Raw genomic sequence first — 62,741 nt, 5'->3', positions numbered from 1 at the left:
ACGCCCGTGGAGCTGGGGCTGGCCAAATTACTTCCTTCGGGGGCGTTGTTTACCTCTGTTAGTGCCTGTAATCGGAAAGTTGCTGGGTTGAATCCTGTGGTCGGCAGAATAGTCATGCAGCCTTTGGGCCCTCGAGCAAAGATCTTAACCCTTAAAAATCCTCTAGGGGCTCCAGTTAAAAAATTGCCGACCCTGACCGCTGACCTCTGACCCCAAACTCCACTCTCATGTGTGCAAGGTGGAATATGTGATAAAGACCTCTTCTATACCTGCAGTTGTACAAAGGGCAAATGAAGTATTGTCACCTTTAGTTTTACCTTTCTGGACTGGGGGTGTCTGGACATTATCCATATAAATCCTTAAAGCTGAATAAAATGTAAATTGTATAGGTGTATGATTCTGTATGCATGTCATAGATTACTGAAGCATGGGGGACACAGACTCTGTGTGCTTGAACTGTTTGGCATCATGCTGATGTTTTAATGCCTTACAGGCTATTTAATAGCACTTTTCCTGACTTGCGCTCGTCGTGTGGGTGTAGGGCCTGATGATGGTGAATATTAAACCCGGTTGTGGGTCATGGCATATTGTACTTTAGTTGCAACCCAGTTTGAAACCCATTTTGAGGGGGTTGTGGCCAAAGGAACGAGGTAGGATGGGGAATGGGATCCGATTGCGGGGTGGGCTCTCACGCCCCCTATGTGTGAGTGTGTGCACTTGCACGCTCGTAGTTCATGTGGGTTTGCTGACTGTGGTCAGCAGCGAGGAAGCGAGGTAAGACCCACAGCAGCCGGGGAATGCACAGGTCCTCTGATGTTCCACAGCGGTCTGCAAAACTCCTTACCTCAAAGGTAGCAGCACCGCAACAACTGGTTGGGTTTGGCACCTGTGTCCCTGTGGTTGGTGTGATGCTTGTTGACCTGGGCTCACAGATAGCAACAGGAGATCCGCTGTAAATGTCTTGTTATAATTATACTGAATATCTATTATTTCACCTTATTATTTCTTTCTTAGCGCATTATTTAATTAAACAGACATAGTATAAATATGACTGTATAATGTCAGTGCTTTATGTGCTTTATGAGCATTGGCACAGTGCTGCCTCAGAATATCTACCCCAGTGTTTCCCAGTCCGGTGCTCGGGGACTCACGGTCAGTCTATGTTTTTGCTCCCTTTGAGCTCCCTGCCAGACAGCCCACATTTTTGCTCCCTACGAGCTCCCTGCCAGACAGCCCACATTTTTGCTCCCTTCGAGCTCCTTGCCAGACAGCCCACATTTTTGCTCCCTATGAGCTCCCTGCCAGACAGCCCACATTTTTGCTCCCTTCGAGCTCCCTGCCATACAGCCCACATTTTTGCTCCCTTTGAGCTCCCTGCCAGACAGCCCACATTTTTGCTCCCTCCGAGCTCCCTGCCAGACAGCCCACATTTTTGCTTCCTTGCAGCTCCCTGCCTTCCATTCAGAGGTCATTTTGTTACCAGGCACCAAGACAGGCTGAGCTGATGGGGGGTGTTGGGGGGGGGGATGCTATGCATGAGTGTTCATTCCCTCGGCCAATGTTTGCTTTCCGTTCGCTTTGCACCTTCCAAACCTCTGGCTGTTAGGTGGTTCTCAGTATCAGCTCTCGTGATTGGCTTATTGTTTCTCCTGCTGGGTGCTCTCTCTCTTTTTAACCCTGGGTCTTTACCGTGATGCATCCCGTGCTGTTACACTGACACCCTCCCCCCCCCCCCCCAGAAAAACGCCCAATTTGGCCCCAGCAGCTGACCTGAAGCGGTGAGACTGTAATTTCTGACTTGGTGACTCATCTCCCCTCTTAGAAACTGCGAATGCATTCCCCGCAAGCCGGCCTGAGTTTGAACTAATTCAATTAGCCATCCTCAGCTGGATATCCTCCACTGATCGACGGTTTTTCTCAGACTGCTTACCCAGATTAGGGTTGTGCTGCTGGGTAGTTTACTGTACAACAGTTACTCCCACATGAGATTCCAAGTGGAAGGGGCAGGAAGTAGGATGCGGAGCTGGTACCTTTAGCATTATTGCCTCAAAATACCTCCTTAAGAGCTGCACTTTTTACCACCATCCAAACCATGCATTTGCATGGTGCCACAAACAGTCACTATAATAAATGCTAAATAAATCCATTCCTTATTTATCCTCTAGCTAGCTATGATCTTTGGATTCCCTTATTTAGTTTTTGTAACATCTGAGGCGGGGGTGGGGGTGGGGGGGGGGGGACATTGACAACAAACCCCGCCTTGCTTTTCAATAACTTCAGCGCAACCTCCGCAGCCGAGCACATCGTCCTGCGAGCGCACGAGCGTGAGCTGATGCTGACGGAGACCTCCCTCGACAGTCTGTGTGAAGCGTGCACTGTTCGAGAGAATGACTCATCGTTTTGAGCGATGTGGCAGCAGCGGAACGCGAGCGGTGAGTCAGAGTGGTGCCGGATGCGAGGGTCGTATTGACGGGCCCTGCCGGGGAGACAGAAACGGGGGCCCCACCCGGATCGTACCAAGAACAGTCCGGGTAGGGGATTGTGCTGGCTAATGATAGGAGCCGTCGTTTGCACAGTCTGGGTAGCTGTGCTGTTACGCAGGGAGCGTTTTGCCAGATTAGGACGCCAGAATCGACCCTGACCTCTGTGTATGAGAACAGCCACTTCCTGTGTAAAAAGGCCAAAAGAGATTAAGGAAGGGAGCTTCCTGCGTAAACAAGATATAAAAGTGTGATGAGCCGCAGGCTGCCTCCCACTGCCCACGAGGCTCCGCGCTTCACACCCAGGTGTTTATCTCCCGAGCCGCATCCTCGGCTTGTTTTGCTTGCGATCTCGCAATAGCTCTGCGTGATAAAGTTTGGTTTTTAGCACAAACGCGTGGGACTGCACGTGGAAACGCATCGAGACTTCTGCGTTGCCGATGGAGGTGTGACAGTGGGTGTGTAAACACAGACAGGAACTTAGCAGGGGTGTGTTTATGGTGAGGGGGGGGGGGGGGGTGGGTGGGTGATAAAATGTATCGAAGGATGCCCACGCCCCCCCAGAGGGGAACTGACATCCATCGCCAGTCCACATGGCTAGCAAGTGTGTTCGGGGTAAAAGGCTTCAGATGTCAGGCTCATGTGTTCATTGTCATGTGTGTTTTGAGGAACAGTGGAATTCTTATGGTACAGGGGAGGGACGGGTGCAGTGGGGGACAATAGCACTGTAAGACCAAAAAAAAAGAAGCGTCAATAAATAGTCACTGCGTCTGTGCATGCGAGGGACATCAGCAGACACACTCGCTTCACACACATGACTGCTGACCACCCAGGCATCACAACGCTGCCCCCCCCGGGCTCCTGCCCCTCACACACGCACGGCTCCCTTTCCCGGAAAAACACTGGCATGAAAATTCGGGGAACTGCCTCTCTCCCATTGATGTCACTTCCCCATCTGCCGGTGTTCAAAATCAAATAGCGGCTGCCTGTTAACACGCGAGCTGCGTGTTCTGGTGCTGCTAAATCTGTCTTGGCCCCGTCCGAGGCGCGGTGCAGTCAGTCAGCGCTCGCTCCCGCGCTGCGGCGGGCGGCCATTTTAGGACCCAGCCAGTGTCCACGCCACTGGATTTTCTGCTGCTTTCGGAGGCACCGAGGACTGACCTTTCCGTCGGCCGCGTCGACCTTTCAGGTTGGCTCCGGAGCGCTGTTCTTGATAAAGCGCGAAGAGGCAGAATTCGAAAGGCGTCGTCTCGGCCTGGTCCAAGATTACGAAGGTCACAGCTGATGTTATCGCGTGTGGTGTTGCAGTCGGAGCAGCCTTGTGCAATGGCTGCGAAGGCAGTGTGGCTCAGCACCCGAGCATTGCGGTTCCCAGGGAAGTCACAGGCTGCCATGATCCCCGATAATGCTGTCAGAAACCCACATCATGACTTATAATCATCATATAATCATAATTTTTACCTCTGTGTAATTTGTATGCAATTTCACCAGCAACTCTATGGAGCCTTAAGATCTGGTAAATAAAGACTGGTCAAAAAAAATGAAAGAAGACTATTAACAAGAAAAGATGCTGTTGAACTGACAACAATGTATCCCCTGGACAGACCTGTTAACTGCCCCCCCCCCCATCTAATCCCTAATCCCCCTACATACCCCAACCTCTACAGTTTGCACAGTTACTGGATGGATCAACTGGAAATGTAAAAGTTAATGAGGGTGTTTACCCAAAATGCTGATTCTGTCTCAAAAGTTAATCGGTTCCAGTTTGTCACCCTTATAATGTCTCTGCAAAGTTTGAAAAAGATCCATGACATATTTTTTGAGTAATCATCTTAACAGAAAGTGTGTGCATCAGTGGTGACCGACGGAGCAGTACCAAAACCATATGTATTTCCCATCCTGGGAATACAAATATCTATCCTACTTCATACATTGTCATTTGTTGTCCTTGTAAAGGACCAGAAGGGGGGGGGGGGCTCTGCAATGCTGCCCTGTTAATTGCTGAATCGGAATCCTTTTTCTGATACGTCACCCACATTAAATCAGGTTTGCTGAAACCTCTTGACAAAGAAGTGACTCTGTACCTCTTAGAGATATGAGAGACCCTCCACCATATTTTGGAGTAAACAGAGATGGCCGCTTATAATTTTATTGCAGGTTAATTTACTTGGCTTAACAGACACCTTCAGAAACATCGAGAGCAGACACGTACTGGGGTGCACCGTCCATTTATACAGCCAGATATGAAGCAGTCTTGCTTAATATTACGCCATTAAACCATTCATCTATTTACAGAATGTTCTGCCAGTCTCTACATTGACCTTTTCTAGGCATGCTCAGTCGAGCTCAAATCGAGGATGACCCATCGAGTCAGTCGAGCTCATATCGAGGATGACCCATCGAGTCAGTCGAGCTCAAATCCAGGATGAGCCATCGAGTCAGTCGAGCTCAAATCCAGGATGAGCCATCGAGTCAGTCGAGCTCAAATCCAGGATGAGCCATCGAGTCAGTCGAGCTCATATCGAGGATGACCCATCGAGTCAGTCGAGCTCAAATAGAGGATGACCCATCGAGTCAGTCGAGCTCATATCGAGGATGACCCATCGAGTCAGTCGAGCTCAAATCGAGGATGACCCATCGAGTCAGTCGAGCTCATATCGAGGATGACCCATCGAGTCAGTCGAGCTCAAATCGAGGATGACCCATCTAGTCAGTCGAGCTCATATCGAGGATGACCCATCGAGTCAGTCGAGCTCATATCGAGGATGACCCATCGAGTCAGTCGAGCTCAAATAGAGGATGACCCATCGAGTCAGTCGAGCTCATATCGAGGATGACCCATCGAGTCAGTCGAGCTCAAATCGAGGATGACCCATCGAGTCAGTCGAGCTCATATCGAGGATGACCCATCGAGTCAGTCGAGCTCAAATCGAGGATGACCCATCGAGTCAGTCGAGCTCATATCGAGGATGACCCATCGAGTCAGTCGAGCTCAAATAGAGGATGACCCATCGAGTCAGTCGAGCTCATATCGAAGATGACCCATCGAGTCAGTCGAGCTCAAATAGAGGATGACTCATCGAGTCAGTCGAGCTGAAATAGAGGATGACCCATCGAGTCAGTCGAGCTGAAATAGAGGATGACCCATCGAGTCAGTCGAGCTCATATCGAGGATGACCCATCGAGTCAGTCGAGCTCAAATCGAGGATGACCCATCGAGTCAGTCGAGCTCATATCGAGGATGACCCATCGAGTCAGTCGAGCTCAAATCGAGGATGACCCATCGAGTCAGTCGAGCTCATATCGAGGATGACCCATCGAGTCAGTCGAGCTCAAATAGAGGATGACCCATCGAGTCAGTCGAGCTCATATCGAAGATGACCCATCGAGTCAGTCGAGCTCAAATAGAGGATGACTCATCGAGTCAGTCGAGCTGAAATAGAGGATGACCCATCGAGTCAGTCGAGCTGAAATAGAGGATGACCCATCGAGTCAGTCGAGCTGAAATAGAGGATGACCCATCGAGTCAGTCGAGCTCAAATAGAAGATGACCCATCGAGTCACTCGAGCTCATATCGAGGATGACCCATCGAGTCACTCGAGCTCATATAGAGGATAACCCATCGAGTCAGTCGAGCTCAAATCGAGGATGACCCATCAAGCACTCAGCAGGTTCTATCTTGAGCATTCCAGCAGGTCACCCATCCGCTCGCCACCCCTGACTCTACTGCGGTATCAGTGAGCTCCACATGAACCCCTGAGCACACAGCCCTTGCTCCCCGGCCTGAAGACATCAGAGCTGAGGAGGAGGCGCAGAGGAGGCCGGGTAACCTGCTCATGTCCTGTCGCTGATAATAAAGAGCCCTGCATGACTCTAGGTCGTGTTCAGTCGTGTCACTATCCACCGCCCCCCCGCCACAACCATCTCCTGTCCCGAAATCCTGAAATGGTCAAATTGGAAACTTGACCATGCCTGTCTCACAGTTGGAAGCTGCCCCTGCAGCATCAACAGAGCGTAAACACTGAGGGATGGCTGAGGTGGGTCCGTGTGTGCATGTGTGTGTGTGTCAGCGGGTATACCTTACCTTATGGGGACACAATGTCCCCACAACGTGATGTCTACTCCCGTTTTCTGGTCCCCACAAGGGAAAACTCCATTTAATAAAAATCTGTGACTGCAATGAAAAAACTAAAAATGCAAAAACTCTTGTATTTTGTTTGGTTACTTATGATTATGGTTGGCTAGGGGTTAAGATTGTCATAGTTAGCGTTAGCATTTTTCCCATAGAAATCAATGAGCAGTCCCCATAAAGATATATTTACCCGACATATGCACATGTATGTATGTGTGTGTGTGTGTGTGTGTGTGTGTGTGTGTGTATGTGTGTGTGTGTGTGTGTGTGTGTGTGTGTGTGTGTGGGCACCTGCCTGCTTGCCCGTCACTCCTTGTAGTACTGGGTCTCTTCAGTAAATAATTGTGCTACCTTACCTTAGCTAATGTTGCCTTTCCAGGTGATAAAGCTAAATGTTCAGCAAAGTGCCTCAGATTGATTCCAGGACAAGTCCAGCTGTTTTCTTGAGTAACAAGTCCAGCGGTTTTCTTGAGTCCATATTTGTGCAGTAAAGTGCCTTCATATCTGTGTCCTGGCGCTGTCAGCTGAGGGAATTTCCCTAATAAACATTTTTTAGCTTGTCATTTGTTTACCGAGGTCCTTCAGAGAATCACAGGGGGGACATGCAGTGTCCTGAGTCTGCTGGAGCGCCAGGGAACAGATGGGACTGCCGACTGCTGACACTAATCTCGGAGCTAATCGGGGTAACGAACCTGCGGCCATTGACAGCTCCTGTCCGGCCTCTGCCTTCAGCAGCTGGGAGGTCAGCTACTGTTCCCCCATCATCCTTCCACCGCAAGTCAAAGGTGAGTCACGGGTGAACGGCTGGCATGTGACGGGGCCAGCCAATGGGGTGCTGAACTCCTGCAGTCGGGTCAGTGTCACATGGGGTTACAGAGATGGGGAAAGAAAGCCTGCTGTAGACGGAGTGTTTAAAGCCCCCCACCTTTCCCCTCTGTCAGAGGGAGGGCAGCCCCAGGCAGGCTAAGCAGGGGAGGGCCCAGCAAGCTGGCCGGAGCCCAGATACCTAGTGTGCCATTTCTGCTGCACAGTTCCTACATGATCATCTTGGGAGCAGAACTCGAGCGCCCCTCCCCTCTGAGAGATACCTGCCACCCCAGACCAACGGCGCAGAAGCCAGTTTGCTATTGAGGGGGCACAACTGAATAATATAAAGGCAAAGGTCTATTTATAGATTTTGTTGGGCTTTACCCTAGGGGGGTAAAAAAAAATTAAGCCAAATTAAATGTTGGGGGGGTACACGCCACCCCCCCTCCCCTTGCCCCAGACTGGGTGAACATCCTTCTGGCATTAACCAGTCTGCGTGCACTGAGCGGCAAAACCCACAAGGTATGCTACTTAAACTTACGGTCCACACCCTGATTTCAAATAGTGTGACTTATGTGGCAGAGATAATCTTTTCTGAGACGTGATTAGATCACATTCACATTCGTGAATATCTGCAGAGAAATGCTTACAATAAAGTCAGTGGGATAAAAGGAGGCCTAAAAGAATCCATCTGATAGCTGTTTTTTTTTTTGTTTGAATTTGCGTTCCCGCATATGGCTGCCTGGATCCTAATCCACACAGTTTCTATTATCTTCTTAGAAATAAAAAAAAAAAATAAAGGTTTTTAAACCTGCCAAGGCCTGTTGAATTTAATCACAATTATTACAGGCGCTTGCTATGGTAACTTTTTTAGTAACCGTGGCGATAGCACTTCCCTCCTACATGTGCAGAAATTACAACGCATTTGTTGTTTACGCAAACGGAAAAAGAGTCATTAACGCAATCGAGTCCCGGAATGTTTCAGGACAGAGAAACTCTGCGATGCGCGGTAACGCGGTTACACACACTCAACAGGACCTGCTGCATCTGATTGGCCAATTTCCGGGTTTGTGTGCTGACTGCGGACATGCGCCGCTATAGTCACTCGCCCTTGTTCAGCTGCAATTCACACATACCTTCTGCATGGTCTCCATATGACAGCAGTGGTCCAGCACTGCTGATATCCATAACCCTGCGGGTGGCTGACCCTCAAATGTGTGTAATAAAATAGATACTATTGTTATTAATGTTATTATTAGCGTGTATCGCTGTAGCTTCACCAATGCTGGACTTGGATTCAGAATCAGCCTTGGACTTCTGCCCAGACAGGCGCACACACGCATATATACCTGCGATGAACTGCCAAATGGTGAGGGGGGTGTCCCCCATGATAAATTTTACCGGCCCAAAAACCCATCAGCCCACTGGGAAAGTGCCCGGTTTGCCAGATGCCCAGTCCAGCCTAAGCCTAGCACCTCCTAGGTTGTAAGTTTGATTCCCACCCCTAGCTGTGCGTACGTGTGGGTTTTTCCGAGTCCAACGATATGGCTAGATGACTTGGCGTCTCTATAATACCAGTGGTGTGTGAGTGTGTGTCCTGTGATGGACTGGTATCCTGTCCAAGGGTGTCCCCCCCCCCTCACTCCCTGTGCTTCAGGTCACCCAACACCTTATCCTGGATAAGCGCTTGTGAATCATGGATGGCTGGATTCATACTGCTGGATGTAATGTTGAAGAAATTCAGGTTCAGGACCCTAACCCAGGGTACAGTGGCGCCCCCACTAGCCTGTCAGCGATGGGTCCATTTGCTCAGTCGCTAAGCCAGTCCGGACAGCCCACGGTTGGTGCAGAGTAAGACCCCCCCCCCCCAGCGAAAGTCTGATGCTCAGCAGGAACAGATGCTGGACACAAATGGAGATGTTTATGGGAGCTGCCCCCTGTTATTTCTCCCTGCCATCTGGAGCTGACGAATGTGTTTACAAGGCGAATTTGTCCGAAAGCCGGCTAATGTGTTCGGCATTAGTGGCTCTTGTGAAAACAAAATCGTTTTCAGCGCGAGTCAGGAGACGTCTGTCTTTCCCTCACTTAGCGCCGAGCTCCATTCTCAGGACGCAGCCGTGTGTGTGCGGTCATTTCACTCATGGCCATTACGTCACACAACAAGTAACACGTATATCAAAATAAATAAATAAATAAATAATAATAATCTTCACACGTCGTTTACTGGATCTTATTTCCGTAAATTCCCATATCAATACTAAAAACAGAAAACTAACATATTCTTCTTAAAATCACACATAATTGTAGCATAAAAAATAAGCTATTAACCTTAATCGTGTTTAATATTCACACACTTGTGTCACCCATTCATCCATCATCTGCGATCACTTCACCAGTAGAGGGCCACAGCGAGGCTAAAGCCAATCACCTACATGGCACTGCCAGCCAATCACCTGCATGGCACTGCCAGCCAATCACCTGCATGGCACTGCCAGCCAATCACCAGCATGGCACTGCCAGGCCCCAGGGCGACACACCATCACGCCGAGTCCATCGCAGGGCACGAACATCACACTGTGGACATTTTGGAGACGAAAGGTCATGTGACTGCATGTCTCTGAACTGTGGGAGGAAACTGGAGGCACATTTAAGGAGCCATACAAACACTCAGAAAGGGGAGGGATTTTAAAACGTTACGGTACATTTTATAATATGTATTCTATCAGGCACATCGCTAGAAAGTAAACTTACGGGTTTGAATCCAGTGATTGCCATGTTAGATTAATATATTGGTCTGGACACCACAGGCAGTGATGGGGCACTTTCCCCTCCCAAGCTGAAGTTTAAACTGAGTGTTAGACCAGTTAAACTGCAGTTAATGTATCTCTGTGTATTTATGGTAGTTAATTTTACTGGTACATTGCTGACTACCTGTATATTGCACTGTCTTGACTGTCTGAGCCCTATTTGCACTGTATGTACGCTGTAGACCCTGAGTATTGCCGTATTATCTCTCCGTATTGTTATATAAGGTGAGATGACAAGTTCACTTTGACTTTGATTTACAACCGATTAGACTTATGACGACTCACACAGGCCCTGCCTAGTGCACACTGCCTGTACGATAGCTGACGTGGAAAAGCTTTGCACTGTATGCTGGTCGTGAGCAGCCCAGCCTCACTCGCATCTCCCAGCCTCGTTCTCACACTTAAAAGTCCTTTTCCGACATACATCCATTTCGACGTTTGACCTGTCGGTCAGAACCCAGTCTTAAGTCGGGGACAGTCTGTATCGATTTTACACTCGTTCACTGTAAGCACAGAGTCATGGTCGGCAGACCTCACATGTTGGGTTCTGCGGCTCAAACTTCATCGCATGGCACCCCCCGCTGGACTGGAGGCCGTTTATCGTTGCATAACATGCGACTGAATCGTCAATATGCCCCATCTCACATTATACATCCACTCACTTACTTTGCATCTGGAATGACTCGAATTTCCACTCCTTTTGTTATCAGAGTGACGATGATCCCTTTGGCACGTTGCCTTGGAGTTAATTACGGCAGCTTCGCCGCGGCTCTCATCTCAGATAATTAGAGATCAGATCTTTGTGTATTCATCAATTAAGAATGAAGCTCAGAACATTATGTACGTATATTCTACTTGACTGAGGGTTATTATATATAATTAGATATTTATATATATAATATTATATTACATAATGAATTAAATTTACATATAGTTAATCTCCTAACAGAGTAATATCCTTACAGAAGCTGTTCAAGTGCATCGCTCAAGGCAATCACAGCAGTGGAATTTGAACTTGTTGCCTCGTTCCTAAACCAGGTGACCTTCGGGTGCTGGAGCAACGCCAAGTGGAGCATGGGCTTGCCCTGCTCGTGCCTCGGCTTGATCGTCGATCTGTTTGCGTTATATTTTCACATACGACGTCTGTGTCCTTCAGGGACGGCGGCATGGAGCCACTCGGCAGGACGGCTGGAGTGGAAGAGACAGGAAATAGGAGAAAGAGGCACACCAGCAGGGGGCGATCTTTAGCTGTCCCCCTCTGGAATCCTGCATGGCCAGACCCCAATACAGGAGCCTCACTTGACTGAAGTCCATGAGGAGGTGAGGAGGATGGGGGGGGGGGGGGGCAGGGTCGTTGTACTGTCCGGGTGGGTGGGCTGTAATTAATCTTGTCAAGTTAATCTAATCAGCGGCTTGCAAGCTGTCAAATGATACAATTCAAATCGTCTTTGATCTACTGCTCGAGCCTTTACTGCTTTCATCATTGTTTCTGCACAGTTTTACTGAATGAAATGCATTCAAATAAGAAAAAAATGCAAAGGAATATTTTGCAGTTGAAGAGACAGGCACTGGAACGCGTGGTCTGGCCACACACAGTGTCTGTCTTCCTAAGTGGACAGCCGACCCCGCACTGGAGCACTGGAGGATTCTCAGGGGCCTATACCACTATACCCCTCCCCCATGCACTTGCACCATTCAGAAAACAAACACCCCCATCTATTTTCCTAATTCCTTAAAAGGCTTCCCTCCATTGAAGTGGCTCCGCATTCCATACGACATAAGCAGTGATACCAGAGTCATGTCAAACATGAGAGTTATTGATTTCATTTAGTAGGGGTGTGTTGGGTGTTTGGGGGGGTGGTGATTGAAAACAGAATTTGTTGAAACAGTGGTCCTAAGGCAGAACTATGCATGCTTCTCACTTTGGCTACAGCTTAATATGGTCAGGATTCCTGGTGAGGGGAGGGGAGTGTGCATGAGCTGGTGAGAGAAGGGAGGGGCACAGAGGGGGGGGGGGCTGGGAAGGAAGGACCAACCTTGAGCGGTTGTGGCCTAGTTTGCCCCAGCCCCTGTCAGCCAGCCCCCCCCCCCCCCCTCCCAGCCCTTCCTGCTCCAACCCTCAGTCTAATAGCTGCAAGCATGTTCCTGCGGAAGGTTCATGTGAGGATCCAGCTCAGAAAACATGTTTGCTGGAGGAAGGAGCAAGGAGAAGGCAAGGGGGGTGAGGGTGGGGTGGGGGGGCATGGGGGAGGGCAGAGGAAAGGGGAGTGACTGACCTACATTTTATGTCCGCCTTTCACTCCCCTTCACTTGTCGGTGGGTTTTTTCCTTAATAATGAGGCTCATCGCTCTCCCGATGTACTCTAAAAGTTTACACGCTGTCATCATACTTCAAAGCTTGCAGAAAAAGTTATTTCCATGCTATATTATCTATTATTAGCAAGATTTTAGCCATGGCACATGACTGGCTGTCAACAGGCACACAGTAGCTATGTTGGACTTATGAAATGGTTTTACTCTCTTCCTAGGCTCTGTCCCTCCCATGCTCCCCCTTTTCTCTTTCTCCCTCTCTGCTTGCACCTCTCCCCCTTTCAGGTGCCCCTGCTCCGCTCACACTGAGCGCTGACCCAGTTTTTTGTTTCTTTTCTGTAACCACCAAAAACAGCCACTTGAACAGCTGCAGCTTCGCTTCGAACCCGGAGCCCTTCCCTGCCAGGCTGCAAGCTGTCCCATGCTGACCGTTTCCCTTTCAGAGGCACATTCCTTCATCTTTGAGGTGGTTGAAGGGAGCGGGACCAGGCTGACCAGCACACCACAGTAAATGGGGGGAGAAACCGGGGGGAGAAACCTGGGGGAGGGGCTGCCCCAGATTTTTTTGGGCTATAAGGCACATTAACAACGATCCTATGTTTTGCCTTACGCACCGACTTGTGGATTTAATCACTCGGTGCCTAAATCGGCCAGGTATGTTGTTTAGCCAAGGACCAGTGCTTTCTGTCGGAGCTGGTGATGCCGTACGAACGTGTGTGACCCACACCAGCAGTGATTTCTGTTTTCTGACTAATCCGTGACTCATAACGTTTTTCCACTCTGTCTGAATATTGGCTGCTTTTGGGCGTTTCATAATCCCCGGACAGTTCTGTGTTGTAATTGCATTATACCCTCATCCAAGTTCATTTCATATTAACAGTGTGAAAATTTCACAATACGGCCCGACAAACATCTTCCTAATGTTAATCCTCACTGATTAAACTGCACAGTTGCTGCACAAGATGCCAGAAATCCAACATACCGAACAAAACAAGCTAATAGCCCGGTTTTGAGAGCTAAAAGGTATTTTAAAATTATTATGTAATATTAATACCAGCAATTGGGGCCATCTTCTCATTCCTGAAGGGCTGAAGTCATTAATTAAAGCACAACTAAATATCAGGAACATCCTGACTAATTAAACATGGATGAATTTTTCACTTGTGAAGTAAAAACCAGCAGATACCTGTCATTTTTAGCAAAGGGCACGATCTTAGACTCCACTCTGTTACATAGATGAGATTCCAAAGACATGACACAAGTTTCATAATCAAACCAGGATCTGATTTAGTTTAACAGGAATGCAATTTTCAGGGGGGGGTACAGTGAACTCTTTGTGCAGCACAGAGCTGCCCCCACCCCCACCCATGGATATGTACCCCTCCCTGTCTCTCTCCAAAGCCTGACCTACTTCTCAGGTACTTTGGTTACGTAACTGGGTCGCTCGGGGTCCGGGCCCTCTGCAGCCCGCTAAAGAGCCATGCCAGATCGGCTCAGCCTCACAGGGCCCAGGAGGCAGGTCCGACAAGGGCTGGGGGGGTCGGGGAGGTGCCCAAAATACCATCTGTGCCAGGACATGGGCAGGAGATTGGAGAATCAGTTGAGAATTCCTCTCCCTGCCACACCGGATAATGTTAACCATTGTTAACTGTAACTGTCGTTGGCAGTAGCTGTAATTTTGGCTCTTGCGCCAGGAGATTCACTATGTGTGCCCCCCCCCCCCCCGTGCAGGGTAACAAGCCAGTCTGAGGAATAGCAGTTTCGTCACATGCCAAATCTGGTACATGTAACAGCTGAGTTTACAAGCGCTAGCTAGCTATTGTAAGGTTTGCTTTTGTTGTGCGATTCCAGAAAAACAAGTTAAGACTGAGTGCCCTGCTATTTCAAAACATTGCTGTAATGAGAACCTAAACAATAAAATAATTTTGACTTTATTCATCCATCTGTTTTTAAGTACGATGGCTCAGTAGGCAGCACTGCACGCTCACACCTCCGGGATTATAGGCCATTCCCTCCCTTACGGGTTTCCTCTAGTTTCCTTGCACGGTACAATGATATCCAGTTAAAAGAGTCAGCATCTTAAAATTGCCCCATGTAGGGTGTCCTCCACACTCACTGCAGCCCTGGACTAGATGAGCAGTTATGGAAAACCAACAGATATTAAAAAGTCAGCTGACCCAGGTTAACCTGAATGGGATGTCAGCCCACTGCAATCAGCCAAACAATGAGTGTTCATTCTTCAGGGGCAAAGCCAGAGGAACTCCTGAAGGTGGGATTTGAACCAATAACCTTGCAAGCATGAAGCAGCAATACAACCCACTGCAAGACTTTGTGACCCTTCAGGACTCCTTTATATACATATGCCGAAAATAAAAAGAAAGGAAATTGAGACAATATTCTTAACATTAACTACCAGATACATATATTAAGGTTGTTAAAATAACCACTGAAAAGCACAATGAAAATTCCGAATGTGGATTTAGGCAAGGGATACAGTCTCCATGGATTGGGGTCAGAACCCAGAACCAGCCTTCTCTCTTGGATTGCAGCCGGCAGTGTCTCCCTGAACTAGCAGTTTTCGGGTGGTCACGCTGACCAGCCCCAGGCACGATACCTACACTCCAACTTGGCTCCCACATGTCCGATTAAAAGTCTTCTGTCTCAGCAATCAATAAACAGAGGGTCAGGCTGTACTCATACTGAACTTTATCATCCTAGTAAAGTATTCATCTCAAAATTTCTACAAGTTCCGTATGTTATGATCAAAGAAGATTCCAGAGCAGAGGGGGAAAAAAAATGCTGAAATATGTCAATCTGGAAAGTGTTATAAAGCTCTTTCTGAGGGCCTGGGACTCTACTGAGCTACAGCAAGAGGCATCACTGGCAAATGGGGAACACTGGGAGCGATGGGGCTCTTCCTGGGAGATGGCATGTGAATGACTGAGGTGAAGCGGAATGAAAATGCATGGAGTAGCCTAGTCAAGGTCCTGAGCGCCATGGCAGGACCCAGTGACCTACAACAAGCAGCTCATGCTGAATGAAGTGGCCTCCTTCAAAGCAGGTCTTCAAAGAGCAGAGGGCCAGACTCCTCCACAACAACATGAAAGACTGAAAAGAAATTATAGGAAATGTTCAGTTGCAGTTACTGCTGCAACATGAGGTGCGACTGGTTGTTAAATTTTAAGGGGAAATTACCTTTCCATATCGGTGACAATGTTAGATAATTTATTTAAGGAACAAAATTATTTTAAAAATGTACTCAGGTTCCTATGTCTAATATTACATTTTGTCTAAACACCTGACACCAGTGTGACGAATATGTAATCATTGAGGTAATCATGATGGGGGCAAATACTTTATCACAGCATGGTGTCTGCCCCATGGCGTGGCAAAATTGCAAGGTGCGGTGGATGGTACCACTGACCTCACAGGTAACCTCAGAGTCTAGGTTCTGCCAACTGGGCCAGTGATTACTTTGCGAAAGTGGCGATATGAGGTACAGCCCCCAACACACACACACACACACACACACACACACACACACACTCTTGCCTCCCCCAACCCTTTCACAATGACCTACTTTTCCTCTGGCCTGTTTTTGTCTGGATGCCTTCTGAATCTAGAGGCCCACAAAAATGGAAGTACTGGAATTTGTGGGTCCCAAACTTGGTGCCCTGAGGTACATCGATAGCAGCAGTCATGGGGCAGGTCTCACCCCGAGTCAGACTGCGAAGCATGCAGGCTCTGCCAGGTGGCGCCGGTGTGCTGGGGTACGGAACCGGGGCAGATCGCAAGGCTACAGACACGGCCTCATTGTGGGTTCATGACTGTGATGAAAAGGGTCACCCTCCATCAGCCATATCCCGAGATGCCAGATTATCCATCCCATCAGGGATCATCTTACACCACAAATAAACCACCCAAGAGTTGCTGTAACGCTGTATTTTACTTGGAGTAACTTTACATAATTTGTTTTATTCATATATTCTAAAAGCATGAGAAAACGTGCTCTTATATAGATATAAGTAGGGCAGCAGTATCATAAATAGTTTATAGTTGCTCACGCAGTTAAACATCGCACGGTTTGGGAACTGAGGAAACAGAAAAGTGCACAAATTAGGAGACTCCTTTAGAGCTTGGCTCACTTGGCCTCCTGCCTGAGCTACACAGAGCCGGAGAAACTCTGGCATGATGCACGAGGGGGCATTTTTTTTTTTTTACAACTCAAACACAACAGCTGTGGCATTAAATTTAGACGGAAGCCAATTCAGGGATGGGTCTGGCTATCAGTAACCAGGGCGTAACCAAAGTCCGCCAGCTGGACTCACCAGCCACGCCGGCCCCTCTCAGCACAGAGCAGAATGAAGGGGGGGACTTCATTCAATCCCAATTACTCATTCGTAGAGGTTGCCCATAAATTACCCTTTAATTCTCTCTCGTAGGTGGTCAGTGGAACGAGGGTGTTTCGTAGGTGTTAATGCATGCCGTGTTACGTGTCCTCTCAGTGCCGAGGGAAGAGGGGGGAAAAAAAATAACGAGTTGAGATTCTGGTCATGGCGTCTATAGATAATGAGCTCATTGAGAGTCCGCCGACGGCCCGGGAAGCACGTAGAGCCAGGCCCAGGAAGGGGCGAGGAAAGGAAAACTAGGCCAGCTGTTACATCAGCAAAGCCTTGGGGGGCATTCCGGTGGGACGCCGTGTGCCAGACGTCACCGCCACGCTCCCGTGTGCTCCGATGAAAGAGCAAGCTTCCGGAAGAAAACCAGAGACATACTTTGTGCAGGAAAGAGGGGGGAAATTGAGGGGAGTGGAAGCTGAGGCGTACTGCGCCCAAACTCGTTAAGACTGTCGACATCATTTCGTGTTTATGCCCGAGGACGACAAAATGTCAATTACCGAGCGAGGGATGGGGGTTAGGAGAGACTGTTAAGAGGAACCTGCAGAGATCTCCACACCTGGGTTTATTGCTGCAGCCGGATCAGGGAGCAGAATTTGGGAGGGATGAACAACACCTACGGTTTAAATACAGTGAGCACTGCAGAACGAGAGGGACTCATGAAAACGTTTCATAAAACCTACCTAGCTGAGGGTCATGGGGCCTCATGTCCTGCACATATCGGTCTCTGTAAACCATGTTACCAGTGGCCAGAAGTACACAGAGGGAGAACAATTCCACGGAATGCCGAAAAAAGACACACAAAAACGACTAATGCTGTTTAACACCTTTTTTATTTTCTTTAGAGCTTGAATTCCACCCATCTTCACTGTTAACATTAGTGTTTCTACTTGTACACCCAGTCTCTTTTGGGGGGGTTGGAAAGGTGACCCCCCCCCCCCCGCTCCATCACATCACACACAACTTCTTTTCAGAAAACTGAAAACGAAAATTAAAAATAAAAATCACTGCAGCATGTTTATAGGGATCAAAAACATGTCACAGTCAGGAGACAAAGTAATGTGGGGGGGGGGGGGAATAAAGGGAAAATAAAACCAAAATAATATTACAAAATCATAAAACTTACAACACTGTCCAAAAGAGAAAACTATACATGTATACACAATGGCCAACGACAGGCACCAGGGCAGCGAAACGGATTCAGTGCAGACTCTGGACTCCAGTCCCAGTGAGACAAATTACAAGGCAAGGAGGCAACTGTTTGGGGGTTGGGGGAGGGGCGGGGTGTCAAACCAATGACTTTCCAGGTGACGAGCTGAATGCTTGCAACCTAAATTACAGTGAACTATTTCAGTTGTCTTGGTTCTATTTTTCCTCCATTAATTAAAACCGCCGTTGGTAAATCGCGGCGTGACGGTAGGAGAGCGGCTTGCGATCGCGACACAAATCTGCTGAGGCGTCACTGTGCCTTTACACTGAGGTAGCATTAAGTTTCCGGCTGAACCCGATCACAGACAGAGAACAATAGATATAATTTAGTTTCATATCACAATCGCTGCTAATATGCTTCGAGCACAGTTTGTGTGGTCTGAGGTCGAACTAGAACCAGTGCCGTACAAGATCGCTTATGCGACATCAAATCTCATATACAGACCTTGATTTATTGATGATCTCCTTAATTTCCAACTTATTTTTTGGCGAAAGTCAAAACATGTTTACCTTTAAAGAGGCACGATTTGCTGCCAAACAACAACAAGGTTCTTGGTTCAGCTCGGATACCCGCCCCGGAAGTATTTCCGCCTCGCCAAAAACTGTGGGCACCAGTGGGTCTTAGCACCCCCCCTCTGCCCCCCCACCACAGCAGCACAGGTTCGACTGTGTGCTTCAGCTCAGGAGAGGGAGCGGCGCTTTACTTCGTCTTCAGCGGAAAGTGGCCAACCCGCTGAGCACAGCGGCACGGTGCCGTTGGGGATTATATATATATATATAAAAAAAAACAACAAAGAATAAAGCTCATAGTGCTGTGAAAATAAATTAAACGACATTTTGTTTTAAGTGGCATTTGTTACAACTGACAAGATATGGTAAGACTGTACAACAATTTCAACACTGACAAACCATCCCTACTCCTCCTTGGTTCCACATTTATTTATTTTTTTTTAAGTTTTTTTGTTTTCATCTTAAAATAGATTTAAATATAATATGTATATTTATGTCACAGTAATATACAATCCAAGTGCTTGAAGAGTTAAAGGGTACTGGAAAGCCAAGACCAAAAGACAGAATGCTGGGGGGTTAGGGTTAGGACGTCGGATGGAGCTCTTCACGAGACGACGGCTTCTTTGGTCAAGGGATGTGGCCCCCAGGGTACCAAGAGCTGAGGAGGTGAGGGGCCCGAGCAACAACAACCACACACACCCACCCACACACAAATACCAGGGGCACTTCTAGGCCTCACAAACTGTGAATTCATTACGGCCTCACTTTTTTTACAGGACTATCTGTGTGCTATAATCACTTTTGACATAGATTTTTATTTTTTTTTTAAAGGAGAGAGTTCCATTCCACCTTCTCCTTCACACAACTTGGTTGGTCGATCTGTAAGTGCTTAGTAGAGCAGACAGAATTGCGGGAGACTTGTCCACTAAAGTCAGTGCAGCACAATAGTGCATCCTGGTGTCCAGCAATGGTTGAAGGTCTGTTTAAGGACTCAGGTCTTCCTGGGTCCAGGGATGGGGGCAGGTCTAGTTGAGATTGGAAGTACAAAGGATGGTGACTCAGTCATGCCTCTTATTTCTTCCACTCCGACTACTTGGTTCCTTTCTGCTGCCCTCCTTCCTCCCCTCTCCTCCCTCCTGTCGCTCTGGAGAAGCAGGCTCTTTCTTGCAGCTCCCCGATAACACTGGACCTGCTTTCTCCTTGCCGTCACTCGGCTTCTGGTCGCTTGGACCGGGGGCCAGAGATGGGTGTTGAAGCTGGGCGATGGGTGAGACCACAGAGGGAGGCAGCACTTCTCTCTGGGTCCCCGCAGAGCCGCTGCCCAGCGTCCGGTACTTGAGCCGCAGCTTATGAGGCAGGGCGGTGGCTTTGAGCTCTGGCTGACTGTCCCCACTGTGTCTCTGGGAGACGGGGGTAAGTGATGGGGACACAGACTGTGGTGCCACAGTTGGGTGCTGGTAGTAGCCCCCCGCATCAGAGGAGGACGACGCCGGGGACTCGTCGTCAGTCAACGTCTCTTTGTCTGAACTCCGGGGCTCTCCGTCGCTAGATGAGGTGTCCTTGCCGGAGGATAAATGCTCTTTGTAGTACCCGCCAGACCCAAGGCCACCTTCGTAGGTGAGCACTGGGGGCTCCTCGTTCATGGGGCTGAGGTAGGCGTGTTGGTGCTGGTACGACTGGGACTTGCCCTCCTCTACGCTGTTTGAGAGCTCGGGGGCACAGGAGTCTATACTGCTGTCCTGCTGTTCATCATGGTCTGGATAACCATAGAGGCCCTGCTGGTGCTGAGCTCTGTGCCCTGGTCCCTCTCCTGCATCACTGTGTGTAGCGGCGTACGAATAAGGTGGCGAGTCCAGAGCCTTCATCTCTAACCGGTCTGCCACCTCCATCACAGTCTCAGAGGTCTCCGTCTTGTTGGCGTGGGCTTGATGGGGGTTTGGAGCGCTTTGGTGCAGCTGGGGCACGGATTGCTGCTCCAGGGCCGGCAACCGCCGGTCATCGACGGGGAAGGTGCTGCTGCTGGAGCGGTAGAGGATGACGCTCCTCTGTGGTGTAGCTATGGAAGGGTGGGCAGTGCTGGTGATGGCCTCTTGTCCATGCGGGTAGTCTGTCATGGGCTCCATCTCCTGCTGACTCTGCTGGTGTTCTGAGGACCCCAGGCTGTGACGGACGCTGAACATGCCCCCGCTGCCCCCACTATCCATCTCTGGGCCACTGATGTCCACGCCCAAACTCTCTTGCTTGATTGCATAGGGTTCCGGGCTGTCCCGGGAGGAGCCGTCCGACATGTCGGACAGAGAGCCACGTGGGGAGTACTTGGGCAACAAGGTGTGCCTGTTACCCCGGCCTGACTGCTCAGCCTCCGAGGAGTCCGAGTTCACCATCACCTGCGAGGCGCTGGAGTAGCTACTGCTGGAGAAATAGAGATTGCCAGCGGAGGCGCCCCCGACACCTCCTCCGCCCCCACCCGCACCTATCTGCTGGCTTTTCTCCATGTAGGAGGCAGAGCTGATCAGCCCAAAGCGCAGCTTCAGCTGCAGGAGCTCCGTCTTCAGTCGCACGTTCTCCTCGTTGAGCGCCATGACGCGGTTCTCCAGCACCATGTCGTTGAGCCGCCGCTTCTCCCGCGAGCGCTTGGCCGCCTCGTTGTTCTTGCGGCGCTTTTCCCAGTAGGAGGCGTCCTTCTTCTCGTCAGAGATGAACTCCCGCTTACGCCGGCAGGTCATGCTGGGCTTGGGTTTCGTCGTGCGTGCTGGGCGAGGGGGGTTGCTTGGGGGCGATGGGAGACTCTCGCTGTAGCTGGAGAACGTCTCTAAATTGTCAAGATTGCTGGAACCGGTCGAAGAAACAAGCAAATTCAGGCTTTCCATTGTTCTTCGCTGGAGGCCACGTCTGTATACTGGCACTCAGCTGACATTGGAAACGGAATTCTGAAAAATATAATGTGATTGGTGAGACAAAAGAGAAAGAATGCTGATCTCACGTGGGTAACTTCTTTGTTTAGATTTGGGAATTCCTAGGTAGGGAGAGCAGCAAAAAATTCCAGATGAGGTATTGGTGCTTCACTGGAAATGAACTTCATTGACTTCGTGGCAGGATTCCTTCATACATTTTATTTCATGTAAATGTTTGCATGTTCAGGGGTCAAAATAAAACAGTAAAGTCAAAAACAGGCAGAAGTCAACACAAACCTCTCATTTAGCTTAAGTAGATGATGTGAGGAAAAAAAAAAAAAAAGAGGGAGAAAGACTCGCTCCAGGACTTTCAGACGTTCCTCACTGCGCAGTTGCTGGAAGGAATTCCTGGAGTCTACAGAATGCGAAAGGGGATCCCCCCAAATCCTCACAGGACCTTCGAGAGGCAAGGGATGTGGCCAACAGCACTTCAGGGTGTCTTGCAGGATGTAGGTCGTATGGTCTGCCTTGAGATTTTCAGAAGCTCGAAGGTCGCAGAGGCCCAATTCCTGTCCTGTGACTCACGATTAACAGACTGCGGAAAGAGACAAGAGAGGGGGGAATGTCTTAATAGTTGAACTCTAAAAACGTCCACACCGAGCTCTACAGATATCAAACGGGCAAAATTTTTGCCAAAGGGAACAGGATCATAAATCTAAAGCTTAGGTTTCACAATATCATTAGCTAGCTCTAGAAAGTTCACGACGTTTGACCCAGTGACACCCAAACACTAACCTGATGTTTAAGTTGGCTGCTTTTACCGAAACCATTACAAGAGACTTCAGAAGCAAGTCTGGCTGATGTGGGCTTTATCTGAAGCCATTATTCGACATTCATGCAAATTCCTTTTCCTCATATGAACACAATACTCGCTAGAACCCGAACTCGTATTTCAAATCAGAAACTCGTAGCTATGGTAAAAAAATAAAATAAAATAAAATAAAATCGTGATTCTTTTTGAGATGCCTGAATTGAGGGAGAAAATGAATTTAACCTAAAGCAGCGCTTCTCAACCCGGTTCTTGGGGACCCCCAGACGGTCCGTTTTTCAGGGACCGGTTTGAGAAACATTGATCTAAAGTAAGTAGTATGTATGACAGTCAGTGCATGACAGTCAAACAAGCCTGACATCTTTATATGAACAATTAACAGGCAGAAGCACAGGTGCAACAAGGCAGGAAGCAGAATCTAAACCCCAACCATGAAGTTTGTCCAATATAAAGCCAGGACTGCAGACTAGGTGGAATTATTTATAACAACAGGCAGCAGAAGAAAGATTTCTGCATGTGTGCTGAAAATAGTTTAAGAATAAGACAGAAGGTGGATGAAAAAGGTTAGATTCTGTGGGAAGACAGAGCAGGTGGAGCTGACTGAGGAATACAGGTCAGTCAAGGGAAGTGGGGCAGGGAGGTAGACCCTTCCATGACACACTCGTTTCAGACAGCAAACGTGTCACATAACCATCGCTATAGGTGTGTGTGACCCGAAGGGGACAGCAGTCCACACTTTCCAGTCCGAGCCGTGACCAGTCAGCCCATCCCTGTGTGCGGAGATGAAAATGGCATCGGGAACTGACAACAGAACCCCGTGAAGCTGTTTCTTATGACAGCGCTCCAGTCCCCCCGCCCAAAACGTTACTCGTCCGGTAGTGGCTTTGTTTCCCTCCAACTAAAACAAAATAAATTAATTAATTCAAGGGAACAAGGGAAGTATTTGGTCCGACGCCCACGGTGCGGACGACACAAACTTGAGAGCGGCTCCCCAGCTTCAGAGCGGAGAAGTGGTGCTTACGCCAAGCCGTCGGAGATTACCAATCTGTTCTCACGCGTGTCGAAATTGCCTAGGGCTTGGAGCAGAGATGCAGCCGAGCCCTTCCTGGCTTATGTCAGCGTGGCGTTACACAACGCGGACGCGGTTCCAGCAGCCAAGGGGAGCGATGCTCATTCTCGGTGACCCGGTAACTGCCGCGAAAGCTGAAGCTGTGTCTTGAGTCATACCAGCCCCATGTCTTGCTCGCAAGTTCCATAAACCGGGATTTTAACCTGTACCATGAACCCTTAGAACACCACCATAAATCACACTTTCAGTGGGTTTCCCCTCTAGGACAAGATTGTCCAGAATGTTTACTTTTTGTACAATATTAACTTCTGAAACAGGACTTTTGCTAAACATATATATATAAAAAAAAAATACTAGTGCCAGCTAACACTGGTAATACGGTCAGGATGTTTCCCGTAAACGGAGTATGTTTGCTCTGGGGACACCCAACACCCCCCTACTCCATCTGTCACACAAGTTCACCTCCTTTCTTCACCTCTTTCATCCTCTGTATATCCTGGTATCATCCTAAACACAAGGAGAAAAACTCATCATCTGATTAAAGACAATTCAATTTCTAATTTTCGCAATTAATTTAATTTACGGCAGTTTATTTTTGTGTGACTAAGAGGTAATAACCCTGCCTGGATATGCGGTCAGAGGATGAATGGATTACTCAATACTAATTTTCATTTCATTGCAATATTTAATAAGCTAAACCCTACAAACAGGCTTTATGGACGCCACCATTTGAAGTTGTGCTTGTTTCCGCTGTCCATGTGAACATTGCAATTATGATGTAATATGTTCTTGCACACAGGGCTCTACTCTGAGGTTATTTTCTGGCTTTTCTGTGGTGTGAGAATGTGTTATGTAACCCCAGTGTATTTCTAAATGCTATTGGAAGACACCTTTTGCTGGCCCACCCTCATCCCAAGATCTCATGAACCGAGCTTTGAAAGAATAACCAGAAATCACAGTTTAACCAGGTGCTGGGTCACAGTTGGTCTACACTAAAGCACTGTCCAATGTCAAATTCCCAACATTCTGCTTTGTTTTCTTTCCTAAATGGGGGTGTGCATTTATTTAATTCACATTAAATAGCTGGGAAACAGAGGGGCATGGGATCGCATTGTGGGGGGGGCTACCTAGGTCAATGAGAGCCCAACAGAATAACGACAGATTTGATGGAAAAGACGTCTCTGTACTTTGAGACGCGCGTCCCACTGACCCAGAAACCGGACAGAATGGTAAACACTGCTTACTGCCCAACTGCCTTAGAGGTGGGGGGGGGGGGGGGGGGGGACAGGTCAGTAAAAAAATGGGCAGGGAGAGAGAGAGAGCAAGACAGCGAAAGAAAAATGGGGATAAAGAGCAAAAGAGGGGGACAGAGTCTGAGACCAAGGGGGGAGAGAGGGAGAGGGTGGGATTAGAGTCGGCTCTAAAAATAGAGCGAGAGAATGGGAGGGATGTGAGGGATGGGAGGGACGTGCTGTAAGGAATTCAATTGGCGGAGAGGAGAGGAATTTTACCAGCACTGCGGTATATAAGAGAAACGTCAGCAATGGGGGGCGGTGGGGGGGGACACTTTTCATGGATCAATGAATCATGCCTAATATTAATCCCCCCAAACATCCCAACTCCACCACAGAGACAAATAGGTTGCACTGAGGCAGACTGCTGGTGTGTGTATGTGTGTGTGTGTGTGTGTGTCCCACAAACAGCTAACGTCACTACATACGCACACAGTTCCGTTTATTGCTCCTGCAGCCAGGACAAGCTACAGGCATTAAAGTTTTTTTCCAGCCCCACCAGTGCATAATTGGCTTTGGTTCCCACATGCATCACGGACGAGGAAATTACGAGTAGCCCCACGACGCCAGCATGCACCACGGTCTCAGTGCAAACACGGCCTCCCCGCACGCTTTGAGAATAAAATTAAAGGGCAACACTTCTTCCTATATTATGTCACTGACGTATAAGTTAAGATCCCAATAATACAGACTTGGCCTTACTGACAAACCAAATATACTGAGGCAGTTCAAAAATGAAGAAGTTAGTACATCACTTTGCTTCTGGTACCATTTGCTCATCTGCTTGTTGGACTGTACCGGGAGCTACAGTCTTAACTATCAGAACCGTGCACCCGCTGACCTCCAGAGTCTGGACATTAGAAACCCTGCCGACAGCTGATACAGCAGGACCACAATTCACTGTGCTGGCAAAGCAACAGGCCAAAGAGTCACTGTTGTACCTTTGACCTACAACTGTATGTGTTTTGCATAAATTCTTTGTGAATGAATTTGGTCAAATAAAAAAAAATGGAATAATCTCAACCATTCAAAGAAAAGCATGGACTATCATCTGACTAACAAGCCCCCCCCCCCCCCCCCAGGCATGCTCCACCCACGCGGTTGGAGGTCTCTCATGCTAGACAATCCATACCTGGATTAATTGCAAAATTCCATGAACACCAAGAACGTGCAAGCGAAGATTAAGGAGGACAGAAACTGGTCAGTCTGGATGAGTGTGATCACATGCAGGACAGGTGTAGCGTTTTGCATCTCCCATTCTGGCAGAATATGCAATAGCACACAACCTACTACACACATTTTCTTTGTTTCGACACACCCGAACAGGAAGCCAGGAGGAAGCATATGTATACCAGAGGCATGGCATGGACCACGTGTTCTGCACCGGCTCTTTCCATGGACTCGTTTCCTCTACTGGACAGCACTTTCTGAGGCTGGCGTGAACCTACACAGAGATCAGCTGCACCTCGTCCAACTCTACTGGCCACAAAGCCAGAGAGGCAACACCTTGACTTAACGACAAGGTACAACTTCCGCTTCATGTGTAAAATGTCCATTTTTTTTTTTGTCATCATGACTGACAGAAACAAGGTGATGACGTCACAATAGACATTTTGTGTGCCGTATCCATGACCATGGACAATGTCACAATTTCCATACACAGTTTGCAAGTCATTTGCATTTTTCTCTGTGGCATCATGAGCCACAAATACGAGGTGCCTGAACACAGGAGGACTAAAACAGCTGCGTTCCTTTTCAAAAATACACGATGGAAAACTGTGCAGTCTAATCACACCGGTTAGTTAAGACAGAAGGAACACAGCATTGTAGGAAGACCACAACACACGGCCGTTTCTGCTACTAGAGATCACACAAGTAGAGCGACTACTTCAGTTGTCCTAACCCCTGTAAGACCAGCAAGAATGTGCCCCGGGGGCCAGCGAAATTTCCCCCTCCCCCCACACTGAACTTCCCTAGCCTCTCTCTCCTTTTCCCGGACAACCGATTTGACCTACATTTCCGAACTACTGGTGCCAACTGGGTTAAGCGGCGCCCAACTGCCAGGCATGGACACCACCACACACACTCTGGGTTTCCACTAGTTGCGTCATCTCTTTTATACAGCTAATTGGGGGCGGAGGGGGCTATTATCTTTATCCTTCCTTACACAACCTCACAAATTGCCCTTAGGGACAGTGACGCGCGACGTTAGGTGGAATTTCAGCCCGAAGGAAGGATGTCAGGTATTTCAGAAACGATTCGGATCAGAAGTTTGCGCACTATCCCTCACACGGGACTCAAGCAATAGCTTTTTCTTGTTTTGCCTGAGAGCAGCACCGGATGAAACATACACACACGTGTTTAATGTAAATGAGCGGCTGCATGCCGCAGACAGCCACACTCTTGGGAGGCCCTGCGTGAGCACAGCTCCAAAACAGTCAGTGCAATACTTTTGTCAAAGGAGGGGCTCATGAATGTCAGGTGCCATTTTTATTCAGTTTGAAGGCATTCTGGCAAACTTCTGGAAATCCTAGATCTTTCAAGGACCGGAAGCCCAGGAGTCAACCTGTATTATTTAGTACCGGCGTGTGTGGACTTTTGAGTGTGAGAAACACAGGCAGGACAGTCAAACAGAAAGGGGGGTGGGCTGGATACCCTCCCTTCCCCATTGGATCATAGTAAAAAAAATAATAAATAATAAAAAAGTGCCTCTTCTCCCATTCATGCATAACTGCAACACTTCTGATCACAGAGCTCCTTGCCCAAACAAATTTCACAAAAAAGTCACCCGAATTCCATTCTTTGATTTGTGGTTTTCTGATTAAGCATACTAATTATTTACAACTCATTGATGGAAAAAACATAAAACATCACAAAAATTTATGTGCGTTATAGACGTTTTGTGCTGCCATCAAATGTTATTATAAATCCTTTTACTGCACACGTATTGCATACGAGGCGTTTTAGCTAAGCTGTATGAATAGTAATAATTTGATGTAACTGAAAACAAATCAGCTTTGCACAAAATCTGGGTACCTATAAAACTCCCAACGGGTTTCACGTCGTTTTACAAATTACGTAATCTTGGTATGAGGAAATAACTGGCAAAGTTTGAAAAAAAGAGAGAAAACAAGTGCTTTTGACGTCAGAGTTAGCGATTACAATAACGTGCACGTGACGGCAGATTGTATCAGTTCAAATGAGCTGATCATTTTAAGTTTAAATATTCTGTTTTTCCTTTCTTTCTCTTTTTTTTAACCGCCACTTATGACTCACCACTGACCCTTTCCAAGTTCACAGGCGGTTTTCATCCAGGAAATGTTACAACATTAGCAGCTCAGCGTAGCCACTTCCTAACCAATCCTCAATGAATCTTCAATCTACAAGTTTACACGTGGACACAATCACTGTCACGAATACACACAACAAAACTACATAACAAAGACTAAACCAACATAATATGCGTGCGATCGTCTATTACACAAGCCGGCGTCAAACACAGGCAGCGATTCGATATTTATTTTTTTTTTAAACAAGTTGGCACGTCGCACCCGTAAGCGGACACGTTTGTGTGATGATGAAATCGGATGAGTAGATGGCATAAATATTCTGTTACACAGTAGAAAATTGTATAAATAACGAGTGGCATTGCAGCCCCCCCGTGTAAATCTCAGCAAAGAGGCCCACACGTGAGAATGAAAGGGAAATCTTTAGTTTTGGCGTTTCCCTTCGTCCTCGTGGACCCCTAACTTGACAATGCATCACTTATTATTTTTTTTTTTTAAATAAACATATGTACTGCCATTACGAAACGACCGCGCAATACAACCACGTCCCGTGATATACCATGCCAACAAAGCTATTTCTCCTCATTTCACGCAAATATATTCCTTACGCTCTGTGTGAAAGTAAAAAAAAATGTAACCTCCGCGCCATCATCACGTCGCTATATAACTTTCAATGTCAGAAAATGAGTGAAACTGTTACATTTTGTAATAAAATTTTAGCTTTCATAAAGTCAAATAACCGAGGCTTTCGTTTATTGTGAGCTGCGCCGGTTTGAAAGGCTTTGCTGCCCCCGTTCATTTTACATTTCTGAAGGAATTTAACCCCCCCCCCCGCCCTACAATAGTCAATAGCAAAACGCACCGGGGCTTCGCCTCGCCCTGACATTGAGAAAATCAAATGCGCACCGCTCGCTGCCAACACGCTGCCCATCCACCCTCACCCCCTAAAACAAGACGCTAAACGAATGCTTTGCAAAACTCGGCGACTGATATTATTTATCCGAGTCTGGATTTGTGTTCACAACATCCAAGAACAATTAACACCAGCACATGTAACAGTAACAGTAAAGGCTAGGCACGAACAAAGAGGTAAGCGTGAATCCAGGCTAATACATTGTGCAATACACTGTCACCGTTTCGCTCGCTCTTCTCCGAATATCCGAATATACGTTTCTGCAGATTACCGTATGTTAGCAAGGAGGTATTTTCATACATATACGAAAACTTACCGTTGCGGCGTGTACTAAAAATCCACAGTGTTCAGCGGCACACTCCTATTCGGGGGCTGTAGTTCTCATTTATTCAGTCTTCTTACTTTCTGTCTTCTAAGTTTGGACTGAAATGTAGGCTGAGGTCGTCCTCCGCTCACCAGCGCTGAATGGTGCTGGGTTTCAGCGCGTGCACTCCGTGTCTCGCGTCTCGCTTTGAATCCTCATGTTATGTTGGCGATTTGCTCCGATTTCAGTCTCTCTCTCCTTCTGTCTCAATATGTATGTTAGTAGGTCAGTAGTTGCATAACAGAACACTTTGGTGCCTAGTCACGTTTTTTGTTCTCTCTCAGTCCCTCCTTACCCACCCCCCCCTTCTTTTCCTTCGTTTTTTTCCCCTGTAGCAGCGAATGGGAGGGGCGATGGGCGTGGCCGGGCGGGGCCAGGGGAGGAGCCAGGGCAGCGGTGCAACGCCGAAGGAGCGCTAACGTTACGCATACATAATAGAGTTACTAAACAAGGTGTAAAGTCGGGGGCCGGGGCGGGCAGTAGGAGAAGGGGGCAAATACAATAAGCCGGAAAAAGTATATTCGTGTGCTTGTATGTCAGCAGTAGCGGAGCCAGGGAAAGTGGCGATATACGTCCAATAAGGTGAGAACCGGGTATCATAAATGTAAATTTCAGAAGTCGAACGAAATAACGAGAAAGGTGAATCGAATGGGCCTGTCTGATTGGAAATAGAGATGCGAATTAGAAGCTACATTATCTGCAACTGTAACGCGCTAATTGCATTAAACTTGCGTTTAAAAGTTTTCTTACCAATCGATAACGTTTAACTTTTGTGAATGCAGAGAGCTGGAGTTAGATTACCACCATACCAGAGGCCGTCGAAAGGGTTTTGATCAGTTTTCACATGTTGTGCTTGACATTTAGAAACTGCGATCGATATTAGTTAAGTACACTTGACACAAGCTCTACGTATTTTGAAATAAACATTCACGGTTGCGCAAGTCTATAAAAGCCGTAGCACAGTGGAAAGAATGGTACAACGCAAGGACTGAAAAGCGGAATAGATGTCTTTAAAATAATCAAATAACACATGCTGGTTTACCTTATGCTGATCTTATTTCTTCAATAAGACATGAAACACGACTGAAAATTACTGTGAATCCTCAACCAAAGCATTCAGTTAAAAAATAAGCGAGCTGTCCATCATCTGCTGAACCATAGCTAGTTTATCAATTACACGGATGTAGATGCAATGTGATGGAAGAGCAAATACAAAGGTTTGAGTAACGGGGAAGTGTCGAGTATTTTTACGAGTATGATTCAAAGGAAATTACGAAATAGGCTATATAACATTGCATAATAACACGGGCATGCCTAAATAACTTTTTAAATCTGATTTTGTATCACTACATAAATATGACAAAAAAGTCTCGTCTAAAGTGTAACTAAGCGGTCAGTCTGTAGACACTAAATCATTCAACATTCAGGCAATTGTCAGGTGCAGTACACAATGAAGTTCTCATTTTATTCACTCTAGATGCAGGAAGAAGAAAAACGAACATAGAAAATGTGTATATATGTGTAAGTGTATATATACACAAACAACGATATATTCAAATGCAGTTTTACTACGTGAACATTTAATTTTATATTATGGTTTGCATACAGGATTGCATGATAGAACGGGGAAAGCCAATCTGTTTGAAACACGTTTGGGGGGGGACGTTCTGATTTGTTTTGAAGGAGTGAAAGGAAGTGTCTTGTCTGCTCAAATAAGCTCACAAATTAATTTCCTTTTTTCTCACCATGTTTATAGTTGGTTATCTCCAGCACGTAAGTATTACTATATTACTCATACAATACCCCACCCCCCACCAAAAAAAAGCAAAAATAAATAAAATTTAAAAATCTGGGATAACTTGTGATTCTTCTTTGTGTCTTTTTTTTTAGTTGAGCAATTCAGGAGTATAGTTTCAGTTTTGTCTTCAACTGAATTGTTCTTTGACACTGGTATGTGTGGGTCAGACCGACCTGACCTTGTGTAAGTATTTGTGGTATATCCGTATCTCTGTTCAGCAAGGGCAACATCTGTCCAGGTCTGTATCTTTAAGATACAGACATAATTGTTCTGATCTTTTTTTTTTTCTTTTTACAATTTTTTTTACCTGCTTACATTTTATATCTTGTGCTCTTTTTTCCCTCATTACCTTCACAAAACATCTGCAGGCCCTACAACATAAGTGTTTCTGTCTTTGATGATAGGAGCTCATATGAAACCTTAATCTCCCCAAACTGGCATAATGTTCTTATCTTCTACCACAAAAGAATAAAATAATTGCATGTACTCCATTTGAGTAAGAGCCTTTTTTTATTTTCCTCACATAAAGTTATTACAGCCCACGGCCTGGTTAGAAGATGTATGGATGATAGACGGATGGATGTTATAAGTCTTTATGACAGGGCTCTCACACTCCCAGGCCATGGGCCACATCCGGCCCACAAGAGAGTTTAATATGGCCTCAGACATGTTTTTATTTTACTATTTAATCTCGCCCTCAAATCAGTCTTAGTGCTAGGGATGAGAGAGTTAGAATTTAGTGATCAGTGGTCATTGTTGACACCACAGCCCACAGTGCACTACAACGAAATGTGTCCTCTGCATTTAACCCATATGTGACTTTCGTAACATAGCAGGGGGCAGCTAATTCAGCGCCCGGGGAGCAGCGCTTGGGGGCGGTACCTTGCTCAGGGTACCTCAGTGGTGCCTTGCTCGGCGGGGATTTGAACCTACAATCTTTCAATTATAAGTGCACTTCCCTAACCATTAAGCCACCACTGCCCACCACTAGTTACTGGTTTCACAGTAAAAATCCCGATACTTAGTATTACCATTTCAAATTTTAATAGTTAAAACTAGACATGCACTGATCCAATATTCGGATTGGTATTGGCGCCGATCCAGACCTATGTCATGCATCTGGTACTGGCCATACATGACCAATCCATGTCCGATACTTACTTATTTAGTTTTTGGCAGTCTCTAAAAACATAGCTCCTATTTCGTGTTAAATCTATTTGTGCAATCAGTTGCACAACAACTCTTTCCTATTTTTGATGTGTTTTTTGGGCAAAAATTATTAAAACAAGATGCAGAAACGAGGTGGAACACGACGTTATGTGTGTTTCTAGGAGCCTAATTTAAGATTTTTTGGCATACATTTTTTCATCTGTATTTACTAGTTTAAAAATAATATATAAAGTATAAATAAATCATTTATGTTTATTATATTAAAATATTAACGTAAAAAGAGCTCTGTATAGGATTGTGAATCAGTATTGGCAGTTGCCGGAATCAGATCGGAACTGAAAAAAATGTGGATCGACCCATTACTAATTAAAACCGTGGTTCATTACAGCACGTTGAAAAAGTTCTCCAGCATGAACCAAAGGTAGCAACGTTCTCCCAGATGCAAGATGAAACATGGGTTTGTCAGCAAAATCATGGTAGAAGGCAGTCACAGCTCTCTGGAGATTTTTCAGCCTTTTAAGAGGACTGGGTCTGGTGTACTTTTTGAACATTTTCAGAACATTTCAATCGCAGCATGATAATACCGATAAGCACACTTCAGGTGGAGCGTATAGGCCTACAGTGCAGCACTGACCACAAAGCAAAGTTTACAGGTGCAAACAGAAACCCAGACATGATTGCGCAATTTCTGAGAGTTACCCTCTTCCTTGCTAGAATTGTCCAAACAGTTCAAGCTGGTAATGTGTCTGTTTGGAAGCACATACCTTTGTGAAACTTTTCTCCACCATGAACTGGTATTTTTCTGGTTTCTGGTAGCAGGCAGTAAACAAAATCTGACCAGGTCAGCAGAATGTCCTGCATATGGTTAGTGACTGTATACATTTAAAAAAGTTGAAAAAGATGGGACGCTTTTTTGTTTTGTTTTGTTTTGTTTTGTGGTGTCTCATGCGGTCCTCTTGGGGGGAACACCACATAGACAGTGGCTGCCCAGGTAAATGAGTGTGAGACCCCTGCTTTATGAACTCAGCCAGCTACCTTCAATTTACAAGTAACTGTTTCTATCATGTTCCAACAACATACCCAATATAAGACTCAGACGCAAGTTTGTGCTTTTTAGCCATCAGACATCCACAACCCTGGGTAGGACAAGTGGTATAGAAGGTGAATGAATGAATGAATGAATGAATGAAAGTGTTTGTTCCTTTAGCCTTTTTTCTAAAAGTGATTTTTATACATGTGGAGATCCTTTTGAACCATTTGAGGTTAAATACTAATTCTAGGGAATAAGAACAAAAATCTGGTCATGAGCAGCACCTAAAACCACAGTCCAACACCTGCACAGGAAGTGAACTGGCACCTTCCTTCCTGCAGTGAGGTACAGTACATTTAAATCAACCAATGGACTGAAGTATCATATTTTATGATAAATATGATTAACGTCATATACTGATGCTTCTCATACATTCGGCATTTCAGACATAATAAGTAGGCATGTGCCTCTTTTGCCCGAATGATTGCCCAAACGATTGCCCAAATGACTATTTTCCCCTATTTGATCACATCACAGAAAATTAGTGTCTGTGTAACAGGTATGTAGAGTTCCGATAAAATCTTGATGTGACAGTAATGAGCTGGATGTTCATATAATTAAAATGTGTATGAAACTGCTATCAGCACTGCGTTATTATGGAGTTTTTGGTTTATAATTTTAATAATTACTAAGAAGTAGGATGTATGTGTCACGGCAAGAAGGAGGGACAATTCAGATGCAGCCTTTGGGTGAATTAAAAGAGGTTTTATTATGAAGCAAAAAGTACACAAACAGATACAAAGGATTGTGTGAGGTCAAAAGCAGGAGGCCAAAAGGAACGATTAGGAGGGTCTAGGACGGAGGGGGGGGGGGGGGAACCTGTTCTACAGACTGCCGGTGTGGGTGCGGGTTTTTGGGATGACCTCTCAATCAGCCAATATTAAAACAGTGGCTGATTGGGAAGTTATCCCAAAAACCTGCACCCACACTGGATTCCCCCCCCCCCCCTGTTCTAGGCAAACCTAGCACAGGAATGAAGGTCAGGGCTACTGGGCAGAGCGGACACTGTCTAATCATGATGGGGGGGGGGGGCAGCAACACCACTCTGCACAAGGACTAACATCAACAGTGACTGAGCTAGGGAGCAGGGCACAAACTGATACCTATATACAGGGGTAATGAGGGCCAGATGAGAGACGGGTACGAGTGACTGGGAGGTAAAGGGAAGGAAACGGGCATCTGGGCCAATCAGGAACCGACAGGACAGGGAGACTAAGAGGGAATGTGTGGGTGGTGTGGTGGCTCAGTGGTTAGCATACTGCCTAGTGCTGTATGGATTCTGGCCCCACCTTGACCAAAATAAGCAGCTGGATCATGGATGAAAGCATGCATCTGAATACACCATAACTCATTAGTTGCATATGAAGTTTCAAATATTTGGGGCTTCAATTACGCCAATTAATACTACGTGTCCATTAATAAAGATGGTGACGGCCTAGTGGCCTAAGATGTAAAATTGAATTTAAGTTTGCATTAACCTCAAGATCATGAGGGCTATTGTGAGTAAAAGGCAGTTTCCTTCAAGGACAACTAAAGAAGGTTTGATGACGTCATCCACTTACTCTGGCTGGGATGCCTCCATGTACAGCAATCATTAAGAATCACATAGATCAAGTGACGGCAACTCATCAGAGTAATTTTTTTATGAACCTCTTTCACGTTTTTTTAACCTGGATTTTCCAAGCATCGATGGGCAAGAATTCTCCCCCGTCTCGCTGATATTGGTTGTTTTTAACAGGTTTTCATTTTATTTATTGCAAATTGTCTTAGTTCCTTAAAATCTTGTTTCTTTATATCGAAATGTTTCCTGAAATTGAAAGAAATTGCACAATATCTGTCACCGGCATTGTGGCTGTTGCAAAACTGATTGCGCAAGACATAAACAGTCGGAAAGCGCGAGCAGCGTCGGATTCCGCCGCTCTGCGCTCGCGCCGGAGATCTGCAGCTTGTGGGACCCGTAATTTATTTCTATCGAGTATCGCGTTTCCATATTCGTCCAGACGTGACAACTGATCCCGGGATGCAGCTCCGCGCTGTAAAGCTGGGGTGGGGGTGGGGGTGCCGCGCGGGTACCCTGCTGACGGCGTGAGCTTTGCGTGCGTATTTGTGTGACGGGTGGTGTCGAGTGACGGGGTCCGGGGGCGACTAGGGTAGGGGTGAAGAGGGGCTATGTGACAGAAAGGCAATTGTTCCAATCATTGTTGCCCATTACCAGTAACAATCATTATCCAATGTGCGTAATGCTTGGTTCTTTGTCTGCTATCGTATAAATGTGCTAGTGGTCTTAATATATTTAGATTTTGTGTCCACTTTTACTCACAAGGCTTTTACTTTTCTAAATATTAATATTTAGAATATTAATATTTCACATTTACTATGCGTTGTATTTGCTGCTTATTTTTGCGTATTCTGCCTTTTGTGTAGTTGATTTAATTTAAAAATGACTAAATGATATATCGATGTGTTTGTATATGGGCTGCATTCTGATGGTTTCTGGCAGAGTCAGGGAAGCAGGGTAAGGGTCAAAGTCATCTCTGCTGCTTTTGCAGTGTATTCAGGGAATGACGTGGAATTATCCCACTTTAGAGAGGTGACCTGTCAAGCAGAGGGTAAGAGAAAGAGGGTGTGGTCACCAGAATTACACCCACCTCTCTGTCTGTGCTACCTTCATCCCCTCTTTGTTCTCAAGCCGGCAGTAACACAAAGCTGAAACGCTGGCCTTGAACTTGGCAAACCGCCCCCCCCCCCCCACACTTTTCTGTATTTCCCATCCCCGGCCCCTCCCTCCCAGCTGCGTCTGCAAGTGTTCCCGTGGCAACCGTCGCACTGCCTGCCTAGCAACAGGCCTTTTTACCCGCAAAAAAAAAAGGGGGGAGACGGAGGCGGGCAGGGAGAGGGGGGGAGGCGGGGCAAACAAAGGGTCGACTTAACATTTATTTAAGATCCCAGTCAAGCCCACGGCCAAACAGGGTCTGTTTTATCGCTCCCTCTCACTCCATTACTCAGGCATACTGCTGAGACCATCGCGGTCCACAGTCAGAGGGAACCGCAGTTCCATTCATGGTCCCAACAATGACCGTCACTCCTCCCATGTGGAGAGGGTAGCATTTGTAGGGAGAAGGAGCAGAGATGACGTAATATCATCTGGTTTTCATTTCATTGGGAGACAGCGCTCTCCTGCCCCCCCCCACAACGATTCCTCTCTTGCTCCATCACTGGTGTGGTCGACGTCGGTAGCTTTACACATGACTCAGTGTTTGCAGAACCTTGTTAAAATCTGGGGGGGGGGGCAAGCATAAACATATGCTGGAAATGACCAATTAATATGTTTGGATTAAACTGCCTAGACATTTAATGGGAAAATCACCCACTGTGGTACACATACAAAGGTCAGGTTAGTCCCTCAATATTAAAAACTATTATGCTTTGTTTGTATGCAAAATGGAAAACTAATAATAATGCAAGTAAACTAAGGCAATAAGGCACATATATGGATGTAGCACTCATGTCGGGTTGGGTAGACAGGGACAGGTATTATACTGGAGTAATTAAGCTGGGACAGTCATATTTTTACAAAGGTGGGGTGCTTATAATTATTGGCTTGCAGGTGTGAAAAATATGTCCATATTAAATTAGGAACAAATGATTTTAACTGTATGGTCCAGCTGCTGCTAGAATGAACGTTACAGTTACTGATTAAGTACTGATGCTCCCTGATACACTGACCTACGATCCACATTGAATGACAGAGTTTGCTGAGTAAATAAACAAAGCAACAAATAAACGAACCGCCGAACGTTCGGTGTGTGGCTGAACAGGTGGTAACCGGAGGCAACGTGAGCCTTAGTGAAAGGTGAGCAAGCCAATGGGATGCCAGTAAATCCTGATTGGTCTTATTATTTCGAAACGTAGTAGACAAATTATACGCTTTGTGCGACTTCAGTAAACGTGTTGTGTAGCTGAGTTTCTGACCTTTGTTATCAGCCAGATGAACATGTGTCCAAGTAAATTTTTTATGCATTAGTGAATTAGAGTAAGTTTGAGAATTGAGTCCAGGATGCAGCTCCGCTCTGATAAGCCGTGGTGGGGGCGGGGTTTAGGGGTGAAGTATGCAACCAGCAATTAGGAGAGTGAGTCACTTGTGCTGTTGTACTTTTAAGTTTTGTACTTAGCCAGAGTTTCGTTTAGTAGGAACCCAGTTTGTCTGAAAAAAAGTATAAATCGCTTTGGTTTGGTGGTAATCCTGAATGAAAGCCTCTTCAGAAGCTAAGCGATGTTGAATGAACAGAGTCGCTCATTGCTCCTCCTTCTCTGTCAGCCACGCTAATACGAAGCAGATTTTATAAGGGTGTTTTTTTGGATGAGCTCCATTTTGCCACCCAGGCTGCTCGCTGTCCTCCACTCCATTCTGCGGCCCACGGGGAACAGAGATCCTGGCTGGTGCGTGGCAGTGGTGACTCAGAGGATCTCTGCGTCTCGGCAGGGGCTGTTCATCGGGTTTCTGCTACGCAGCTCCTTGCTCTGTACGTGTCTGCCGGGACCTGTCGAACTCCGGGCTGCTCGCTGCATATTAATAAGCGTATATGGCACTTTCGCGGTGTAAAAATAATAAAAAAAAGAAAACTGTTTAGGTGCCACCTTGTGTAAAAGGAGGTTCGTACACGTGCGCTGAAAAAAAAATCCATTCCACCCTCTTGATAATCATCTCAGCTTCGGTACTGCATTAATTAACTGAGATAATGAATTAACTGCTTCAGTATTGCATTACCAGAAAGATGGAAGAGAACAGAAGCTGTAGTGTAACGCAGTATAACAGAGGATAGCCTACTTCTGATACTGAATCCAGAATTTATCCTCCCCAGGTGGTCATAAGATCCTTTTTGTTCTCTATTTTTTCTTGAATTTTGTTTGTATTTTTATTTTTTTTGTAGGCTTGTAGTTCTTCAAAGAGGATGTGATACTTTATTTGTGACATGTAAGGGTATACCCCCCCCCCCGGCATCTGTGGAGAATGCGGCCTCACGAAAAGTCTCAAGCAGCTGCTCTGATAAACAGCTGGTGCAGGCGAGGATTCAAATATCCTCTCCTTATTCCTACCCAGAGCAATTTCAAATATGCTGCAACGAAACCGTTTGTTTCCGTTGAAGGTTTAATGACGCTGAAAGTGACTGAGTGGAGAGATAAGGATAACTGCCGAGCCCTATGGCAAGCGATACGCTGCATTCCTACATTAGTCATCCTAGTCTATCGTTCCTCATCGTCGGACTGTCTGTTGGCCTTTCTTCTGTGGTCGCAACACGTAGGCAAAAACTCCATGGAATCTCCATGGTACCAAAAATATGCAACAGGCTGGAATTCTGGGATAGGCTCTTGGGGCAACCACAAACTCCGTACTGGATAATCAGCTGCGGACAGTATGACTCCAAAATAATTAAAAAACACATCCATTTTGCCCATGTTGTCAAAAAAAAAAAACCATTTATTTACATTGTTCCTAAAATGTACAGAACATTATATTACATAATAGATAGACATTACGGACAAACAGGTGATTAAAACAAATTGATACTGACAGTGCATGGCTTTTAACTAAAGTAGTTGGATTTGGGGGAAAAAAATCTGTGATGATAAAACAATGTATTCTCAGAAAACCAAAAAGAATATCATTGATGACTTTTTCATGCTGTTTCCAAGGGCATGCACTGCAGAATGATTTCAGTGTACTAATCGTGGCTGTTCTGGAAGGACGCGGCTCTGAGCTGAGATTTCCCACGCAGCCATGGAAACTGAAGCACCAGAGGAGAGTCCGAGATCTTTAGTCTGGTTACTGTCCCTGGCAGGTGTACTTCCTGTCCTTCCATTGGCATGGTACAGGCGCTCTTTATCTCTCCATTGTGTCTCCAGCCATTGCACATTCTGTCATACGTGAAACACAGCACAAGATGCTCTGAAATGTAGTACAGAGGATGCAAAAGATTTGCTTTGGCGTGGGGATCCTTGTACCCGGGCCTTCAGCTGTCTGTCTTCATTGGCTGCCTACCTCTCTGTCATATACAAACACATAAACACACACGTTACCTCAAGGCGTGTTCGACGACCACATAAGATAAGATGGAACATTACTGATCCCCTGTGGGGGAAACCACCTGGCTTTCTCTGGCCTATGAAATGCATTCCCCTCATAACGCATCATAATCACAATAGAAACGTAGAAAACTGAGTAATGTAACATTAAATGGGCCTCACGTTGTGAGGTTTCCTGAATGGACACCAAAGCCAAGCTTAACATAATACGAGTATATATAGACTGAGAGGTGTTTTTTTTTGTTTAATCTCAGCAGTTCTTACAGTGTCAGAGGAAGAGGATGAAACAGTAGTAACAGTACAGTGTTACAAGCAGATTTAACACCACGTGCCGTTATTTATACAAAACATCTTGCGGATAAGCAGTATCTACTGGCAGTGATTGGCTGTGGTGTTTAGAAGGTGGGGGGGTCAGAGTTTAAGCTGGTCCCATGGCACAGTGTCACTGTAAATGTTTAGAAGACTGCAGCCCCGCCCCCATTCCCATGTCATTTTCTTTGAGGTTGGGGCGCCCCCGTCCTCCTGCTTAGTGCTCTGCCCCAGTAACGGGTCCTTCTGCTGAACGAGGTAGCGAGCCAGTCCCTTTTGGGCTCTTATTTTGCCTTGGAGAGCAGCTGCTGAGAGAACAGCCTCTTGAGCTGGGCCACTTCCTCGCTGAGGGAGCTGAGCTGGCAGCGAAGGGCGCGGTTCTCCATGTGATACTGCGAGTCCGTCTGGCCCCTGTGGGTCACTACGCCGTACCCGGTCGGCTGGGGGCCATATTGCTGCTCCTGGGAGGGCCGGCCCCCGCGTCCCTCCTCCCTCAGGTGCTGCTGCCACACGGCGGGGCCCTCGGGGCCCGCAAAGAAGGTGGGACTCCTCATTGGCTCTCGCATCACGGCCAACTGCACGGGGCTGCGTCTGGGCTCTGGCGGTGCCCCGCCCACGTCGCCACCATCCCCACCTCCCGCCACCTTGAAACGCAGTTTGTGTGGCAAGCTCTTCATTGTCTCCCCAGAGTCCACCCTGGTCACCATGTCGCGTGACATATCTCCAGGGTAGAGCCCCGCCGGGCCACCGCTGGGGAGTCCCTCGCCGGCCATCCCCATGGGGCAGTGGTGGGGCTCAAAGCCCGGCTCCTCCCCGCCGTGTGGTGACATCTTGCCGTGCTCGCTCATCCGGTCATCGAAGAACACGGGGCTGCCCACGCTGGAGCCACCGGGCGTGGAGAAGCCGGAATCTTCGGACAGGCTGCTGTTGTCGCGGACTCCTCGTCCGCTGTACAGGCAGCCGTGAGGAGGTGCAGGCTGAGGGGGCGCCGGCGGGCTGGGCTGGGCTCCCTCACTACGGGGGACAAAGTAGCGAGTAGCAGAGGGTGCCTGGGCACACGTGGGGGTGGCCAGGGGCAGCACGTGCACGTCCGAAGGGTCTTTGACCAATCCGAAGCGGAACTTGAGGGCCAACAGCTCCGCCCGCAGCCTGGCGTTCTCTTCAAGCAACGCCATCACGCGGCTCTCCAGCACCATGTCGTTGACGCGCCTCTTCTCCCGTGAGCGCTTGGCTGCCTCATTGTTCTTCTTGCGCTTGTCCCAGTAGCCTTCATCCTTCTTTTCATCGGGGATGAACTCACGCTTACGGCGGTTGCCGCCATTACTGCTGCCACTGGGGCTTTCCTTACGCTTCAGTGCCGACGAGCGACCCAGCAGCGATCGGGCTAGCAGGCTGTTGGATGTGAGGATGGACACCGCCTCATCCGTGAAGGACAAAGCTCCATCTGAAGATCCCGCCTCCAGACCCGCCGTGCTCGAGGGCACGGGAGACACCAGTACAGCAGCACTTGGCTCCATCGTGTCTTGTGACTCCTCCTTCAACACAAACTCATTGGGCCCTATGTGCCCAATTTGTGAATAATATGAATTGTAAGTCAACGGAGACGGTGTTAATTTCGGGAGCTGAGTGAATTAATTGGGCTCGGGGCGAACGATTTATTTATTTTTTACAGCCGAGTCGGCTATTCCGTGCAGAGAGGGCTCCACCTAGTGAATAACGAAGAGAAAAACAGTGTAAGACGGATTTATGTCCCTCAATGTTACGTAAGATCCGTTACAACACAATGTTATGTAACACTGTAGCATCTTTCTAGTAAAGCTACATATAACCACACAGTAAGCAGAGACGTTAACCATATTTATAAAACACAGTTTACTCATTTTAATCACATTTATTGAACAATACAGTGGTTCTTTCGCAGATTTTATGGAGTTGTCACTCATGGGATGTTTTATGACTTGTTTTTAAGAATTACGCTTGAGATATTGACCTCTATTATGAAAGCCCATAGGCATGTAACTATACGGACTTGCAGTCAGATAAGGACGAAAATAAATGCGTTGCTTAAGAACAGATGACAGTTAGTGACCAAGTAGCTCACACGTATCCCAGATGTTCTATCTTAATAATATCATTTTTATCAGTTATTAAACTTCTTGTGCGCGCTTCGATCAACGAAACCGCAGGCGTGTGACTTATTTCTTAATAAAAACCAAATTAGAACTTTACCATACTCGATAGTGATCTCCTAATATTACGCAACATCACGAGAGCACTTTCTGCTCCTAAATACAGCAACACGAACTGCATTAACAGGCATCCTAACCCTAATTGGCCAGAAAACGATCGAGATTTTAAAACGGAGCAGTAAAAACTAAAAGATACAGGCGAGCATCTATGCTTACACTTCCGTCCCTTTACAGTAGCGTTCGTCTCCCCCTTTAATTTGCAAATACGTCGGTATTATAATACTACAATATCTAAACAAAACGCAAAGAACTGCAGGCTGCATTTTCACTTTCGCACGGCAGCCGGCTGTCACTTGTACAAAGGATTCCACCCGCTTCAAAAATAATTCAGCAATTCATGTTCATGTGAGTAAAAGGATAAAGAAGCATGTGATGTCTGCATTAGGACTTTCCTTACCTGTCCGGCAACAGCAGCTCCTCTTCCGCGCTGCTCTAACAGCCCCGGCGCGCAGCATAAACCCCGCACGGCGTCAGTCGCTCTCCTTCCCCGTCCCGCTCCTCTCTGCTCCGCCGTGGACGCCGCAGCCTTTATTTGTTTCTTCTGCCGGCGAGTTCAGCCCAGGACTTCACCTCACCTCACTTGAACCCCAGGGCCCCAGCTAGGAGCAGCGGTTAAGACCGCCTCTCTCCAGGCTGAAATCCCACCCCGCCGCGGCCAGCCCTCCTATCCTCTGTCCGGTAATGGCTTCGCCTATCTCCTCCACCACCAGTTTTCATCCACCGTTAAATCAGGATACTTCTGCAACCATCATATATCATCGTTAGTAATGTATATTTTCTCCCTTTTATCTTTCGCTTCCCGTCATCATGCTTCCGATTTATAGTTAGTTTATAATATTTAGTCACATGACGAGGGAAGACGTATATTGGTAAGTCCTCAATGGCCGATTTTAATTGGCTGAATTAGCCTGCGTAGTTTTTTGCGTGTCCTTAATGGCTGTGCACGGACGCCTGAGGCCCTAGTGTACCAAAGGCAGCTAATGCAAACGGGTCGTGACCCCATTCCCTTTAATAAATGTTCTTATTTCTCCTCCCCTATTGCAGAGGCTCCTAGTTACGCAACTCCCGCCCCGCCTTCCGTCATTTATACTGATGCACCAACATGTCTGTCAGCCCTGGGAAGAACACATAACTCTGGACCTGTTTCATGTTTCTCTTTCTCACTACAGTTATTTTCATATTCCAATTAATAAGCCATATTAAATGCCAGAGACTGCAAGTACTATGTTACAAGCCCACACAGCAGAATTGGTGTGTTAATCATGAGCTGAGAGTGTTTATTAAATTCCCTGCAGGATTACAGCACGCACATGCTGCTTAAATTGAGTCTTCCATGCAAACCAGGGACCTTTTTGCGAACCTGTCCACGGCAAGCACAATAAAAGTCACATAATCTACCTGAAATGTGGAATAGAAGTTTTGAAAAATTCGCCACGGTTGATAGAGCAGCGTGTTGTGGCCGGTTTATGGCCATAATCTGGGCTCTGCACCCCGCCCTGCTACGTGACTCCCAAACCGGCTACGGAACGTGGAGTCCGAGCTGCCCACGGAAACTTTATACACATCTTAGTGTCTTCCGGATTATACTGAAGGCTTCGGGAAAGGTGGGTTTATTGTGTGAAGATACATTTAACATTTCATGAAGAAGAAAATAACACAAGCAAAAAGAATTGATCTTTAATCCTTGACACCCTTAACCAGAATCTGTCCTCTTCCTGTTCCTCTCCAGTGCTCCTCCTACCCAGGACAGCTAAAGCAGCTGCTCTACTCCTTTCTACCCTCCAGATAGGAGCTTCATTAAAGGTCCGCAAGACAGGACTGTTTTTTGCTTTGTACAGCCTGAGAACACAGTTGTGATCCCACAATGGTTAGGTTTAACCACGGAGACGACAGAGTCTGCATGTGTTTATGATTAGTTAGCAAGTAAATGAACGGTAAGGTTTACTGACCAGCACTTCTGGTGAAATGTCCTTCTGCCAGTTTGCTTCCCCTTACAGCCGTTCAGCCTGCAATCTGTGGGCTGTAAAGAGACACTGTTCTGATCCTCAGGTCCGGGCCGAATGCCTCCATACAGCTGCATTGACTCAAACCCCCAGTCCGGCTCAAATTTAGAAGGAACTCAGCCTTTAATCCTATAAAACCATCACACATCGATATACCCATTGTGTCGCTATTATTGCATATTACTGTAATACTTTTCCATATTATGATCTTTTGATGATCTGCAGTTACTTAGGATCTCTAGAACAGTTCTTGGCTTGCAAAATACGTGCAAATATTTAAAAAAAACACACATATTGAATATGTTTTTACTTCTAAAGTATGACATACAGTCCAAGTTAAATTGATCTAAATCTTATCAAATCTGAGCTGAATCAAAACATATAGAATCATTAGATATTTAGTTTGTTATCGAGTCTTGTTGTAGACCAGGTATGTAGATGCGTATTTTTCTGAGAGGGAGAGAAACACACAGCTACTAATTCCACCCTTCGTCCCGTGGCGATAGCATCCATGCGGACGGTGTTGGTGAAGGTGGCCATGGGTGGGGCAGGGGGGAGAGATCAGAGGTAGCAGGTGGTGGGACGGCGAATCCCCTGGCGGGTTCAGGTCCCGAGGAGGAGGTGTTGGGCTGCCGTTACACCTTTCCGAGTGCTTGAGTTTCCTCGGGGTGCGATCCATCGCGCTAAACAGCTGACTGCGGCATGTGAGCTGCCCTGCGACTGAGCATGCGAAGAGCGCAATGCCACAGGCCACGGGTGCTGTATCTGTAACCGAAGGGACGGAAACCGAGGCACCAATGACTGCGGAATCTGCTTTGGTTTCACACGTTTTCTTCATTGATGGGAATTCAGTTACACAGCGTTCATTGTGAATACATACTGTAATGACATCAGAATGACATCCAGCATTTCATTATATACTAGATTTGCAACTACCTGTTTACTGTGTGAAGACCAACTTACATCTGTCGTATCCTTTCCAGTGATACTAACGGCCTGTTTATGACCACGATATGCAGTTAACCTGAAACAGCAACACACCGTCCCCGTTAGTCTCAATTTGTTGTACGTACAGTAAATCTCCCAGCCATATTGTCCACACCCCGTGGCTGGCGTTCTGCCCACTCTATTCACTTGCCTCTGAACAAGCTCTACGTCTGATTCGAGTTAAAAACCAATCCCACGAGATGTTAATGCCTGCCCAGATTCTCTTTCAGCTTTTTCTTTCTGTTTTTTTTTTTTCCTCCCGCTTTGAATGAATCATGACTTTACTAGGAATAAAGGCGCCAGCCTGCCCAAATAATGTCCAAGACCCCGTCTTGATCTGAGCCGAGATGCCAGTGGGTTTGGGGTCGCTGGTGCCGGAGCTGAAACCCCCTCGGCAATCAGTCATGGTCGGCACCGAGAGTACGCAGAGCGTTACGGGCAGAAGGAGTGCCAAGTGCCCCTCCTGTTCAGGATAAACACGCACTGCCAGGAGCTGGAATGTATCTGACTCTGACATTTCGTTGGGATTAAAAACGGAATCGCATGACTTCTATTAATGCACAGAAAATAATTGCCAAAATTAATGCTATTTTAGAGATTTAGTGTGATCTTGTCTGACAACACTGTCATCAGTTATATAGCCCAAACTAGATGGTGTTTTCCAATCCAGTCCTTGGGAATCCACAGTGGGTCCACGTTTTTGCTCCCAATGGGGAGCTGTGAGGGAGCAAAAACGTGGACCGACTGTGGGTCCCTGAGGACCGGATTGGGAAACACTGCTCTACCTTCATCCTTCCTCCTCTGATTGTTTAGCATCACAGGGAGGCCTGTAGACTGTTCCAGCAGCATAGGGCTACACCCTACATGGTATAGCAGCTCGTCACCATGCACAAGCGAGGCTTTTTAACCTGATCGCATGTCTTTGGACTGCTAGAGGAAACGATCGTACCCAGAGGAAGCCCATACGATACAGAGAGAACATGCAAACTCCGAACTCAAAGCAGAAGTGGGATTTGAACCCCCACTATACCCCACTGATGGTCTACAGGTATTTTAAGGCCTCTAAGCAGAGAGAAGCAGTACTGCCTTATTATCAAAGGAGAATAGACAGTGTTTGTAGTATATTTTTAAATGTCTGACCTCATCAAAGGTAATCTCAGGTGTCCCCTTTCAGTCTCTGTTTTAAAGAATTTGTCTCTGGGATCAATAAAGTTAATCTAATTCTAAATACTGCCCCCCTCCCCCCCCCAGGTGAGAGGGAGGTCACTGCACCTGTCCTCTGTTTGCCCTAAGGGACGTCACCAGGCCCAGGTGGCCAAACAGCCCGGGGCAAAGAGTCACTGTAGCCAGGGGGTGGAGAGACCCGGCTAGAACATGCCCACATGCACATGGCCACAGGAACACGCAGGCAGTGCAGTGAACACGGAGACACACACACACACACAGGTTTGTAATTATATCTTTGTGGGGACTCTCCATTCATTTATATGGGGAAAACTCTAATCCCAACATGACAACCTTAACCCCTACCCAGCCATATCCTTAACCATAAGTAACCAAACAAAATACAAGACTTTTGGCATTTTTTAATTTTTGGATTGCATTGACATATCTTTGTGGGGACCTGAAAAATAACATCAGAATAACAGGTTTCAATTATATTGTGGGGGCCATTTGGTCCTCACAGTGTAATACAAACATAATCCACATACACACACTATCCATACCCTACAAACTGCTCCAGTGGGACCGAATCACTGCCCATCTATGTGTGTGAGTGCCTGTTTCACTGTGGAGTAAGACGAGGTATGTGAAAGCCCCAGAATTCCTGTGCATCTCTGCTTGTGCTTGTGAAGTATCATGACGGTTATTGTCATCATTATCTTACAGAGGCACTCAAACAGACAGTCTGTAGGCAGGCCTGCCGTGCATGATTCCCAAGCCCAGACAGTCTGTAGGCAGGCCTGCCGTGCATGATTCCCAAGTCCAGACAGTCTGTAGGCAGGCCTGCCGTGCATGATTCCCAAGCCCGGACAGTCTGTAGGCAGCCTGCCGTGCATGATTCCGGCCTGCCGTGTCCGCATTCCCCCTCCCCATCATGCAGTGGCTCGGTGCTCAAGAGCCTTATAGCCATACACCAGCCATACACCAGCCATACACCAGTCATACACCAGTCATACACCAGTACCCCTTATGCAGCCCAGTGAGTCCCAAGGACCATTGGACCCACAAGCCTGCGGGGCTGTCAAGCACAAACACATTCGCATCAGCGGGCGGCCGTATTGCTCAGCTCTCTATGGCGGGGGGGGGGGGGAAGGTGGGGGGTCAGGTCAAAGCAAACAGATGAGGCAGCTGAGGACGCCGCTGTTTCGCCGTCACCTCGCGGGACCCTCCACTTCCTGCCGGCCCCCTGAGGCCCGATCAAAGCTGGCCTGACCCCCGGGGGCCGTGCAGATTTGATAAGATACCAACACTGGACCAGTGCCGTCATCGGCCCCGAGGAGAGGGTCTCGTGGAGGGGGGCGCACATGGGCCCCGGAGACGTGGCATGGGCGATCGGCCGCGAGTAAACAAGCGAGTAAGCGGCGCTCTTTAAATAGCGGCCATCTGCCTTCCCTGGCGTCGTGGGTGACGCCCAAAGAGAGATTATGGCACATTTTACCAAGAATCGGGTTAAATTTAGAAAAAGATAGAACACTGGGCCATATTGTTATGTAAGAACATCTTTGTAATGTGCAGATGGTGCTGAAATGCCAGGCTGACTGTTTTTCCCAGGGTGGGTTACCTGGTCATCTTATTTTATAACCGCAAGTGGGTCAGCGACGTGATGGCGAGTGCCGGGTGGTTATCCGTCTGGCCGTGTCACATTCCTCAAAGGTGATGTCATAACCCCCGACCCCCACCCAACCTGACCCAAAACTGAGTCTTTTTCCAGAGCCTTGGACATGGCTCAGGGACCCAGCTCTGTGCGTTAATCCCATCTGCTCCATTTAGTGACCCCCCCCCCACATCGCCTAAACTCCCACATAATCCTTGGTGCCCAAATCTGCCTGGAGGTGTGGAAAAGCCAGCAAGGCCACTGGGGTAAGTGAAAAGCCCCCATTTTTCAAGGGCAGAAAATAGTGGAGCTTCAAGGCTGAATCGATACTTTAATTACGGCCGATATTTAAGTAAGTGGGGCAAATTTATCAGTGATTATGAAAAATCAATAACGGCTCTCAGAGTGCCTGGCTCTACGTGGATGAGCTCCTGTCGTGAAGCCCACTACAGTAAATGCTCCCAGCATCTTAAAGGCGTTTAAAATTTACCGCCGCGACCACGCACGGGTTAGGGTTAGGTTTAGGGCCGAACCTCACGGCCGCCCTCATTCAGAGAGGGAAATGTTGGAACGGCAGGATTCATTTGCAATACAAACACACTGTTTCTGTCTGAAAGCAGCTGTTGGGTGTGGATGACAGGAAGTCCGTCTACTTCACTGCTCACTTCCTTTTTCCTGATGATCTCAGACCAGCCTTTGATGTCGCCTGGACATGGCAAAGAGCCATGACATATTCATTCAAATGTGTTGGATATGTTCCAACCTGTACAAATAACCGGCATTATTCTTTTATTACCAAATGGTGGACTGGCAGTTGCTCTATAATGTCCCCCTGTCTTGTTCCCTGCACATCCCAGGACAGGCTGTTGGATAAGCAGCTAAAACATGGATGGATTTTTAAAAAATATTTGCAGTCATATTTCCCCATGAATATCCAGGGTAATACAGCCATTTTCTGTCACTGATTATCCCACTAAGGGCCGCTGGGCATCTGGGGGCAATCCTGCATGCTTGCACACTCACACCTATAAGCAATTTGGAATCCAGTTAACCTCAGCATTTTTTTGGACCGTGGGGGGGAAACTGAAGTACGAGGAAACCCCACAATGACACGGGTTGAACAAGCAACCTCCACACACATAGAACCCTGATGTAGAACCCAGGTCCTAGTTGTGTCAGGTGACAGAGCTAACCACTGCACTACAGTGCCTCCCCATCAAGGGTAATATGAATATTATAATATCCTGCATGATGTAAGAATGTTTTTTTTTTTTTCCTCACAAGAAAACGGCCTTCATGTGATGAATTGAGCCACACAAAATCTGGGGATGGAGGGTACGCTGTACTGGGCAAGAGCCTGTAGAAGCTGCTTAAAACAGGAACCGCTAACACGACTTTACCTAGAACAGGCCTCACCGTATCTAAGTGGATTAATAAAGGTGGGAACAGCGCAAGATGGTGATGCTGCCCCGACCTCCCATCACATGATGCTGGGAAGGGATTCAGCAGTAGGAGAGTCGCACAAGGTGTCCCGGGCCCTACAGGAGGGCCTCAGCATCACCACCTGTGATTCCTAATCCTGCCGGGTTTAAGATTAATTTCGCTAATGCCGCTAACTGACAATTTTCCAAGTCAGGCATGGTGTTAAGTGAAGATCCTTCAGAATCACTGTGCGTGAAGATAACAGCTAGTTTAAGTTTCGGCAAACAACTGGAAATAATTCCAGTAATGAAATTAGGTGGTGGGTTTTTAGACTTGTGGAAATGCAAAAACATGAGGCATTTTATTTATGTATCTGAAAAATAAATGTGTAGTATTTATATTAAAGATGACAGCATGATAATACTAGACAAAGAATCCATCCATCTTCTAAGCCCTTATCCTGGTAAGGGTTACAGGGGCCTGGAACCTCTTCCAGGCAGCATAGGGCTCAAGGGTAGGCAGGATGCTATTCCACTACAGGACGCCGACTCACACACAATCATACAATTTAGAGACAGCAGTCAGCCTTCGTGCAGGTCATTGGTCTGCAGGAGGAAACCTGCATGACACAGGAAGAACATAAGAAGCCCCCCCCCGCCCATGCGGAGCAGGGGCGAGATTCAAAACCAAACCCTAGCGGCGCCAGCCAGTTTGCCACCCTTGAGATAAAGAAAGTCAAATAATGTTTGGCTTGTTGAACTGCTGTGACCACACTCCCGAACGCCTACGGAGACTTTTATAAGACTTTAATTTGACAGTGAGAAGCAGAGGTGTCACTTTACTCCTGGGATAATCTGCATAAAGTGAAAGCAGGCCTCCAATGTGTTTGCTATAGCCTTCAGGGAGGACTGAAACTTAATTTTTTGCCTGACATCTCCATGCATGTGGTGGGAGTTTCAAGGGCGGTTTGGACAGGTACTGAATGAAGAACCGCTGCTTCAGTGTCAAAGGCTCACTGGAAGTTCTCAGTCCTCTGTGCTCACCTGTGGCGTGTGGTGGCACCGAAGCACACGCTGTTGTTTGTAGTATGGTGTCGACACTATGCATGCACATGCGTGTAGGTCCTAACATGCACATGTGGAGATACACTCGTACGGATAAGTGCTAACACGCTCTACACGTTCTTACATATGGGTGCTGAAAAAGCCCACTCACCCTCACACACATGTGACAACATACCCCAAACACACATGGCCCACGCAAGCACGCATCTGAGCCCACAAGCGCTAACAGCCGAAAGCAGAGCAGCCCTGTTTGACTTGCTGCTTGAATGTTGGGTCAGTTGAGGCAAACAGCAAATGCACGCGCCACCCCCCGGCCCGCCCAACCCAAACCCTAAATGCCCTCGCTCCCTCACTACAGTCTCCCGCTTCACTGAAGCCTTATCTAATCCTGGATTGTGGCAGTGGGCCAGGATCGACATTATGGCAGTTTGTGTAACAATGTGAGACAACTGAGGCAACACAAGTGCCTTCGTACAACTCCTGGGAGACATGGAAGAGGCTAAAATTAACACACTCTTTAAAGGCATAAAGCCCTCGTGTCTTTATACCTGTGCAGTGAAATTTATACTAACAGAAGTAGTTTAATCATATTTTAGTGAATAGCGTGGAACCAATTGTGCGTCTCAGCCAGACTATGGGACACCACCCCCACATCTGTGTAGTACTGTATTTTATTTTATTTTAAAGTTTTTAATTTTCTCACTGTAACTGTGATAGCTTATGCTGTGTTATTTTGTGATATTTAATTTTATTTACTAGTTCATTGTTTAGCCCACTTGTTGCATTTAGGTATCTAGGCATTGAGGGCAGCTAAGGGGTCCTCAAAATAAAAGGTAACCAATCAGATTATAGAGGAGGTGGGTCCAAGCAACTAGAGGAGGTGACACCAAGACATCTGATTGGTTGGTCCCACCTATTCTAGTTGCTTGGACCCACCTCCTAGACAATCTGATTGGTTATCTCTCTGAACCAATCATTTTTCATTCTGCCCTCAGAACATTTTTGTGTAAATAAAACTCCCATGAGCACTAATTTAAATGAGGGTTAGACTTGCAGCAGGAGTCGGTACCTGTGTTGTCACATCCTGTCCGGCATGTATACAGTACCTGATCCCCCTCTCTTCCCCCTGGCAGTGGCCTAACGAGCCACGCCTGACACTTGATCATCCTGCCTCTTGTATCTGCCTTGTGTTAATGACGTCCAGCTGTCTCCCATTTGCCACTGCGTTACCTGTGTATATAAGTGCTGCCCAGTCTTTTCTTCCCCAGTTCAGTCATTGTTGTGTGCTCACGTCTCTGATCCCGTGTTCTGACTCTTAGACATACTTCATGGTCTTTTATTTTTCATTACATGGGTATAACAACAGTACTAAGTTTCAAATATGAGCCCTATATAGAATTTTCACTGCTAATTATGATATGGATGCGGGTACTTGGAATATAGAGTAAAATTGTGTCGTAGTCTCTCTGTGCCACTTAATGTCGTTTGTGTCCTGATAGTCACACATTTATAAATCAGACAGGCTGACAGTGATAAATGCGCTGGACACCCCTGGGATCTTATTATCATGGTATTTCATTTATAGCCTGGTCTTTTTTGACGTTTTATGGATGTGGCAACATTCTGTTGTGTTCATAGTCGCTCAGCTGGCCTTGATTTTACACGGCATGGATCAGCCTCACGGTGCCAAAGTGTCGATGTCCTTAATGTGTAAAAGGTCCCTATTGGCCCCATTGCAGATGTGGGTGGGGCAAAATGACAGTTTTTTTTTTTTTATCCTGCAGAGGAAAGACTCTATTACTTTTCAGGGTTTACTGTGTTTTCCAACATCAGCTGTTTAGTTATATTTGTGGCTTCTGTGATTTCCTTACAATATGCTGCGGAGATGTCTGGGTTCTGCTTAAGAATAGATGATAATAGTGTTTAATTTGTTTAATTAGTGGTCATTTTTGTGGATGATACTGCGGCTCAGGGGACAGCATTGTTACTTCACGTCACCCGGGATGGGGGTGGGGGGGGTTGAATCCCGCCACTGTCCCAAGGTCTGCATTTTGTTGCAGGTTGCTCAAGCAGTGGCGCAGTTTAGCACTGTTTCCTCATACCACTGGGACGTGGGTTCGAGTCTCTGCCATGGCACCATGTGTGTGGAGTTTGCATGTTCTCCCCTTGTCGTCGCGGGGTTTCCTCTGGGTTCTCCGGTTTCACTCCCTGCAGAACACACATTGGAACTGGAAATACAAAATTGCCCATAGGTGTGTGTGACTGGTGTGCGAGTGTGCGAGTGTGCTCTATGATGGGTTGGTGATTCAGCCCTTGTGTCCATTGGCTCCAGGTTGGGCTCTGGACCCCCCCACAACCCTGAACAGGACAAACAGTTATAGAAAATGGATGGGTGTCTCTCAGTTGCTCATAGAGTATGATGGCGTGCAAACACGTGTCCCACAATGGACTGTGATCCCATGTGCCCCATGCTGATTATACCCCCCCCCCCGACCCCCCCATTCCAAGATAACTGGTTAAAAGCTGGATGGTCAGTACTGTAGAGCAGCTCAGCAGCACAGTTTTCATCTTTATCCAGCAGCCCATCCAGGCCTTTGCGTTTCTTTCCTCATATTTGTAGATCATTTTCTGTAAAGACCTGTCTACTTTTTTCTTGATATTGGCATTATTTTCCCGTGAGGGAAAAAAAAAAAACGTCTGTTATTCTTCTACATTCAAATAAAAATATCTGAAGCATTTCATTGCTTCTCTGGTAATTGGAAACTTATTTCATTTTGGTCACGCTTCAAGACAGTCAGGAGTAAATCACTTTTTGTGCTTGGAAATACATTTGTTACCCATTACTTTGAATTGGCTCCTATCTCTTTTGCTGACAAAACACTATTTTTTCTTTTTTACATGTTAGTGCAATAATTGTTCTGTGGAATCTGTGTAGTGTCATTTCATAGCATGAAGAATGTAATAATTGAGCAAATGAATAACAGGTACCGCGTCCTATTAAGAAAGTGGTCAAACAATGTTGCCATAGAGACAGCAAAATTGTCATTAGTTAAAATGTCGCTTAGTATCTTACAAAATATTGATTTCGTTCCATTGTTTCTTTCATGTACTTTCATTTATTTGTCACAAGTATACATGACATGTACCATACATAATGTACTCCACCATGTCCTTGTTTTTATAGTTTATTTCTTTTCATTTGCTTTTCATCTTCTGAATGATTTTATATATTTTTTTAAAATGACACAATGTACCACTGAGTTTAAAGGCGTCAATCTCCAGGGAACTGCAAGTGCTGCTGCTACAGTCATTATCCCAGCGCAAATGTACATTTTCTCCCTGAGAGACGGTAAGTGTGTGTGAATCAGCATTCCTCTGTGCTGGGGCACGGATGCCCGCGCAGGGAGACAGTTGTCGTTGCCTCTCGAATGAATATATAATATACATGGCGGTGGGGAGAGATAGAAAGTGACTCACCACGGATAAAGTGTTTCATAACAAAACCAGTCCTTGTCCACAACAAACAAATGCATTTAAGCAGACAGACAGACAGACGCACACTCATGCGCACATATGCACGCCCAGCAATGCCATCCTTTGTTTTATGGGATATGAAATGTCCGCTTCATCAGATTTGCTTGTAGTGCTATTTCTGGACCGCATTTACATCACCGTGTTGCTGCAGCAACAGCTGGCAGTTGCTAGGATATGGGAGGGACAGGGGGCTGGATTTATGTGAGGGGTAATGAAAGGGGGAAAACACGGCGGCGAAGGAGAGCCAGTCTTTTATGTTAAATGAGGCAGGATATAACTGCTTAAAGGAAAAACTAATGGATGAAAATGTCCCGATTTAAGTTTGGAACTGGAGGGAACTGGAATATGGGTTAATTTAAAAAAAAAAAAAAAAAAAACGACTTTGTGTCACAAATGGATGCTAATGGTGTTAATGGCTACCTGACCATTACAGTGTTTTTCACTGTGTGCCTGAACACTGTGCTTTACACCTGAACGTGACCATTTCTGTCATGAGATTGCGAGCTACATATTATCATTGTAAGTGTAACTCAGGGGTGGCCATTGACTTCCTGGGCTGGGCAGTCATGTGACTATTTCATCCTCAGCCAGTTACTCATGGTGCAAAGCGCTTGCGTTCCCATTTGCCAGGTACCTGACCCCAAATCCAGCCCAGACATCACCTCTCCCTCACTCAAGGTCTGCCTTGTTTTCCCTATCTATCTCCCCTTTCTTTTCTTTGGAAAGCATGTTCCCCCAAATAAGGCCTCCTTCCTTCCTACAGGATATATTCACCATCTGTTCACAAGTTTTATAATAATTTGGTTCAGAGGTAAGTGGTGCACACGTTCCCAGTTCACCTGTGTTCAGCCTCCAGTCCTCGTATGAGTCTTCTTCTCTGTGAGGCCAAATCTGATCCAGATGCCTGACTAAACCCTGTCGCCATCCATCCTGAGTACTGGTTTTGAGATATCGCTCATGATGAGTCTGAAACAGATTTTGTTTTCAAACCTCCCCACTGGATCACTTGAATCTGTCTCCACCCTAACCCTCAAATGAAATCCCTGCTACTCTTTCCCGTCACCATGTCACTTTTTTCTGTTTTTAAGGATCCACTCCCTCTGGGATGATATGATACGAGTTCAAGTACACAGTGTACAGTACTATACAAAAACGATACAGTTAAACACCATGATTCAATACAATTCAATTACGATATGATTCAGTGATATGAGTCAGCTCTGACTGGTTACATTTTACATCAATTTAAAATGACAGTGGAAGAGGAATTTAACATGGTAGTTTCAAAACAAACTACTGTTTTTATTTTGCAAGGTGAAAACCATCTGAGATTCTATGCAACTGAAGCTGATTATAAGATCGTAACCTGACAAATTATTGCAGTAATATGCAGTAATAGCGAAACGACGGGTGTATCGATTCGTGACAGATTTATTCTTTTTTGGCTGATTTCCTTCGAAATTTGAGCCGGGTTTGGCGGATTTTGGATCAATACAGCCGTATTAGTAGACACTCAGAGCAGATTTCGTATTCGAATCGGGTTTTTCGTTTCGCCTCTACTGGAAACGTGAACGTTACTATTCCAGAGAGACGGAGCATGACTAAGCTGCACAGTGAATAGGACCGAGGCACGTGTGCCGTTGGCTGCGCTAGTGTGTGTACGGCATGACAACCACATCCAGGGAAACACTGACGCTGCTCGATGTCAGCGAGCTCTGCAGGGACGTGACTGCCTTTCAGGATGCTTCAGGCGATACAAATGAAGCCCTTTCCCTCTCTCCACCCCTTTCTTCTATAGAACAAGAGGCCCTGGTTTTTCTTGTCTAGTGTTTTTTTGTAATCTGCCCATATTACTGCATCACTGAGGCGAAGAGGAATAACCAGCAACTCAGAGTTCTGCTGCGGAGAACTTGCGTCTTCTTCATTCATGTTAGCATTTCATCCACCCGGCTCTGCCCAGGACATTCTCACCTCCTAAATCCCAGGAATGCTCAGTCCATCAAGCTGAGAGACAGCTCCAAAGTGTGTTGGGAAATCAATACAGGAATGGAAGCGTATAACACAAGGGTGTATACCACTGAGCATTTAATAATAACAAAAATATGTGAGTGTGTTTTCTGCCCCTTTAATGACTCTGGAAGCATTAGATAAGCACAGTCGAGAGTGAGGCAGATACTTTGGTTGACCTGACTTTGCGCTGTAATTGCTGTGTACTGTTGGCTGAGGGGGAGAACTGGATTGGATAATTGTGCTGAAATGTCGTCATGTGGAGTGACTGCGGCGCAGGGGATGGGCTAGATCTCAAGGCAATAGTTCCCCCCTCTTGGGTCATTCGGTGCACAAAAGATGGCGGAGTACGTCTCCTCATCCGTTCAGCAAAAGGCTCAATCAGTCAGAAGTACGTGTTGGGGAGTATCATTTTCCAGATTGATTCCCAAGTGAATGCTTGCAGCTGCGGGGGGGCCGGCGGCACGTGTTCGGACGTCCTGTGGCTGTCGAGGATGACGGCTGTTTGACGTAAGCAGCCATTTAGGTTACATAAATGATCATTTGCATGCTGATTGAAAACCTCGTGCTGCATTATACTAAAAAAATCTTGATTAATAACAGCAATACAGGTACACCAAATAAATTGTGCCTTTAAGCCGGTATTCAAATCAAAGGTTTGTCTCCTGAGTCATGTAGGGTGTGTATCATTCAAAAGGACAATAGCAGTCTTCCACCTTGGACTGGCTATGTGACACGCAGCCTAGTCTCCAGTCGTGACTTAAGTGCCGACACAGAGATGATCGTCTGAGCTGCTGAAGCAATAAATCCTGGAGATGGACTGGTGGGATTTATCAGGGTGTCCCTTGAGCAGGTAGACAGACAGTCTGTCCCTGGAGTCATCAAGGAACTATCAGCAGATGAGGACAGTAAGAGGAGCTGAGCTTTGCTCACTTTAGTTTTTAATATGCCAGGAAGCAGAAAAAGACTGTATTAAACATCACCCCTCGACAGTACTGAACACCCATCACTTGCCACAGTTCTCTGTAAACAATTTTTTTGTTTCAGTGTTCAGCTTTTCTGTCCTTCTTCTGGGGTGTCCGGGATATTCCGGCGTTCAAAATAAATGTGCAATGGGAATTCATGTTTGACCTTTGACCTGGTCTGTTTGCATGTTAAGACAGACAGAGGAAGGCAAAATACAGTGAGAAAACTCACGCTCTCAACAGAGACGGTTCTGCATGTATGAATTACAGTGTAATACATTAGGTTTAGATACATTATACTTTTAAATGTAAGGAATGTTATAGCACTTACATCACAGTTGTCCTGACATGCTACTGTTGAGTAATGAAAAAAAAAAAACCTTTATGGATGCCAGTGTGTGAGAGCTTATGAAAATGTAAGTGACTGAGGGTTGGTGAAGGTTTTGGGGATGAATGCCAGCCAGTGTTTGCACCACAGGGGAAAAAGGGTGGTAGAGAGGGAGGGAGAGAAGAAGAGAGAGCAAAGAGAGAGCGAGAGAGAGAGAGAGAGAGGCAATCAGGGTTATGTAACCCATGCTGCGTGCTTACATAATACCTTCATAAGCAAGCAGGCGGTGGAACAGATATAGATAGCCCAGTTTTTTTATGAGAGCGAACCAGAGCGCTCGTCCGACTCCCAACTATACTTCCACAAGGCTCTAGAACATTCAGAGCGTTTCAAGTGTCCTTTGCCTGCGGGCTAATGTTACGTCACTGGTGTTTCCATTTCAGGGTCTGATGCTTCAGCAGTCTACGTCCAAATGGTTTGAGGTAGTTAGAAAACATACTGGGGGGGTCACGCGGGGGTGGGGGGGGGGGGGTGGAGTTAAAAATAGACATGCCTGTCAGTGATGGAGAAAAGTGCTTCCTTTAAATACTGCCCTCCTTTGCGGGTGCACCCATTCTGACAAGTGTGGGCTCGTCTCGACTCTCATCCATGAAATTGCTTTCAGCCGTAATCCTCCCCGTTCGTCTTATGGAAATATTGCGGCACTTCCACATGCATTAATAAAACGTACTTCATTTCATCTTGTGAGAACGCGGGCGAGAGACGTCCTGTCAGTAGGAAGCCGGTACAAGAAGTGCTTCGCCGGATTCGACTTGAGTTTTACTCTGTTGCAGGTTACGAGGAGGATCATGAAGACAGAGACTGAGAATGAGTCATCACTCTCTCATTTCTCTCTTCCTGTGTTCTTATGTTATTTCTGATACTTATCCATCCATCTTTCAGAGTCGCCCGTCCAAGGTTATGAGATGTTCTGGAGCCTAACCCTGGAAGCACAGAGCATAAGGCAATCATGCTGGATGCCGTCGTGGCACATGGGCACACTGACACTATGGAGAATTTGAGATGCCTAGTCATCAAACTGCGGGCTTTTGTTGCTGCAGGATGGAAAGGGAGTGCCCAGAGGCAATACACAACACAGGGAAGACTTGCAAACTCCATACGCATGTAGAAAATATTCTTCATATTACATATCTAACCCCCTCTTCAGCATTTCCCACAATGCCCCCTACCTGTGTGTAAACCAACCTCAAGTCCACATATGAATGGACTCAGCCTTGTCATATATTTGGGTGAGTCTTTACTTGGTGTTGACTCGGACTTGAACGCTCGTGACTCCCCAGTCCATCCAACTCCATAGCTTGTGTCTGCAGCCGGTATTCAGCTTCAGTCCCCCACCTGCCGATATCTTGAATTAGCTTCAACGTTTTTGGAATGTTGTTCGCCCGCCCACTCATGTCCTCACCACGCCTGCCAAGTCAGCAATTATCCTCTTTGCGTACATAAACCATAAGGAGTTTGTGTGCAAGACGTCAGGTAAAAAGAGGCACCCTGCAGAATGCGAATACTGCAAAGCGGCAATAACTATGGAGGTCGTCACCACTTCCGGTCTCTGTCAACATTTGAAAAGGAAGGCAATGATTGGCCAAGTGAACCGCCAAAATTCATTATACATACATCCCTGTGCAAATTAATTAAAATAAATTGAATTTTTCTTTTCACTTTTTCATTGATTATCATGGTTTTATGCACGAGAGCTTACATTTTGCATAATTACACCAACCAAGATTGCATCAGCCTTATTTTGGTTAGTGAGGTTTGGTTAGTGAGACCTACAGGGACATCACAAGAGCAGCGGATATCAGTGGCCGGTCTCCATCCAAGAAATAAACATTTTAATGCTAAAAAGTGGACGATGGAAGCATTGTTTAACGCAACATTTTTCCAAATGTCGCCACAAACCTTTCCTGTTTAGTTTAGTTCCTGTTTAGAGCAAATGCGATGCACTTTCAGGTCGGTGGCTGTCTATTACCAGCCCAATGTGCTGGCATTTCAGATGTAGAATTGGACGTCTGAAAATGTTTAAGCCAGAGGTTTGGTGTAAATTGGTTCGCTACAACATCCTCCTAAAATGTAATTATTTTGTTTCGGCAGCATTTTCTTCAGAAGATAAACACAAATACAGTTTTGAATAACTGAGCTAATACAATTATTTTAAAATGCCCAATGCACAGGCTATGAATGGCTATGAATGAGATCCGTTCCCTAAGTCTGTCTTTAAGGTGAATTTGTAGGTAAGTTGAAAAAATAATAATACAGAACACAATAATAATATGTTCTACATATGTTACTGTACTGAGACTTATGCAGTACAGATTCTCCCCGGATATTACATAATTACACACGCCCTTTTTATCGATAAAAGTCAGTTTTATGGAAACGCAGTGATCACATATTTCGCTAAAGTTTTTGACGTGTAGAATATACGCATCGCGGGCGTGGAAACAGTGTGGCAGCCGTAAGATGTATGGTCAAAAACGCCAAGGAGGTCTGTTATCTATTAATGTGAGGATATTAGTGTGGTTCATAATACCAATTAGAAAAAAAATATTTTTCCAGTTCAATCGTTGTTTGTTACAATTCATTTGCCCAAGGAAGTAGTACTTCAGCTAAAGTTATCCAGCTAGCTAGCCAATTTTATATAATAATTATGGTTGTTGTACTGAAGGTGGCACCCTGGGCCCAGGGTAACCTTAATGGTGCTTTGGCTCTGCTTAAAGATAAACTAAAACCCATAATAGTAAATGCAAATACGAAACATAAAATATCCCTAAAAACAACAGCTGACACCCAAGACATTGCACCAAACTCCCAATCGTTAGTGGCCGGCTTGCGTTACTGTGCTATCGTCGCTCGCTAACTCTCTCGTTTATCTGCTCCGTCTGCTATGCTTCCTGTCAGTTGTTCTTGTGTAGCGGTCACCACTAACCAGGTGCCTGGTAACTGAAAGATCACAGACAACACTTAGCTGTCTGTCAATGTGCCTGATCTTAAATAGTTGGGGTTTAGGCCAAATCACACACAGCTGTACCTGTTGATTTACTAACCAATCCCGGGGGTTGTCCCCTGGCTACATTTATTAATCCACGTGTCTGAAATCCTCGTCCTTACACATCATAGACCCTGGCCTCCAGAGAGGTACAGTCAGACAGTGTTCAGCTTCCCTAGAGTAATCAGTTTTAGAGGTTTTAGGGGAGACTGGGGACAATTGATGAACAGGATTGGTTTAGGCTTGGTTATATCAAATTATACCTTCCATACATGGGCGGGGGCAGGGGGGGGACCAGAGAACCCAGAGGGAGCACTATGATGGCACAGGGAGAATATGTAAGCTCCACATACATAGAGCCAGGGCAGAAACTTGAACCCCTTTCCCACTGGTGTTAGGCAACAGAGCTACCCACTGCGCCTACCCCCTCTCTTAAAACATGCACAGTAAAAATAAGTCTCTAGATAACAAATCAAATAGGTGCACATGGCTTCTGCGAAAAATTGTCCCAGCTGGCCTCTTCCATGACCCTTAAACAAGCTTATTCCATTCGCTTGCATTTCTCTGTCCTTGAATTTACGGCAAGTTTGTCTGTGCGGCTCAGTCCAGACGGTACCATTCTTTTTATTCCACGTGGCCCAGATTTGTAACCCCCTCCCCCACTTTTTTTCTGGGAAAGTGCTCTCTGTTTTCTGCGAATGGCCCTCAGCCTGACATGCTCTCGTTCCAGCGGAGCCCGATCTAGGTCACACAGGCCAGTAAACAACTGCCTCCTATTTTGGAGCCTCTCTTGGCGCCTGGCCGTTCTGTGCTGTTTGCCTTTTTAGTGCCTCACAGAAACACAGGGACCTTTGATAACTGATAACTGCAAGCCCACCCCCCCCCCCACCCCCCAAAGACCCCGTTCCTAGTGGTACAACGAATGGGATTTATTTGTAAAAACAAGATGATACTTTTAGTGTTTTTTTAACAGGCACAGATAGTAACAATAGAAATGTGTCCCTGACACCTAAGTGTCTCAGAGTATCTCCGGGATGTTAAATACATATATTTCTGCAGTGGGGACATACAAGAACAGGATGCTTACTTCTCTCTCATCTCCGATATTTTATTTTATTTTATTTTTCTGCAGTAACCATGTGTTTGTATGTTCACTGATACAACTTCTAAATCAGAGTTTCTTGCAGACAGTGATGTCAGAATTACACTTCCATGATGCGGCACGACTGACAGAAGATTGTGGGAATCAGAAATGCCGAAGAAACATCTGATGGAGAACTTGGGGAGAGACTCGGTTGCCATGTTGTAGTGCTTTATATAAATTCTCTTACCAGATTTGTTCGCCTTGCAGAGATAATACCCATCCATTCATCCTCCTTCCATCTGTGGGGCCCTTGAGGAAACAATGCGGAGGACACCTTGGATGGGATTTCAGTCCATGGCAGGACACACATACACACCCACACACACTGTCACACACTATGGGCAATTTAGAGATGCCAGTTCTTCCAACCACATGTTTTTGGGCTACAGGAGGAACACGAGGGAGACGTGTAAACTCAACTCACAGAGATGGGGGCGGGATTTGCACACCCACCCAGGGGGGGCCGCCTGTGTATCAGACTGAATCAGTTTACAAATGCCTGTTAGCTCAAGACAAATGAGTAAGAGCAAAATAATTAGCAGATTTTTATATTTGCCAAAGCACTGATCACTTAAAACCATCCTTGTTGACAGAACATATATGTAATTGATTATCTTAAACTGAAGAATTAATTACACTGTGAAATGGCTTGGCACTAATAGAGACCTCCTATAGAAGCATCTCATTTTGGCTGAATCTTATCAGGGGTCACTTTCATTACCCTGTTTGGTGTGTTCTTACACTGTTTTATTTTCTCTGCAGTATCCCTGCACTCCTTTTTCGCATATAGTCCACTGTAAAAAAACCTGGTCCCTTGTATGGTGCACAGATCTACAGGACACTGGGATTGGAGAATAGGATGTGGTGATAATCTACCCCCCCAGGGGGCAGGTGACCCAACTAGCCCTGCTTTCTAGCTGTGCCTGGTGTAAATCCCCATGATCCACATCCTTGCTTCCAGGTGCCCACATCTCTCTAACATTCTGTGGTCGTGCTTTATGCTCAACACAAAAAAACCTACAACTGTGTACAAATTGTGGAAACACTTCCAATTTTTAGATTGCAGAACTTCATTCCTGTTACTCCAGTTACTTAATTGTCATATGACATATTTGTAAACATTCTTTAATTGTTTAGAAACATTACCTCAAATATTCATGTAGTAAGTTGTAAAGTGCAATGGCAAAAATAATAGATGTTTCCACACTTTTCGCCACTGGTGTAGTTGGGCTTGTTCCCCGTCTTCTCCCTGAAACATTCACCTGTTTGTAATGTTCATGGGAGTTTTACTTACATAAAAGTGTTCTGAGGGCAGAAAGAAAAATGATTGGGTCAGAGAATTAACCAATCAGATTCTAGAGGAGGTGAGCCCAAGCAATTAGAGGAGACAGGACCAAGACATTTTATTGGTTGGTCCCGCCT

General features: G+C 46.4%; 2 protein-coding genes across 2 annotated transcripts; both read right to left on the bottom strand.

Moving 5' to 3' along the window:
- Nucleotides 1–17,748: 17,748 nt before the first annotated feature.
- nfil3-5 (nuclear factor, interleukin 3 regulated, member 5) lies at nt 17,749–29,684 on the bottom strand. Its single transcript, XM_023791935.2, has 3 exons — nt 29,254–29,684; nt 21,845–22,142; nt 17,749–21,583 (listed from the first exon to the last, which is right to left on the bottom strand). Exon 3 carries the CDS (start codon nt 21,521–21,523, stop codon nt 19,712–19,714), a length of 1,812 nt encoding a protein of 603 aa, XP_023647703.2. The 5' UTR covers nt 21,524–21,583; nt 21,845–22,142; nt 29,254–29,684; the 3' UTR covers nt 17,749–19,711.
- Nucleotides 29,685–38,802: 9,118 nt separating this feature from the next.
- On the bottom strand, nt 38,803–42,988 carry LOC111833457 (uncharacterized). Its single transcript, XM_023791746.2, has 2 exons — nt 42,399–42,988; nt 38,803–41,458 (listed from the first exon to the last, which is right to left on the bottom strand). The coding sequence occupies exon 2, from the start codon at nt 41,267–41,269 to the stop codon at nt 40,037–40,039; it is 1,233 nt and encodes a 410-aa protein (XP_023647514.1). The 5' UTR covers nt 41,270–41,458; nt 42,399–42,988; the 3' UTR covers nt 38,803–40,036.
- Between the last annotated feature and the right edge of the window lie 19,753 nt (nt 42,989–62,741).

This window comes from Paramormyrops kingsleyae, chromosome 5, assembly GCF_048594095.1.
Source record: "Paramormyrops kingsleyae isolate MSU_618 chromosome 5, PKINGS_0.4, whole genome shotgun sequence".
Lineage (NCBI taxonomy): Eukaryota > Metazoa > Chordata > Actinopteri > Osteoglossiformes > Mormyridae > Paramormyrops > Paramormyrops kingsleyae.
Note: the sequence above shows the minus strand (reverse complement) of the source record. Positions and strands in the feature narration are given on the sequence as shown.

Bases quoted from the DNA above. Each gene is read 5' to 3' on its own strand.
- LOC111833457 (XM_023791746.2), bottom strand. From the start codon at position 41,269: ATGGAGCCAAGTGCTGCTGTACTGGTGTCTCCCGTGCCCTCGAGCACG.
- nfil3-5 (XM_023791935.2), bottom strand. From the start codon at position 21,523: ATGGAAAGCCTGAATTTGCTTGTTTCTTCGACCGGTTCCAGCAATCTT.